General features: G+C 34.7%; 5 protein-coding genes across 5 annotated transcripts; 1 reads left to right on the top strand and 4 right to left on the bottom strand.

The window, feature by feature from the left end:
* Positions 1-14,749: 14,749 nt before the first annotated feature.
* Positions 14,750-15,908, bottom strand: LOC133308173 (uncharacterized). The gene is made up of 2 exons (XM_061508776.1): positions 14,927-15,908; positions 14,750-14,853 (listed from the first exon to the last, which is right to left on the bottom strand). The coding sequence occupies exons 1-2, from the start codon at positions 15,906-15,908 to the stop codon at positions 14,750-14,752; spliced, it is 1,086 nt and encodes a 361-aa protein (XP_061364760.1).
* Positions 15,909-32,380: 16,472 nt separating this feature from the next.
* Positions 32,381-32,914, top strand: LOC133308172 (CST complex subunit STN1). The gene has a single exon (XM_061508775.1). The coding sequence runs from the start codon at positions 32,381-32,383 to the stop codon at positions 32,912-32,914; it is 534 nt and encodes a 177-aa protein (XP_061364759.1).
* Positions 32,915-34,416: 1,502 nt separating this feature from the next.
* On the bottom strand, positions 34,417-40,025 carry LOC133308187 (GTP-binding protein ERG). The gene is made up of 8 exons (XM_061508790.1): positions 39,428-40,025; positions 38,326-38,415; positions 36,804-36,949; positions 36,113-36,271; positions 35,924-35,994; positions 35,545-35,648; positions 35,280-35,419; positions 34,417-34,981 (listed from the first exon to the last, which is right to left on the bottom strand). The coding sequence occupies exons 1-8, from the start codon at positions 39,911-39,913 to the stop codon at positions 34,897-34,899; spliced, it is 1,281 nt and encodes a 426-aa protein (XP_061364774.1). The 5' UTR covers positions 39,914-40,025; the 3' UTR covers positions 34,417-34,896.
* Positions 40,026-43,966: 3,941 nt separating this feature from the next.
* Positions 43,967-46,576, bottom strand: LOC133308170 (pentatricopeptide repeat-containing protein At1g31430). Its single transcript, XM_061508774.1, has 2 exons — positions 44,733-46,576; positions 43,967-44,586 (listed from the first exon to the last, which is right to left on the bottom strand). Exons 1-2 carry the CDS (start codon positions 46,574-46,576, stop codon positions 44,571-44,573), a joined length of 1,860 nt encoding a protein of 619 aa, XP_061364758.1. The 3' UTR covers positions 43,967-44,570.
* A 3,345-nt stretch (positions 46,577-49,921) lies between these two features.
* On the bottom strand, positions 49,922-54,694 carry LOC133308186 (imidazoleglycerol-phosphate dehydratase, chloroplastic-like). Its single transcript, XM_061508789.1, has 8 exons — positions 54,436-54,694; positions 54,168-54,292; positions 53,043-53,147; positions 52,602-52,694; positions 52,073-52,147; positions 51,320-51,382; positions 50,929-51,038; positions 49,922-50,479 (listed from the first exon to the last, which is right to left on the bottom strand). Exons 1-8 carry the CDS (start codon positions 54,668-54,670, stop codon positions 50,452-50,454), a joined length of 834 nt encoding a protein of 277 aa, XP_061364773.1. The 5' UTR covers positions 54,671-54,694; the 3' UTR covers positions 49,922-50,451.
* Between the last annotated feature and the right edge of the window lie 17,395 nt (positions 54,695-72,089).

Below are 72,089 nucleotides of genomic sequence, written 5' to 3'. Positions count from 1 at the left end.
TGTATTGCGATTCAACAATCTTGATTGTAATTTATTAAGAGGTGAAGAGACTCAAATCTAAAATTGAATTAATCAAGTCCAATAGGGCTTTAGTTATTGGTTGATAACTTGATATTTAACAAAAATTGAATATAGATTATATATATTATGTTATTCTTATATCAGTATAAGAATAAGAAATCTTATATCAAATCTTAGTTATTAATTTGCTTAACTATAACTGTTGATATATATATTAATTTTTTATTTGTATAAAATTTTGTATACCCAACTTAAATATACTTGATAAGTCTCTGAAATGAGACTTGAAACATATGGTTTTAATGTGCAAATAGAAATAAAAGAATACTTTTTATGTTAGTAAAAGCCCCAAATTTACACTGAGTTGAATTTATTGATTAAAGTGCTAATGGGCTGTAACATTCCATTTTTCAGGCCCATTTTCCTTTTTCATCAGAAATACCCATTAGAGGAAAGAAAAGAAGTCAGCATAAAAAAAAAGAAGTACAGGGAAGTGATGGGCCGGACCTAAAAAAGCCCAAAAGGAAAGGAAGAAAGAAAGCAAGAAAAGGAAAAGAAAAAAAGGGAAGGAAAGAGAAGTCTGCGGCAGAAACGTGAAGAAAAGAAAAGAAAACGCAAACCCTAGCGAACCCACGTCGTGCAATCAGAACCCACTTCAGCCATCCCTAATCCCTGCCCCAAATCGATTCAGAAGGTCAGAATATCCTTTGTCCACAGTTCATCTTGACCCATACCCACAGTCCATGAAGAAAAAGAAATCACGAAAACCCTAGCCACTATTTTTGGATTCAGAAAAAGCCAAACAAAGATCCGTTACTTAGTGGATGCTGGAGCGATTGTGAGCACACGTTATTGTACGGGTTGAAGGAACGACAATTCCATCCGATTTGTAAGAGCAGAGGAGTGGAGCACTGTGGGGACCACTCATTTGCAGCAGCGCGTCATATTGCTGAGCTGGAGAACAAGAGGATAGTGTGCAAAGAGCCCTATAAAAGGGAAATAGGAGTGAGTCATCGGGGCTGCTCTCTTCTGTTTCTGATTTATGGTTTTTCTTAGTTTTTGTTTTCTGAATAATTTTTGATTTTCTTTTAATTTCTGTTTTGTAATGAGATTCTGGTTCATTTGATGAACTTGATGCATGTCTTTACAGCACTGAGATTGCCGGTTGTTAGGCCAGTGCTGTAATTTTAGTTTTTAGAATTTGTATTTTGTGATTTCTGTAGTTCTCTGTTACTGTGTGTAAGCCTCATCCATATGGATAGTGGCTAACTTTTTAGAGGTTGGGTTTAGGTGATACTCAAACCTCAATGCTTGTCAAATATTTGATTTCCTGGTTTTAATGTTTATATCTCAGTTGTTTAATGATGTTTCTAATGTTTAAAATTATCTGCATTTTGGCCAATTGTCAGATGTTTGGTTAGGATTTAGTTGTTGAGAAACAATTAATTCTGGATTCTGCATTAGACACATGGACTTAGATGAGAAATCATCTAAGGGATCTCAATTCAGAAATGAATGAGTCCTCATGTAATATTGGACCTGAATCTCAAGAGTCCTAATCCCACTTGGCATAGAGATATGGAAGTGGGCAACTTTGGGATAAAATAATTTTTAAGAGATTAAAAATTAACAATACAGTCCTGTTAACTGAGAATCTTAGAATGAGCTTTTTGTTAATCAAATTATTTTTCAAGCACTGTGGGGAAGGAGAGCCAGAACTCAACCCACCTTTTTAAATCTCTTTATCAATTCAGATTTTCCAATTTCCTTTGTTATTTCATATTTCAATCTCTATTCCGTTTTCAAAATTTTTGTCACATCTTTCATTTAAGTTGCTCCATTCTTCATTCTTATTTTATAACTTAGGAAAGTAATTCAGAAAAATTTTAAGAGAAAAGTGAACAGTATTATTTTAGATCCATTCTAGATTATTCTTACCTTACAATTTTTATTTCTTTTATTTTCAAATATCAACTCAGTTTTAAGCAATTACAAACTTTAGTCATTTCAAAACGCCAACGATCCTTGTGGGAACGATATCTGGGACTTATAACAGCCCTATATTACTTGTTGTCGCGTATACTTGCGCGCATTACTTGCACAACTGTTAGCAAGGCAACAATACTCAGGTCGTTCAGGATCACATAACAGAGAAGTTTCAATTAATTGAGTCCTAATCGAATCTTCAACGTAATCATTCTTCAGTCTTTTATTATTCTGATTTCTGATTTTAATTATGGTTCCTTTATTATAAGCGAAGGCATATTTTCATCCAAATACTCCACTAAATTCAATGAATCCGGTCCTGGACTACTTATCCTTTCTGTCTGCCCATAAGAAGTTTTTGACTTGAATGGCGTTCAGTCAGACAATGGCGTTCAGACTTCAGACAATCGTGTTAGATTTTCTTTGCCTTTCTATTGACTATATGGAGATAAGAACATCTGTTAGATTTTTTTTAGTTTTATTTTTTAGAGAAATTTAAAGTCTTAATTCCAGAATTCGCATCGAATCAGATTAGTCGTAAAACGATAAACGGATTGAATTATCTCAACAAAAAAAAAATTGTTGAAATCCACAAATATATACCTCCAAGATATGGGGCGAAAAGAAGAAGAATACCATGGAACATTTGGTACACCGTTTTTTTTTTGAATTTTTGAGAAATTAAATTTTTTTAAATTTTAAATTTTTGAATATTATCGTAAACTGAATGTGAAAATCATATTTTTGAAAATCGAAATTCTGGGATAAAAATAATTTCTCCTCTACCAAACGCTCCATAAATGTACAAGTTATGCTTGTTGAGAATGAAATCATGGACTAAAGATTAAAACATATAATTCAAGTGAACATGAATATGGATCGGTACAACATAGAATCCTGATAAATTTGTAGAGTGTAAATGAGTTAAGTTTTGAATCAAGCATTTAACCTATATATGGGTGTATATCACTACATTTTCGGCAATATTTTATTTTTAAGTATATGAAACAGAAATGGTTAGAAATAATATTTAATAAATTCAGTTTATATTTTTTTTACACAAAAATAGAAACGAGCTTCTCTTTGATATATATATATATATATATATATATATATAGGAAGGGTTCTTTTGACTCAAAAGTAAGATTTTTAAGTGTTACTCTACATCTCAGCTGTTAATTGACGGAAATCAACGGTTGTCATTTATACTGTAATTAATAATTAATTAATTATGATAACTTCCTAAACTATAAGTCTTACTCTGGAGTCAAATGATCTCTCCCATATATATATATATATATATATATATATATATATATATATATATATATATATATATATATATATATATATATATATATATGCTTCTTATGTCTGTAGGCGCAATTGGATCTACGGAAGCGTTTAGACCGTTGAGGTTTGGGACGCAACGAATCATCATCGTTTTCTATTTATCTCTTGTCGCGCAGATCTGTGCAGTATCTCCTTGTGTTTGATTCCTCTTTATGAATTGCTCTCCTTTGCACGAACAATATCCTTGAAGTTGACTAGTGGTAGATCTTTCAGATTATCTCTCACGGGGGAGTAGGGCTGGTGTGTGGGCACTCATTCACTACACAGAGATGACCTTACCTTAGCCTCTGCAATTACACAGTGAAGACCTAAGAGACTGATGACTATAATGTAGAATATATATGGGTTCCAAAAAACCCTAGCCCTAAATTGAATGGCTCTAGGATTTTTGGATTCTTCTTACACACTAGACTCAATTGGGCTTTAGTAAAAGAGCAAATCTCAACACTGTCATTCTTAGCAAGGTAGTATTCTTCCTTTGCAGTATGTTTCTCTCTCTCCTCTCCTTTCTTTCTTCTTTTAATCTCCTTAAAACATTTCTCCTTGTTGCTATCTCGGCAAGTATACTTATCATATAAGTAATAGAGTAATGAGTAGAGTTATTGTCTCACAAGGATTAATTGCACCAAACAATATTCTCACTATTCCCCTTAATTTGGACAAACCAGTAGGTATAGAGAAGAATAATTTTTACTTGAAATAAAAATAAAGATAATTACAATTAAAATAAAACTCGAACACGAACGCAGAGAATTAAAACGAATTTTAAGAAATCAATAACGAGACTACAACTAGGGTATACTTCACATATGATCTCCCTTGAGTAGTTTAAATTAATTTCAATAATAATTTATCCCAATTGTTTCAAACAATTCATCTTCTAATTAATTGGTTAGTTAAATCCTAATGTCTTAGTACCTTTAACTATTTAACTCAATTAGAATCATAATGTCTTAGTAATTCCTTTCATATTAAGCTTTAAGCGCGACGAATTATGAAAGTTTGTAATTCCTACAAGCCTATATCTAGATCATGCAAGAATGAGTGTTTACCCTTGTTAGGATTAAAATTACAATATTTCTATTGTGAACCCTAACCCTCAAATCCCTATATGAGTGATCAAGTCATACAAGAACTTGAAATAAAAGGGTATTTGAAATATTATTGAATCGTATTTGAATCTGTACATAGGGGTCTCTATTTATAGAGACTTCTTGACCTAATTTTGACCTAATGGGCTTGGCCCAATATACAAGTTAACGGACTAAATAAATACAAATAAATGACTACATAATTACTAATAAATGACTACATAATTACTATTTACAACAGCAATAAATGACTACATAATTACTAATAAATGACTACATAATTACTATTTACAACACTCCCCCTCAAGCTGAGGAATAGATATTTATCATTCCCAGCTTGCTAGCAAGTTCTTGAAATCTATCTGAAGGAAGCCCCTTTGTCAATAGATCAGCTAATTGACGCCCAGTGGGAATGTATGGAGTGGTAATCAACCTGCTATCAAGTTTCTCTTTGATGAAATGGCGGTCGACCTCAATATGTTTAGTTCGATCATGTTGAACTGGATTATGAGCTATACAAATAGCGGACTTATTATCACATAGCAGCTTCATAGGTCCCTCATATTTTATTTTTAGATCATCAAGTACAATTTTCAGCCACAGTAACTCACAAATGCCTTGAGCCATAGCTCGAAATTCAGCTTCTGCACTTGATCTGGCGACCACATCTTGTTTCTTACTTCTCCATGTCACCAAGTTACCACAAAGAAACATGCAATAACCAGTGGTAGAACGACGGTCAGTCACGGATCCAGCATAATCAGCATCTGTGTAGACTTCTAAAGATAGATTGCCATCACGTCGGAATAACAACCCTTTACCAGGAGTACCTTTTAGATACTGAAGAATTCTCTCTACTGCCTGCATATGTTTCTCCTTTGGATCGTGCATAAACTGACTGACAACACTAACAGCATAAGCTAAGTCTGGTCTAGTATGGGCCAAATATATCAATTTCTCAACTAGCCGTTGATATTGTCCTTTATCAACTGGAGGACTCTGCTCTTCATAGCCCATCTTGTGATTCTGCTCAATAGGAGTATTAGAGGGTTTACACCCGAGCTTTCCTGCTTCTTTGAGAAGATCAAGAACATATTTCCTCTAGCTGATAAAGATTCCTTTGCTCGAATGAGCTACTTCTATCCCTAGGAAATATCTCAGTTTCCCAAGGTCTTTGACTTCAAACTCAGAGGCAAGCCGTGTTTGCAGAATCTGTCTCTCCACAAAATCATCACCTGTGATAATAATATCATCAACATATACAAGGAGCACAGTAAGCTTCCCATTTTGGGAGTGCTTGAAAAAAAGAGTGTGATCTCCTTGACTTTGTTTATATCCTAAGGTCATCATAACCTTAGTAAACTTTCCAAACCAGGCACGAGGTGACTGCTTCAATCCATACAAGGCCTTTTTTAATTTACAAACTTTATTTTCTCCCTTCACAGAATCAAAACCAGGCGGAATTTCCATGTAGACTTCTTCTTCTAACTCACCATTGAGGAAAGCATTCTTCACATCAAATTGGTTTATATCCCAATTGTAATGGGAAGCAAGGGATAACAAAACTCTCACCGTATTCATCTTTGCAACTGGAGCAAATGTTTCTTCATAATCAATGCCATAGGTTTGAGAGTAACCTTTGGCAACTAATCGAGCTTTGTATCTCTCAAGAGTTCCATCAGAATTATATTTCAGGGCATAAACCCATCTGCACCCTACTGCTTTCTTTCCAGTAGGTCTATCAATAACCTCCCATGTTTTATTTTTCTCCAATGCATTCATCTCCTCTTGCATGGCTTGAGCCCAATTCCTATCTTTCAAGGCTTCATGTACTGATTTTGGGATTGCAATAGAGTCTAGTGCTGAAACAAAGCTTTTGTGCTGCACAGAAATATTAGCAGAGGAAACAAACTGAAGATAGGGTATTGAGTACAAGAGGGACAGGAGGGACAAGATTTCTTGGGACAAGCTCTTTTTCCTTTTCTAAGAGCAATGGGTAAATCATCAGAATCAGTAGTAATGGGTAAGTCATCAGAAGTATTAACATCATGATCAGAAATATGAGATTCAGGACTTACCAGTAGTTCAGACGATTGAGGTTGATGCTGAGACAATGTGGGTTGTTTCCTTCTTTCAGGTGTCATAATCTTTCGTATCTCTGGTGTACTTGATGTATCAATCACAGGAGAATCAGTCACAGGAGGATTACTCACAAGAGGATCAGACACAGGAGAAACAGACACAGGAGGAACAGGACCAGGTGGAGGATACACTGACATAGGTAAAGGAGTAGACACTGATGATTCAAACTCAAAGAAGGGAGGTGATGAGATTTCTGGTGAAGGATTCTCCCCTGAAGATGAGGACCTTGGAAAAAGGACTCAGATTCTTGAAATGTAACATCCATAGAAACAAAAAATTTCCTACTACTAGGGTGATAGCACTTGTAGCCCTTCTTATCAGGAACATAACCAAGAAAAACACATTTAATAGCCCTAGGGTCCAACTTACTGCGATGATGTTTATGAACATGAACAAAAGCAACACACCCAAACACTCGTGGAGGAAGACTCATCATAGTTGGAATAGAAGGGAAAAAAGAAGTCATAAAGTGAATAGGACTTACATGGTCAAGTACCTGAGTGGGTAAACGGTTGATCAACAATGTTGCAGTAAGAATAGCATCTCCCCAATAGTATTTGGGTACATGTGTCTGAAACATTAATGCACGAGCCACTTCAAGAAGGTGGCGATTTTTTCTTTTAGCAACCCCATTCTGTTGGGGGGTGTCAACACAAGTAAGTTCATGAATCATACCGTTATTTCTTATAAATTGGGAAAAGCTATGATTAACATATTCAGTACCATTATCTGTTCTTAGTCTCTTGAGTTTTTTACCAAACTAGGTCTCAATCATTTTATAAAATTGAAAGAACAGTTGTGGTACCTCAGACTTTTCATGCATTAAGTACACCCAAGTTACACGAGTTCAATCATCAATAAAAGAAACAAACCATCTATTTCCAGAACCATGAGGGACTTTAGAGGGACCCCAAACATCAGAATGAATAAGATCAAAAGGTTCAACACTCTTAGTAATACTAGAAGGAAAAGACACACGATGATGCTTAGCAAATTCACAAACATCACAATAAAAAGACTCAACAGATTTAGACAAAAACAATGACGGAAATAAAGATTTAAGTAAACTAAATGGAGGATGACCTAAGCGCTTATGATGAAGCCAAATCAAAGAATCAGCAGTTGATTGACCATGAGACATCAAGATGTGATTTGTTACTTTATTTGCAGGAGATTGTGACACCAGATAGTACAGCCCACCTTGCTCTTTAGCACTACCAATCGTCTTCCCCGTGGCGAGATCCTGGAAAACACAATGGGTAGGATAGAAGGTTACAGTACAATTCAAATCTTTTGTAATTTTATGAATAGAAAGAAGATTCGTGGAGAGTTTAGGAACATGAAGAACATCCTTAAGATGTAAGGACTGTTGTAAGTTTATGTCACCAGAACCCGCAACTGATGTATGAGAGCCATCAGCTACGGCTATTGTATGAGTTCCAATGGTAGGATGGTAAGAGGTAAAGGAGTCAGCACAACAAGCCATATGATCAGTAGCACCAGAATCAACAACCCAAGATTGTTTAAAATCATTACATGAAGAAATGAAAGAAAAAGTTTTGGAGCTCATACCAGTCATAGTCAAAGCACTAGTATCAGATGGCTTACTCATAGAATCAAGAATGGTTCGGAGCCGTTCCAACTCATCTGGACGAAATGCAGGTTGGGTCGTATTAGGTGTAGGAGTTATTTCAGAGGAAGTAAAATGCGCTTGACCACGCAACTTTGCCATCTTTTCTAAGACAGATTGCTTTCCATAAAGGCGAAAGCATAAATCCTTGATATGACCTGTTCTTTTACAATAAGAACACCATCGATCATCTCTCTTAGGTCTAGAAGAGGTACCATCATAAAATTTTGAAAAAGAACTCCTTTGAGAGGAGGCCATACTGCACAGAAAATGGTCAAAGAAAAGCTCCAAGAAGCCAAAAAATCACAAATAAATACCAAACGATGTCCGATCAAAGAGAGGAGCACATATCCAGTATAACAGAGATCTTCTCGGTCCAAGAGGTCCCCGGAAAAAATCCGGTGGCGGCTGATGGCAGCGAGAGACAAAAAGAATAAAAAGGTTCTTGTTCTAAAGACAATAGGCGCGGAAGCAGAGCCCTCAGGATCGAGAGCTCTGATACCAACTTGAAATAAAAGGGTATTTGAAATATTATTGAATCGTATTTGAATCTGTACATAGGGGTCTCTATTTATAGAGACTTCTTAACCTAATTTTGACCTAATGGGCTTGGCCCAATATACAAGTTAACGGACTAAATAAATACAAATAAATGACTACATAATTACTAATAAATGACTACATAATTACTATTTACAACAGTAATAAATGACTACATAATTACTAATAAATGACTACATAATTACTATTTACAACACTAGAATATATAAAAATAATTATGAGGTAAAACACAAACAACTTGAGACAATTTATTAAAGGAACAATTTAAACCACAAAAAGATTCACGTTGGATCCATACCCCTAACTACAAAAGGAAACTAGCATAGCATAATGCAATAAACATAAACAAGAGAGAAAGGAAACAAGAATCCATAATAAAAACTTGGTGATTAATCTCCAAGATGAAACTCTGACTCTTCCTTCACCTTCCTCTCCAAGAACCGCCTTTTCTTTCTCTTCAAATCATTCTCCCAGCCCTCAAAAGTCGCTCCTGAAGCCTTCTTTTGCTCTGTTTTTATAGAATGGTCAATGGCTTTTATTTTTTGACACTGCTCGATGTGTTGCTCGATGAATCGAGCATTTCATCGAGATAAATTATCCACCTCGATGTATTGCTCGATGAGTCAAGCAAACCATCAAGATAAATTTGTAAAAAATGGCTACTTTGATTCTTCTTGCCGAATAGCTCGCTGGAGCAAGAAAATTGGCGAGATGCAACGCAAAATCAATTCTTTGATTTCCTTTTAGCTTGAATTTTGATTTCTTTCGGCTTCTTGATTCATCAATGCTCCATTATGGCGATTTTGACCTGAAACCGATACATTTTGAAGTCAGTATCTTAATTACCAAATACGAAAACTAGAAAAATATTTTGCATCTAACAAAATTTGCTATATCTTTAACTATTTACATCAATATTTATCATATTTTTAGCCCTAATAACATAGTGTGTTTTATACCTATCACTCCTCCTCCCCATCCCTCTCCTTTTCTTTTCCTCTTCCTCCTTTTCATTACATGATATATATTTTTCTATGTTGTAGATTTTGAATACCCAATTAGGGATGATTATTTGACATCATTCAAGGGAGAGTGCTGCTATTTGGATGACTACGGAGAGACGAAATCAAGCTATGTCTGCTAAGGAGTTGTTCTAACTATAGGTTTCCAAATTTAACTCCTTTTTCATTTTGAAAGCAAGCTCTCATTGTCATAATAGGTTGTGTAATACACAACTTTACTAAAAAATTATCATAGAATATATCATCTAGTACATTATGTCAATCACAACATTCGCGTTTCGACCTGCACATTTGTAGCTAGATGACGAGGGCCTCCAATCAGGCAACTAAAATAAATATTATTAAACAAAATTGTGAACCTATACATTGTATTTTTATATATATTTTATAATTTTTATTATATTTATTTCATATAATTGTTACTTGTTGAATATGAAATTATTTTAGAAGTAAAGAAAGATATATTCTATGATAATCTCTAGTAACATATTTTTACTGTCCAGAAACGCTTCCTTGACACAAAAACAGAAAAAAAAAAAAAAAAAAAAAAATCTCTCCAAGAATAGTGTTAGAGAACAAAACTATTTTCAGTTGTTATGCATACCCGAAATTTTCAAAAATTAGTTTTTTTTGTCCCCTAACAACTATTTATCAAATTCATATATGGTAGAATATGTTAGTTATCAAGATTAAATACACACTGTTTATTAATTACATTATTTGTTAAATACATATTCTCTCATAATAAAAAAATTGTGTTTTTTCATAACAACTTTAAAGTTTGTTGAAGAGAAATCTTTCACGTGTCGTATATGTGTGTGGAACTAGAATCATTTTATATCATAATAATTTATATTCTTAATCTTAGTTGTTGATTATATTTATACTTAATGGTTTTAATTCATTATTAAAAATTTAAGTGTGGTGATAAAGTCCAGTATTGAAAAGGAATAAGCTAAGCATGGAAGATATAAGTGAAAGGACCAATAAACCTAATGACTTAAGATTTTGTGTTGAAATGTGGTGTCGAGTCCATTTATTGTGGTGGCTTGTTGCTTAGCTCATTGATAATAGTTCTCCCCTACCACTGGCTCCCTCTGTTACCCAACTCTGGTATTAGAGTCAATGGTTGATTGGCAGTTGGGCCGAGTATTTAGAGATGGTGATTGACGTTCGGATTTGTAGGTTGCAGAAAACCTATGTTGTGAAACCAAGATTGGCTTTCATTTAAGGGGGAGTTGACATATGTAGGGCACACACTTAAGAACAGATTAGAAATTGGGGGAATGATCTGTTTACAAATTTTTTTTTACAAATTTCTGCAAATTACACTATGTACTCCTGGGAGATCATAGTGTAACCTAGTGTTCTCCCGGGAGAACATGGTGTAGTTTGTAAGAGTTTGTAAACAAAAAGTTTGTAAATATAACTCTTCCCTTAGAAATTCAAGTATGAGTGATAGCAAAAGAACGCATAAACTTAACGTCTTGATGTTTTGGATTGAAATATAGTATCGGCCCCATTTATTGTGGCAGATTTTTGCTTATCCTATTGGTGATAGTTCTCCACTACCATACATATAAGTGAAAGGACGCATAAAATTAATGTCTTAAAATTTTAGATTGAGATGTGGTGTCGAACTCACTTATTGTGACAGATTGTTACTTATTCCATTGGTGGTAGTTGTCCCTTATCATGGGTTCCTCCTATTACCCAATATTTATTAAATATGTGAATAAATGCAAGAGATCAATAATTAAGATTGAATATAAGATTTTTTTATTTTTAAATTAATATAAGATGATGGCGCCATTAAGCCCATTATATATATATATATATATATATTCTAAAATCTTTCTCGTTTCTAACTCCTATTTAATAACTTTTTATTGGTGGTTCCCTATGATATTGAAAAAATCATAGTGATCATGGCAATGACAAAATGTGACCTTTTCAAGTTCCAATAGAGTCATATACTATGCGTTGTGGACGGATCAAGATTCAAATAGCTGAGTTCATCCATAATTCTGCTGTTCTAAGTCAAGCGCCCTTGCAACATATCTCGATCCTAAATTCCTAACCCAACAAAAAGCAAGATATAACTATATTTTTTTAATGTAGTAGGAAGAGAAAACTTACGATCCTTCAGTTTTATAATTATTTTAAAGGTGATTCCTTGGTCCATTGTGGATAAGCATTCTTGCTTGAAAGCTTAAAGGGATTACTCCTGTATATTAATCAAGCATTCTTGCTTGATTAATTATTATATATTTATTGGTTGGTGATTTCACTTTAAATTTTTTTAGTATTTATTGTAAAAAAAACCAAAATCAATGAATAATTAACGATCATCAAATTTTATCAGAATCTTGAAATAATACCAAAGTATCATATCAACTTTCAGGGTTACTTATCAGTGCGACTTACTAATAAGTTTTTCATTAATTTCAGATTGTATAACTTTTTTGAACTAAAAAATAACATAATTTAGCACAAAACATAAACATAATTAACTACTACATATGATCTTTTCATTTCTGTTCGTATATTAATTAAATAAATATTAATTTAACAACCTGTAACTTATTTACAGGTAACCAATGATCTATTTACAATCTAATATATCATTTTATTGGTTAACTAAAGCAAAACTTAAGAGTAATTACGGAGTTATATATATATGCCTTGGCCAAAAGTTTTGAGTGATTTGTAAGGAAAAACGTATTAAGTTTTTAAAAGGAATAGTTTTTTTACCTTTTATTAACTGCATCACAATTTTATCGTAAAAAAAATAAAAATATTGACAAGAAAAATTTATTCAGTAAGTTTATTTTAACGTATAGTAATTTTTTGAAGCAGGGCCTAAATAAATTCGAAGATAATTTTATTGAAAGTAAGTTATTTTTGTTGATTTTATTCTATGTATCCTGTAGCCATAGCCCAGAAATGATAATGTTTTTTTTTTTTTCTGAAAATATTCTAATCAATTCATCGCTTTGCGACTAGTCTGATTCGGAAAGGATTTAGGATTAAGACTTAAACCCCTCCAAAATATAATACTGAAAAAAATCAAACACATGCTAGTTAATAGTCCAAAAGGTTAAGGATCAAAACTCAAATTGAAAATTGCAATATATTACTTATGATATTTGTTGTTTTAGTACCGTATATAAGTGACCCATCCGTTTGCACTTTGCAAAGCAGTAAACTTTCTCTGTTATAGAGGAGGGGACCCTTTTCTTACCTTTTCCTGAACTTTATTGTTACCATGGATATCATTCTAGTTACCACTTTGAAATATTTTATAGATTAGGTGGTCAATTTGTGGGTCAAATCCATCAAATTTTTAAAAAGGTGTTTTAAAAAATAATAGAAAAAGAATGCACTAGCAAAATTGCAATGGGTAGTAAAGGAAAATATTTTCGTTACTCCTGGCTTTTATGTTTATTTTATTAAATAAAATAAAAAATAATATCTTTACATTACCCTTATTTTTATGTTTATTTCCACTATCTCTTTCTTTCATTTTTTTGGCGAAATATATGTAATACCGGTATACCGAAAATAAATTCGTAGTAAAGACAGTATCACTGACTTTGTGCAAAATGGAAATGGGTCCTAGCCAGAAATTGATGAGTCTTGAGACAAATGTGTGACCTTGACTGAACAAGAAGCAAAAACAACTCAAAGTTAAAGTCACTGGCGGAGTCGTCAGAGTAAAAATTTAGGTGGTGCCAACATTTTTTTGACAAATTAAATTATTAGAATATTTATTGTAATTACGCAAATTAATCAGGAAAAAAATTTACTATGAATTCTAACATAGTTATTTAAATTATATATTAAATAATGTCACATAACATTGAAAATTCAAATGAACAATTATCAATGATTATATATCAAAACAAACATATAAAAAGGCACTAACCTTTCCGATAAACATTTCAAACATAAGAATTTCATTTTCCTCCCACAGCATAATAAGTAATGAACCAAGCATTGTCCTAAGGATATAAAAACACACAAATATAATACATATATGCATAATAACATTTAATAAATAATTTAAAATATAATAAAAAAATGCATACCTAAAATTGTAAACGACGCTCTTTTAAATTGACGAAATCTTCAAGGATAGAATCTGTAGTAAAAGTTTCAGCAATCTCTCTTTCAATATACACAATCAAATTATTTGCAAGAAAGTCATCCTCCATTTTGTTTCGAAGCCTTGTTTTCACAATTTTCATTGCTGAGAATGCATGTTCACCACTTGCTGTTGAAACTGGTAGAGTTAAAATAAGACGAATTAGCCTATCAACCAAATGATAGGAATTTGACTTTCCTGTCTTAGCTAATCCTTGACACAACTCAGAAATTGAAGATAAACTTTGAAGTATTAGATGTTTTGGGATGTCCTTGTGAAAATGCTTCAATTGACAATTCAAATTAATTCTCTCATGCTCAGAAAAATCAAGAGGATAGTATTTCTCTGCAAGACTGCAAATATCATCAACATTAAATGCTTTGTAACCATCCTTCGGATTTAATGAAGAGCTAAGTGATAAAAGTTCCTTTGATTGCTCATTAAACCTTCTTCTAACTCTTGTATTTGAAAGTCAATGGTTAGATTAAAGATATCAAAATGATAGTGATGCTCAATAGTTATTTGATTATGTTGTCGACGACCACGACCTTCAATATATTGAGCATCAAAATCTGGAACATCTATTTCCTGAAGCTTGGAGAAATTAACAACACCTTCAAGTATTCTTTTCCAACCATCATCTCGTAATTCTTGAATAAGTTCCTTTGTACTTGAAACTAATTGTACAGCATTCAAAATATCTTGAGATTTTTGTTGTAATGCTTGACAAAGAATTTCAGTGATACCCATGATCCCTTCATCAAAAGTAAATTAAAAATAAACTCAAAAGAAGTGATCATCTTATAAGCTGCAGTAGCATCTCCTCTTTGAGAATAATTTGAGCCTTCAGTACAAATTTTTTCAAGTACTGAACATGATTCATTATACCCACGTTGAAGACTGCATAAAGAATAAAAATGAGAACCCCATCTAGTATCACTAGCCCTCTTTAGTGTACCTACCTGGTTAGAACCTGTACCAGTTTCAAGCTCACCAATAGCCTGCAAATGTTCAAATTCAGAAATTTGGGCAGCTTGGAATTGATCATGACGCTTAGAAGAAGCAGTGATAATAGTGATGATGAAATTCAAATTCTGAAAGAATTGATAAATAGAAGAAACTTCCTTAGAGGCAGCAACCAAGGCTAATTGCAATCGATGAGCGAAACAATGCACATAATAAGCACAAGGACACTCTTTAAGAAATAGTGCTTGCAATCCATTCCATTCACCACGCATGTTACTAGCGCCATCATATCCTTGGCCACAGATATTCTGCATATCAATTGAAGTCTTAACACGCAGCCTATTTTGTTCAATTTGTTGGGAGCTTTGAGCATGCATAACTTTATCAATATGGCAAGACTGATTCATTAAGTCTACACATGAGATGAGTGCATTAGTATGTTGTGAACAAGGATCATCTCCCATGTGACTTAGAAAAGCACAATACTTTCCACTATGAACTCTATGCCAACTGTTAAAACCTTTGATTGTGAATGCATCCCAACCATGTCGCCCGCCGACCTTTTTAGAGAAAAGATAGCATGGTAAACAAAATGCAGCATCTACATAAGGTGAGTACTCAAGCCACGAAGATAATTCTTTGAACCAAGACGCTTGAAAACGTCGAGGATGCTTTTCCTTTGAAAATGGATAGGAGCATTGAGGTTGATATGGCCCAGCTATTAAATAAGCTCTTCGTATCTCATCGACTTCATTAGCAGAATATTCCCAAATTGGCTTACACTTGCCTGGATCACGTTCAAAACTTTTATTTTTGACTATAATAATTTCTTCAGCATGCTCAATTCTATGACACTTGGAAGGAGGTTGCTCATGAGAAGGTGCATCACTTTCAGAAATTATGTTTGCAGGAGCATCACTGGTAGCACCATCAGAGGCTACTTTCTTCTTAAAGAATACATCTATACTTTTCTGTTTATCCTTGCCCATATTTCTCCAACCTAATCAATTTTCAAATTTAAGAAATAACAAATGATTATACTACACATTATGGGTGTTTTAATTTGTAAACTTAAAACATTAATTTTTATAAATAAGGATTTAATAACCATTGATTTGTAAACTTCTTTACTTAGGCACGTCTGTTTCTATACATTTTTTTTTCTTTATGTACATCTTCATTTTTTATTGAAAATAAAGATTTATTTTTATATTCTTATCCTCTCTCTCTCTCTCTCTCTCTCTCTTTTTATTTTTATATTCCTATATGTCTTCTTAAACAAGCCGTTATAGAAATATTTGTCAATGATATTAACAATCCCTTGTCTTCCTACAGTTATTTGAAGTGAGCTTTCAGATTTTTATATTAACAATCCACTATCTCTAATTTGTAACCAAATTAAAACCTTAATTCAATAAAACCAATAAAACAATAACTCAAGCAGCCAAACTTAATTAAATAAAATCAATAAAACAATAACTCACCGATGGGAACTTTCTTCTATTAATTAATTGTTTTCGAATGCAAATTTCTTCCAAATGTTTGATACCATAACACCAATAAAACAAACCAAGTAAAACATCAACAAAAGTACAGAACATTGGAACCCAGATAACAATAAATCAAGAAAATACAAAAAATAAATAAACATAATCTGATAATCGTCAATAGCTCACCGAAATAAAAAAAATTAAAAAAAAAACAATATAAAAATAAAACTACCAGAGGATGAGGATGAGGGGAAGGGGAAGCAACTCCATCAGACCATCAGTAGTACTCAAACTTCATCTTTTTCCTTTGAGCATCACTACCAGACTACCCTTTTTTTTAAAGCTTTTAAAGCTTTCAAAATGAACCCCTTTCTTGCATCTCCCATCATACTGTAATGAGAAGACCTTCGAACAACGTGCCTGTCGGGTTGCGTGTTTGTTTGAGTAATTTGTAGCTAGACTAAAGTAGAGACAGAGAGCAGAGATTTGACTTCGATAATTTGTAATTGTAAATATATTTTAATTAAGTCACAAGAAGTGATAAAATATTTGGCTAATTTGTATTAAGTTGTGTGTTTAATTTCTATTTGTATATCAAAAAAATATTTTAATTTTTAGGCAGTGCCAAATTATAATTTTAACCATGACTAAATTATAATTAATTATATGATTATATATTGTAAGTACAATTTATTAAAAGTAAACTGGTGCCAAGGTACCAGCAGGCACTAAAGTGGCTACGCCACTGGTTAAAGTCACCTGCACACTACCTTTGTATTTCTGTTTGTGGTGTTTTTTTTTTTTGTCCCCCTCGGTTCAGAACAATGAATGTTGCTATATTATTTATGGAACATGATGCTATTCAAGTGATATATCTTTTAATCTTCCATCTCAACGAAATAAACAATTATTGGACGTAAATGGATCTGATAAGAAATACGGGTCAATTACATATAGCTTGCTATTTTTACTTTATTTTACAAATGTAAAAGTAATTAAAATGAATGAGAAAATACATTATCGTCTATAGATGAAGATTTAAAGTGAATAAGGATAAAATGAAAATGAGAATACTTTTAGATAATTAGGTTTTTCTCTTTTGTACTTTTTTTAAAAAATAAAAAATTGAAAGAAGGAGATGATAGTGCAAGAGGCCGTAATGGCGGAATGAGAATTTCTAATAAAGGATAAGGGGATCGTCAATCATGCTATGACTATTCTTGTGAAGTTAGACTACAAGAGTAGATATAGTATGATTGAGCATTTAAATACATATAAAGGGATCATTAATTAGCTAACGAAGATTAACATGAAGATTGAACGAGTGGCAAGCACTTTTGCCTTTCAGCTTGTTGCCTGAGAGCTGAGATGCTTTGATGGTGACGCTTAGCAACTCGGACCCAAAAGGAAAGATGACCATGGATTCGGTTACAGGCAGCCTGCTGAATTGAAGAGGCTAGAAGGAAAAAATGGGGCATAACCCACCAGTATGAAGCAAATGTAGTCGAATATTATGGAAGAACGCCATACCGAGGTAGAAGTAAAAGTCATGGTATAGACAAGTTTAGAGGCCGGACAAAGTCGAGGCCTGACCTGACATATTTCTATTATGGAAGATCGAGTCACTGGAAGTCTGAATGTCGAACTCTGGAGAAGGATCAGAGGACGGGAATATGTTAAACCGGACACGATAGATCCAAGGAAGAAATAATAGCAGAGCACCACGACCATAGCAGCCAATGTCGAGGTCGACGTCTTTCTAATTGGTGAAGACAATTATTTCAATAGTCTATGACGACTGTTTATGGGTTGTGGACTCATGAGCATCCTTCCATGTCATCCCTCATAAGGAGTTATTCCCATCATATCTAGACGACAAATTTGGTAGAGTAAAGATGGGTAACTAGGTTACTAGCAAGATAGTGGGAGTTGAAAAAGTCACGATGATTATCGACATGGATTGTAGATTGGTTCTGAAGGGGGTCAGGCCTGTTCCTGACATGTGACTCAACCTCACCTCAGTAGGTAAGCTTAATGAAGCCGGGTTAGTAAACTACTATGGTGGAGGGAAATGGAAACTCGCCAAATGAATCTTGGTGGTAGCTCGAGGTCAAAAGGAAGGATTTCTCTATGTTATGCAAGGGAAGGTCGGTAATGGAGATATCAATGCTATCCAAGATGAATCAAGTCTAGAGCTCTAGCACAAGAGACTCAGACACATTAGTGAGAAGGGTCTGCAAATTCTCACCAAGAAGGAACTGTTGTCATATTTGAGAGTCAACTCTTGGAGACATGCACACACTATTTAGCCAGCAAGCAATGGCGAGTTTCATTCAAGAGACCGAGCCAACCTAGAAGGAGGTATGTTCTCGATCTTATTCATACTAATGTGTGTTCTATGTCAGAGAAATTTTTAGGTGGTGTGTATTAATTCATCACATTCATTAATGACCATACCAAAAGAGTGTGGGTATCCTTGCTAAATACAAAAGATCAAGTACTCCAAGCATTCAATGAGTTCCATGCAAAGGTTGAAAGAAAGATCAGCAGAAAGCTGAAGGTCGTTCGAGCTGACAATGATGGAGAATACCGAGGTCCATTTGAGATGTACTGTAGGAAAGCATGTCTAAAGCTAGAGAAGACACCTCAGCTAAATGGTGTAGCTGAAAGGATGAACCAACCATTGATGAGTGAGTCTGAAGTATGTTGTCTTATGCCAAACTTCCTAAGGAGTTTCAGGGAGAAGCCATAAAAATCGTAATAAATTTAATCAATTTATCACCTTCAAGTCCTCTAGATGGAGAGATCCCAGAATAAGTCTAGACGAGCAGAAAGGCAAAGTATGTGCATTTAAAGGTGTTTGGATGGTGATCATTTGTCCACATTCCCAAGGATGAATGAGCAAAGATGGATGCAAAAACTAATGAATGTATCTACCTTGACTCACCAAAGGATGAGTTCATTTATCGACTTTAGGATCCAGTCAACAGGAAGGTTGTAAGAAGCCAGGATGTTGTGTTCTTGAAGAATCAGACCATTGAAGACGTCCAAAATCCTAAGGTCCAAGTTGTAGCTTGTTAAGAAGACCATGTCTCCCCTATCTGAGTTGAAGTAGGGGGAGAATCCAATTAACAGAACAATGAGGAGGGCAGACAAGGAAGAACCACCAACTAAAGGTGAGACAAAACTAGAACATACAAAAGTTCAAGGTGAAACAGAGCCGAATTTTGAGGTGCAACCACAAACTAGATAATCTGTTCGAGTTAGATGTATGACACCTCACATTTCTAAATTAAATATTTAAAGTATTAAGTGAGTATTTAAGTGAAGTATTAGTGAAAATCTTGAAGATTATGCCAAAATACAAAGAAAGGGCAAAATGGTAATTAGCCATGCACGCAACCCTAAGAAGATAAAATTTGAGTATAAGGTCTCCGATGATAAAAATAACCCTGGAAATGGATTCATAACGAAAAGTTGAGTGGATAGGCAAGTTTCAGAAAAATCAGTGAATAGTGTTTTTCGCGGGTAAAAATATTGCGGTACGATTGCACCGTAAAATGTGTCGATTGAGTTTTGAACTCTAAGTTTCAAATATGATTTATAAATGGTCTATGAAAATAGGAAATATGATTTCTGATAATATTTGATGGAATTAAGTCAGTTTGGGAAAGCGTGCCAACGGCGTGCGCAACAGCTTAAAATAGTGTTTTCTCCGAACGACCGGAAAACTCCGGATTCATCTGATCAAGTATAATAAAAGGAGAATAGTTAATGTTAAAAATTAGAATTTCTAAATATGTTTTGAATTTAAGGACGTTTAGTGACCGTTCGGACAAGTTTTAGATCGCGTGAGATGGTGTGGGACCCACCCCACTTAAAACCACTTATGTCCACCTCATTTCTTTACTATTCATCATCTCCTCCCTTCTTTCTCTCTCCCCAAACCCGCACAACAGCCCTCTCCTCCCCCTTCTTCATGCAAATTTTCCTTTGGACCTAACTTAGCCATTTCTCCACCAAAACACTTGATCCTTGTGTTGAAATTCGATGAAGAGAACCTTCTAAACACATTGGTACCACTCTTGAGCCTTGAAATCGTCTGTGTGAGGAGATCCTGCCCATTTTCAGCTGCGACTTGTGAGGAAAAATCCATGTTCTTGGAGCTTCCAAGTGCTCCAATGGTAGAGTATAGTTAGGAGGAGTCTTGTACCTTCCATTTGGGTGAGTGTTCTTTCATTTTAATTGGTTGAATGTGATGATTTGATTTTGAGACCTAAGCCTTGCATTGTTTGATGTATGATGTTAGAGAGCTCAATTGGAAAAAGTTTGTACATGAAAGTGTCTTAGAATAATGTGTATTAGTGATAAATGCAATGCAAATTTTAGGTGAAAAATTGATGATTTTAACTTAGAATAATTTTGATGGTCATGACATGAAATTTTGAAAACGTGTTAAGAGATTATTGATGAGTTGTGGTATGATTATATGATGATATAATGTGATTGGTTGAGGTGTGGAGTTTTAAGAATTGATGGAAATCCCTTGGAGGACACTATGTGAATTTCGGCCATAGGGCAAAAAGAAGTGAATTAATGTGTTTGACATGGTTTGAATAGTGTAAGGTGTAACTAAATGGTGTATAGATGGGTTGTGTGATGGATTGATAGTGGAAGAATCAATGGAAATTAATAACTTATGTTTAGGGACATAATGAAACTAGAGTAAACTATTTGGTAAAACGATGCTTAAAAGACGTAAAACGGCGAAACGGCACTTGAATTGGCATCATGGCAACCTAAGGATGAGTAATAAAATGAGAAAGAAAATTTAGAAAAATAAATCTCTAAAATGCACTACTATGGCCGAACCCCCCCCAAAGGGAAGGGGAGGTTTTCGTGTTTTTCGCGTTTTGGCGTAATTTGACGTATACTGATGGTTGTACGTGGTTGTATAGATTGCCGTACATCGACTTAAATCCTAAACAGTGAATCAGTGGATTGCCATTGGTCCTGGACCAAATGGATTGAGGTAAGTGATTGAATCAATGCATGTATAATTGTGAATTAGCATGTATTGTTTGAGTTTTGAGTGATTGGGAATGTCCTCTGTGTAGGCACTCTGTTGTGTACCAAGTTGTGAAATAAGCTACTGCGGAGCTAAGGGAAAGAAAAAATTAAGGTAACCTCTTGGTACTGGGGCTTGTTCCCCTTTTCTGTTCCACCTTGCCAGTTGATGGCAACGGTAGGAAGTGTATATGAGTAGTGTAGAACAATATGAGCATGCATGCATTATCACAGTGGGTACTTATGTACCGAGTCTTTGGCCAGTAGACAGTTTTTGCCTTCGGGCATTTCGGACTTCCACTGGATAGGTCTCCAAGAGGAGTTCCAGTCGACCTAGGGTCGTGGTGTGTAATCCGAATATGAGCACACTAGGAATGTCTCGGGTGTTATGGTTGGTTGGGGCATCATGGTTGTGGTTCTTGGAACACACCTTGGATGATACCCGTAGGCTTATATATGCCGAGGACGTTGCGTGGTATTGGTAGCTACCATCCCGCTTCGTCGTATTTTATATCTCGATATTCCCCAGTTTCTCTAAATCTTTTGTTTTATCCCATTTTGAAAGTGGTTGTTTTATACTATTGATATGCATCGAAGTGAACCATTGGGCGGAGTTTTCTTCAGAACCTCTGGGTTACTGAGATATATTCGTATATCTCACCCCGTGTCAGGGCATTTATTTCAGGGGATAGCAGTGGAGCTGGAGCAGTGGGTAAGAGACCCGCCGAGTGAGCAGTAGAGTGCTTAGTATTTTGCATTTTGTTGGCCATGTGGTCTAGGCTAGACTTAGGGCATGAACATCTCATATGTATGTAGGATGAGTTTCATTAGCATATTTGTTCATGTCATTTTGCCTAAGTCTAGTAGTTTATGTTATTCAGTTTATGTTGTAATTTGTATTTAAGTTGTAATATTGGAAGATTGTAAGTTAAAGTTTAAGTTTTAAGTTGTAAATTGTAAAGCAAATGTTGTAAATGTACTTAATGCATGACATGATATGATGGAAGGGCTTTAGGCCTATTTTAGGTTATGAGTACTTGTATGATGAAATATGCATGAAATTGGAATTAGTGATTGAAACTATGTATGGATTTTAAAGTAAGCTATTGGTGTAATAAATATAAACTGGATTGGGTTGTAAGTGCCCCAAGGCGTTGTTGGCCCTTGTGTGTGCCATCCATTGGATTATTACTGGATTATTATTGGATTATTAGGTACCTTTGAGGCATTATTGAGCTTGAACAAATTGGGGATTTTAAGGAAAAATAAAGGAAACTCTGGCGAATTTTCTGTAGAATTGGCATATTTGGACGAACTTCGGGAGAGCATATCTCCCTCCATAGAGGTCCAATAGGGACGTGTCATACGCTATTTTGAAGGTTGAGATGTCCTGTACCTTGTGTCAAAATTTGGGAAAAATTTGGGTTGGTCTTAGACCTGAAAAAAATGGAGGAACGCAGACTGCTCATGTGCCTACTGCACATGTCGCAGTTTTGGGAAATTAATTCTCGCTTCGTTTCTCAGTCAAATTAAGCGTATGATATATCAAATCGAAGATTGAGGTGTCTAGTTTATGGTGTAAACATTTGAGGGCAATTGGATTAATGGATTCAGTGCAGTAATTCAGAGAGTGAGAGAGGTTTTGGGCTGTTTTGGGGTTGGTTGGCTGTTTCGCTTATTCAACTTCAAACGGCGATAACCGGAGCAAATGAGCTCCGAATTGAGCGTGTGATAGCTTGTTAAAAAGGGAATTAAGTAAGACAAAAATATAATCTGAGAAGAAGGTCTGGTTGTGAGCGGTGTGTTCACAGAAAATTAATGAGTGAACCATGTTCGAAAGGGTAAAAACGTACAGTTTAGTAATTGGCTAAGTGGGTTTATGGGAACCCCTTAGTAACTTATAATAAGTAAAGTGTAATGTAAAAATAGTTAAAATAAATATTCCGCAAGATTTAACAGTTATAGTCACAGCTTTTAATTATTACGCTTTTTATTGTTTTAAATGCTCGCATAATAATCGGAAAAAGTTTATTCGCATTTTTATAAATGAATTGCTGTGATTGTAACTGCGCTTAATATCATAATTAATGTTAACAATACCGGTGTACAACGAGCTGTTACAAGATGCCCTTCCACCAGATATTCTACAAAGGAGTAAACAATCATTGTATAAGGAGAACCTCAGAGCTATGAAAAAGGAGAGTGGGAAAAATTCATGCAAGAATAAATGCAATCCTTGTATGAGAATCACACCTTCAAATGGTCAAGTAATCAAAAGGTAGACGGGCTTTAAAGAACAAATGGATATATAAGCTCGAGGTAGAAGAGAACAACCTAAAGCCGAGGTATAAAACCTGGATTGTGGTGAAAGGGTACAATAAGAAGAAATGTATATATTTTGATGAGATACTCTCACATGTGGTGAAGATGACATGAATCCGAGATGCTCTAGGAATAGCAGCCACTTAAGACTTGGAGGTCGAACAACTTGATGTGAAGACGATCTTTCTTCATTGAGACTTAGAGGAAGAAATGTACATGGAGCAACCCAAATATTTCGAAGTTCTGGGTAAAGAACATCTGGCATGCTGACATAAGAAAAACATGTAAGGCCTGAAGCAAGAACCCTATTAATGGTACAAAAAGATTGAATCATTCATGACTCAGCACGACTTTAAGAAGTCTCAAGCAGATCACTATGTATTTATCAAAAAGTATGATAATGTCGACTTCATCATCCTCCTATTTTATGTAGATGACATGCTGACAGTGAGAAAAGATATGAGGAAGATTAATGCCCTTAAGAAAGCCTTGAGCAAGTCATTCACTATGAAAGTGTCGGCCCAGCAAGACAGATACTCGGGATGAAGATTGTCTGAGATCGTTCAAACAAGCTGTTGTGGCTATCTCAAGCGAAGTATATAGAGAAAATTCTAAAGAGGTTCAACATGGACCAATCCAAGACGGTAAGTACTCCTCTGGATGGATGCTTCAAGCTGAGTCAGAAGCAAGGTCTAACCAGTGATGAAGAAAGAGATGAGATGTCAAAGGTCTCATACTAGTTAGCTGTAGGGAGCCTCATTTATGCCATGATATGCACAAGGCCCGACCTTGCTCATGTAGTTGGACTTGTAAGCCGATTTCTGTTGAACCCAGGCAGGGAGTATTGGGACACCATCAGTGGTTATTCAGATATCTCAAAGGCACAATTAATATGTGTTTGTGCTTTAGAAGAGGAAAATCCAAGTTAGAAGCCTACTCGAATGTCGACCTGGGTGGATATGACGACTCGAGGAAGTTAACCATAGGTTACCTGACTACCTTTGCAGGGCGAACTATTTCTTAGCAGTCTAAACTTTAGAAGTGTGTCGCCCTATCCACTACTAAGGCCGAGTATATTGCTGCAATTGAAGGTTGCAAGGAGATAATGTGATGTAGAGTTTCCTACAAGAGCTCAACAACAATCGGGTGAAGTATGCTAAAATGTGATAATCAAAGTGCTATACTCTTTACGAAAAACTCAATCTTTCATGCATAGACAAAGCATATAGTCGTGATGTACCATTGGATCCAGGATGTAATCGAAGAGAAGTACTTACAGCTCGAAAAGGTAAATACCAACCTGAACTGGTCGGACATGATGACTAAGATGGTTCTAACATGAAATTTTGAAAATTATTGTGAAGGGTGCTGGGTTGACTACCCCAGCCCCATACTCCAGTTAGGGGGAGCACATACATCCTCCCTCATGGGCACAAAAAGGGAGACTTGTTGGGTTTGTGGCCCATGTTGGACCCAACCCAATTGATGGGTAATCTCTTATTATAAGAGATGCTTAGCCGCCACTACAGTGACAAGAGAGAGGCAGATGCGAAAAGAGAGAAACGTTCAAGAGAAAAGCGCAAGCCAGAGATGAATATGCTTTGAGGAAGAAACACGTCGTCATTGTTGAAGAAGAAGAAGAAAAGCTTGTAGAGTAGAATTCTCATCCTTTTACAGAGAGAAATACTTGTGTGAGAAACTTGTGAGTAGATCCATTCTTAGAGGGTGAAATCCTCTAGTTATTGAGTTAGAGTGAATTTTTGAGTAATCCCATTTTTCATAGTGAAAGTTTTTTGGATTTGGTCCCGTGTTTTTACTCTTCACATCGAAAAAGTTTCCCATATTAAAAGGTTGATGATACAACACTAACTGATGAGGGGAACATAAAAGATGCAAGAGCTGGAGAAACAGAAGAAGAGAACCTTGGAGATATAAGAGAGCCAAGCATAGCAGAAAGGAAAGCAGTTAGAGAAAGAAGGAAGCCACTAAGATTTAGAGATACATTGTAAATAAAAGAAGTGTAACCGAAATAGCAAGGTGTTTAGTATAGGATGACGTGTAAGGGAAAGGGTAAATGTGTATCGATATAAATCAATTGCTTTGTACAGATGTCAAGTAACTGAAATAAGAATTGAATCATTTTTTTCTCTCACCTCTGAGTCTCTTCTCTCTTCTCACCCCTTTCTTCGTTTCTTCCTTCATAGATAGAGATAACCTCTATCAATTGGTGCTTTCATCCACGAACTATGGCTCCGGAAACACGTAACAGATCCATCGATGATCGTTTGGAAAACACACAAGCTGAAGTAGACATCTTGAAGGAGCAGATGAACAAGCGTTTTCAAGAATTAGCATGTAAATTGGATGCAATTTTTTATAATTACAGAGAACAACCACCACCACACGGTTCCGCGACAACTTCCCACTCTGCATGCTCGCGCGATCATGCGGCAGCCAGGAATTTGCGACTCAAGGTTTCAAGGTACGACGGATTAAGCGACCCACAGGGTTGGATCTATAAAATCAATCAATTTTTTGATTTTTATGATATGGCTGAAGATCAGAGGTTGAAGATAGAGCCTTTTTATTTTGAGGGGAAAGCATTAGCTTGGTTTCAGTGGGTGCATAAGAACACGGTGATTGATTCGTGGTCTGGGTTTTCTAAAGCTTTACAGAGCAGATTTGGGCCGTCCGAAATGGAAGATTATCAAGGGAAATTGACGAAATTGATTCAATTGGGAACGGTAATGGAGTATCAAGAGCAATTCGAGACAATTTCCAATCAGGTAGATGGATTGTCTGAATCCTTTCTTGTAAGTTGTTTTATTTCAGGATTGAAACCTGAAATTTTACATGATGTTTCCTCCTTTCGCCCAACGTCCTTAACCCATGCCATGTCCTTAGCAAAAATCCAAGAGTCCAAAATCCAATTAAAGAACAACCCCCCAAAATTACACTATTCTTATCCTCCATTGTTACCCACACCTCTTCACCCTTCCAAAACAACCCAGAATACAAACCCAACCAAGACTGCTTATCCAGTTAACACTAAAAATACACTCAAACCCGATTGGAAACGGATAACACAAAGCCAAATTCAGGAACGCAGAGACAAAAATTTATGTTTCACTTGCGGAGACAAGTATTTTTTTGGTCATAAATGTAAGGCTTCTGTTCATGTGTTGATTGTGCTTGATGAAGAGGAAGTCGAAGAATTCCATTCACTAGTTGATTCTTCCCTTTCTCCTCCTGGAAATGATGTGGATGAGTCTATTACAACTATTCCTCAAATCAGTTTCCACGTGTTAGCAGGTGTGATTGTCCCTCAAACATTGCGATTTACAAGCTATATTGGTAAATCTGAGTTCTCATTGTTGGTGGATGGAGGGAGCACACATAATTTCATCCAACCTAAGCTGGTTTCTTCACTATCCTTACATGTTACCAATGACAAACAGTTCGAAGTTATGGTGGGTAATGGGCAGACATTATATTGTCAAGGCTTCTGTCCTGCAGTTCCTGTCCAAATTCAGCACCATATTTTTTTGGTGGATTTCTATATCTTACCAGTTCAAGGAGCTGATATGGTCCTGGGAGTTCAGTGGCTGCAAGTACTTGGACCAGTTACCTTGGATTACAATAAGCTGACTATGGAGTTTCAATGGCATAAAGAAACTATCAAGCTTAAAGGGGAATCTCATACAGGTCCAATTTCTCTTAATCAATTTCGCAAGATACAGCAAACAGGACAAGTGGCATCCTTGTTTCATTTGAAGATGTTGGACACTATTTTTGATTCACCAACAGAGATTGCAATACCACAGGTACAACAACTCTTAGTAGAATTTGATGCACTTTTTCATGAACCTACAGACTTGCCTCCACATAGACAAATAGACCATGAAATTCGCCTTGAACCCAACACACTGCCTGTAAATGTCAAACCGTATAGATATCCCCATTTTCAAAAAAATGAAATTGAAAAACAAGTTGCACAGATGCTTGATTCTGGATTTATCAAACATAGCAATAGCCCTTTCTCATCTCCTGTCCTTTTAGTTAAAAAAAAAGATGGAACATGGAGATTATGTATTGATTATAGGGCACTTAATAGCATTACCATCAAAGACAGATTCCCTATTCCCACTGTGGATGAGTTAATGGATGAGTTAGGAGGCTCTCAAATTTTTTCCAAGTTAGATTTAAGGGCTGGTTATCACCAAATTCTCCTTAAGCCAGAAGATACACACAAAACAGCCTTTAGGACTCACCAAGGCCATTATGAGTTCTTGGTTATGCCTTTTGGGCTAACCAATGCTCCTTCTACATTTCAAGCCACAATGAACCACATACTCCAGCCCTATTTGCGCAAGTTTGTTGCTGTATTTTTTGATGATATACTTGTGTATAGTACTTCTATGGACTTGCACATACAGCATTTAAAACAGGTCTTACATACTTTGCAAATTCACCAATTTTTTATCAAAAAAAGCAAGTGTTCTTTTGCTCAAAAGGAGGTTGAATATTTGGGACATATTGTCTCTTCCAATGGAATGAGTATGGATCAGAATAAGATAAAGGCCATCCTTGATTGGCCAGCTCCCAAAAATGTCAAGCAGCTACGCGGTTTTCTTGGCCTCACAGGTTACTACAGAAAATTTGTTCAAGGATATGCAACCATTGCAGCTCCTTTAGCAGATTTACTTAAACATGATGCTTTTAATTGGTCCCCAACTGCTCAAACAGCCTTGGAAAGTCTAAAGGCAGCCATGGTTAGTGCTCCAGTGTTAGCTTTGCCAGACTTTGATCAAGACTTCGTTGTTGAAACTGATGCATCTGACTTGGGTGTGGGTGCTGTCCTTCTTCAACAAGACCATCCACTTGCTTATTTTAGCAAGAAATTGTCATTGAAAATGCAGAGAGCAGCAGCATATGTGAGAGAATTATATGCAATAACAGAGGCAGTGAAGAAATGGAGACAGTATTTGCTTGGCAGACGATTTCTCATTAGAACCGATCAAAAGAGTTTAAAGGCTCTCTTGGACCAAGTTATCCAAACTCCAGAGCAGCAGTATTACCTCACCAAACTCTTGGGATTCGAATATACAATAGTCTACAAACCAGGCAAGGAAAATCGTGCAGCTGATGCCTTATCAAGACAGCCTGATATCATGAGTTTCATGGCCCTTTCAGTACACCAATTTGATATTTTGGATGAATTACGGGAAGAGAATCTACATTCTGCATTTTTCCAGCAACACCATCAACTTTTAACAAACTCCAACAGTGCAGATCATGGCTTGGAAATCAGAGATGGATTAGTATTTAAAAAAGGGAAATTGCTCCTTGATCCTCACTCACCTTTGATTGATAAGGTTATGAAGGAGTGCCATTCCACACTGACTGGTGGTCATTTCGGCATACAAAAGACAGTTGCTAGAGCTTCTACAAGCTTCCTCTGGCTCGGCATGCACAAGGATATTAAGAGGTATATTAACTCTTGTATAGTTTGTCAACAAGTTAAGGTTCCCACTCAGAAACCTGCAGGCCTTCTGCAACCAATTTCAATACCTGAGAGAGTGTGGGAAAACCTCTCCATGGACTTCATCATTGGCCTTCCTAACTCCTATGGGCACACAGCAATCTTGGTAGTGGTTGATAGACTTTCCAAGATGGCACACTTTGGAGCCTTGCCAAAAAATTTAATGCTGTGAAGGTGGCCACTCTTTTTACAGATATGGTATGTAAACTCCATGGCATTCCAAAGTCTCTCATCTCAGATAGAGACCCCATATTCCTTAGTACATTTTGGATGGAATTGTTTGAGCTAAGTGGAACAAGTTTGAAAAGATACACTGCATACCATCCACAATCGGATGGTCAATCCGAAGTAGTGAATCGAGTATTGGAACAGTTCTTGCGATGCTTTGTAGCTGAGTCTCCTAAGCACTGGTTCAGATTGATAGCTTGGGCAGAATTATGTTACAATACTGCATCTCATGCAGCAACTGGCATGTCCCCCTTCAAAATTGTATATGGTCGTGACCCTCCTGGAATACTAGACTACATTCCCACAACAGCCACAACACCTGAGGTGGACACATTATTGACTGATAGGCAACTGCTGCTACAACAGCTCAAGAGTAACTTACAAAAAGCCCAGCAGCTCATGAAACATCAAGCAGACAGCCATAGAAGGGATGTCCATTACAAACCTGGTACATTGGTGTGGGTTCGCCTTCATCCCTATAGACAACAATCACTTGCTGCCCGTATTTCCAATAAACTTGGGTACAGGTACTTTGGACCCTATCCTATTGAGAAAAGAGTGGGAAAGGTTGCTTACAAACTCACCTTACCTGCCTCAGCCAAGATCCACCATACTTTCCATGTGTCACTCCTCAAACCGTTTCAAGGGGACCATGATATCTCTCCATTTCCCTTGCCAGAGTTATTTACTGGTGGTTTGCCTGTTATGCAGCCTAAACAAGTGTTAGCCTCTCGACAGCATCAGGATGGTACAATTGAAGCTTTGATATTATGGGAGGGAATGCCTGCTGAACAGACTTCATGGGAAGGTGTAGCAGAACTCCAACAGCAGTTTCCTAACTTCACCCTTGAGGACAAGGTTGTTTTCAATGGTGTGAGTATTGATACAACACTAACTGATGAGGGGAACATAAAATATGCAAGAGCTGGAGAAACAGAAGAAGAGAACCTTGGAGATATAAGAGAGCCAAGCATAGCAGAAAGGAAAACAGTTAGAGAAAGAAGGAAGCCACTAAGATTTAGAGATACATTGTAAATAAAAGAAGTGTAACCGAAATAGCAAGGTGTTTAGTATAGGATGACGTGTAAGGGAAAGGGTAAATGTGTATCGATATAAATCAATTGCTTTGTACAGATGTCAAGTAACTGAAATAAGAATAGAATCATTTTTTTCTCTCACCTCTGAGTCTCTTCTCTCTTCTCACCCCTTTCTTCGTTTCTTCCTTCATAGATAGAGATAACCTCTATCAGTTGATGTTCTCTGCTTTTCATATCTTTGCTTCTTTTGTTGTTTGTTCATCAACGATTCCGCAAACTGGGCTGGTGAAGGCCGAGCTATTTGACTAAGAGGTCGAGCTGTTAAGTGTTGGATTCAGAGACACAACAAGAATATGTAAGAAAAACAGTATTCAATTACTCCCCAGGTATAATAAAATTATGAAATGTAATTAATTTGTACTCCACCTTACTAGCTATTTCTTATATGTGTACCAGATATGTACTCTACCATGTATGCACTCCACCTTATTAGCTATTTCTTATGTATGTACCTTATAAGCCGATTGAAACCTAAAAATTTATTTTCATTCTATATCATGGTCAATTACAGTCACGTGGCCATGCTTCAACATCATTTGCAACTCATTCTCAGTGACAAAACCGCTGCCCATCCATAATCTCCCACCTATATTGCACTCGAATTGAGAAGCCATCATGCTTATTGGGCATCTTGGGCTTGAACATCTTTTATTGTTCATCCCTGGGCCCAGATGTATATTTGTTATCATTTGTATTTCCTTCATTCAGAAGGTTAACTCATGAATAAATATGTGACCTCAACGTTTGCTGAAATCAACCGTTGCCTAATGTTCCAATGTGAGGGTTCTTCTCTTAGCAGAGGTGACATAATTTCTGCAACATGCATGTTCTAGATTGATTCCTAATGCTTTTTAAGATTGTACCTTGAATTCTTCCATTGAGGTATATGCTTCGATAGAATGCGGGCTATTAGTCATTACTTTATAAAACAAATTTAAAATCCTATAACATAATGTATGGTGAATGAACATTCTAATTTTTAAAGAAGACATTTTGTAAATGAACAGTCAAGAAAATATCTTTTGATAAAAGGAAAAAACTATTCTCATGTTACATGAGATCAGACTTTCCTTCTACACACCCTTCCATAATTGTGTCATTTTTTATTTTTTATTTATTTTTTTTAGGTGGTGGAACCACAAATTTATCTCTATGACATGAGATAACTTATCTTCTTTAACATGAGATTAATAAAACCCTTAAAGGGAAAAATGTTTATCATTTTAAACGACACAAAGTTACGTCATTTTTAATGAAACTATGTCGTTTTGATAAGTTTTTACATTCTCTCTCCTCCATTTTCTTTTTATTTCTAATTTTATAAATTAGAGAAAATGATAAAACACACCAAAACGACGTAGTTTCATTAAAAATGACACAAAGTTGTGTCATCTAAAATGACAAACACTAAACCCAAAATTAAATACTAATATATATGGGAGAGGTTATACTTATTATCTCTTACTACCAAATTTTAACCGTTGATTTTCGTCAATCTAATGGTTATAATTTATTGGAAATTAATAATGAATTAATAAGTATGACTCAATAAATTATAACCGTTAAATTAACGAAAATCAACAGTAAGAAGAAGTAGTAAGAAAAAGAGACAGTAACTATAACCTTCCCCAATATATATTAAATTAAAAAAAAAATGATTAGTCTATAAATAGAGAGCGGTAGCAATCACCAACCAACGAGAGAGAAACCCCAAAATGCAAACGCAGAAACCATTACTGAACACGCATGTCAAACTCCTCGCTTTCGATCTCCTTTCCCTCACCCAAACAACCCCTTCTTCTTCTTCTTCTTCAGACCCATTTCCCACATTCTACCGCAGAGGCATTCCTATCTCACGCGCTGAAACCGTAGGAACGGTGATCCTTCGTGATCACAAGCCAAACAAGTTCCTCAGGTTCGCAATCGACGACGGCACAGGCTGCATCCCTTGCATCCTCTGGCTCAACCAACTCACCTCCCCTTACCTCGCGCGCCGCCGCACCCCACAAGAAGTCACCCTCATTGCGGAATCGGCGGCAAGATTCGCGGCGGTTGTAAGAATAGGGGTGGTGGCGAGAGTGAGGGGAAGAATAACGGAATATAAGGGTGCGATTCAGATGAATGTTTCGGACGTTGTGGTCGAGAGGGACCCAAATGCTGAAATGTTGCATTGGCTCGATTCTATCAACTTGGCTCGTAACTGTTACAATCTCTTGCCTGTTCCCTCTTCTGCACCACCAACCAAGTAGATTAGATCATGCTCCCTTTCTTTTTGTCCCTCACAAAAAAATACGGTCTACACTCTCATCTCTTACAACAAGAAAGTCAACTTTTGGTCCTCTATAATTTCAGTTTTTAAAAAATGTGATTCCTTCCACCACTGGTGATAACCTAGTGGTGTTGGGTACATTTAGGGTGTATTAAGTGTGCAGTTCGATTCCCTGTAATGTTCAAAAAAAAAAATATGATTCCTCGTAAATTCAATGAAGATCCAATTTAGTCCCTAAAAAAAGACTAATATAGGTATTTTTTTTGTAAGGGACAAAAATAGAAACAATATTTTTTTTTGTGTTTTTTGCTAAGGATCCAAAAAGGAGCTTTATTAAAAAAAAAACTTTATTGTACTTGAAAAATACTTAGGTATTATAATAACTAATAAGTTATATTTGCAAAGTTTTTATTTATAAGTTACACTATGTAATAGGATAAGGATAGTACATTCCACCACATAATATATTACTCCTAATTAATAATGTAATTTGTAAAAAAAAAATTGTAAATATAATCTTCTCCTACGTATTATAATAAAATGTATATTATTCTATTCATAGATCATGGATATAGTAAAGAATCAATTCAACACAAACCTAAAAGCTTAAGTTGTTGAATGAAGTTGATTTTATATATTTTTAATACTCTCTGTCACATGAGATTTCACTGAGCTTAAAGAGTGAACAACATATACACTCATCTACCTATTCTAATAAATTTCACAAAAGAAAGTAGAAGATGATAAGGAATTGAAAATCGAACATATAACACTGAGACTCTAATATCATATAAATAATTAATTCAACCCAAAGACTTAAGCTGTTGAATGACATTATTTTAATAGTTTAATATATCTCTAACAGATATTAGACGACATATATGATATATCATAGTTTTATTTTATTTTTTAAATTTTGCTCATAGATCATCAATCGCACTCAAAAGTATCTCAAAATGTAACCTGTCATGAATCGCAAACTATTGGAAAGTGATAGATCAGTGAATTCAATTTTTATTATATTTGAGTTGTTTGCCTCAAGTATTGTTGGAGAGTGTGTTCGCGCAATTGTTTCAAAAGCTGCAATATACAACAGTCTATTTTTTCCTCATAAATTACATTCCACCTGTTTTTCATATAAAAGTAGAGCTTCCAAAGGGGTATAGTCAAATCAATAACTAAAATAATCATATTATAGAACTCAATAACAAAGGAGTGTACCCAGCCAACAAATCGAAATATATCAGTAAAATCATTCAATCACCCCAAAAATTGCTCACATTCATTCAATCCTTTGGTAGACTTCCAAGTTCAACAAGAAATAGAAATCAGTTCCATATATTGAGAGAGAGAGAGAGAGAGATTGGTACATAAATCAATTCCATATTTGCCTCATCAACTCTGATATTAGATAACATAAGACAGAAACACAGTATCAAAAGGGGGAAAAGAATACCAAGATTTTATCATCAAAATTGCTATACATTAGATAACATTATACAACAAAAAGTCTTACCTCACCTAGTGGGGAGGGGTCCATACGAAGGGCCATTTTGAGAGCACCCAGAGTAAGAATCATACAAATAGATCAAATGTCCTAGTTGTCTTTTTAGATAAAACAAGTGTAAATCAAATTATATTTGAATAAAAACTATGGAAATTTCCTTTTAAAATTCATACAAACCATAAACTTGACGAATCGGATTCCTTAAACATTGGCAACCAAATAGTAAATGGCACAAAAGTTTGCCTGCTTGATCACCAATGAACTCTTCTCAACCTGTTTCTCCATAGCAATGATTGTCTCTATGATCACCGAGACATCAAGCAAGGTTATGTAAGCTTCATGTACTTCGAAGGTCAGAGTAAGAGACACCACACCTTTGACATTTTTACATACTGCATAAACATTGTGCGGCAACGAAGGTACCCTCTCAACATCAAATCTATTCGCCTGGTTCATTATTTACGCCTAACCTGGAGAATTAGATGCACTTGCTTTTTGAAAATGGACCTCAGCTCTTCATTGGCTTCAATTCCTATTCTCCTGTATTAAAGAAACTTAAATAAAAACAAAAGTTTGCATTGTACCAAAAAAAAAAAAAAAATTGCAGCACTTGGTCGAAAGTTTCGGCACATGGAATATGGGCACAACTAGACATGACAATCTCAAATATAAAACAAAAAAAGATGGAGATATCCCTAGTTTTCCCCATATGCTTAGATTGAATCAATCAAATCACAACGTTCCAATCTTGTCAAATTCAAAACAAGAGAAACTGCTAAAATAACAATCATAAAATCTATTAAATCTACATGAAGGAAAGGTTGAAGATAGAAGTTACCCAATTTTTGAGCCATTCTTCCCCACAAGAATCTTGCATTGGCTTAATTTGTTAGTAATGAAGTGTTGCTCAATTCTAAGAGAACCATCTCGTAGCTCTTTCCAGTCAATCAAACGATGCTCAATATCATAAGGAATTTCCTGAATTGAGAAAATGGTTAGTCAATATCTAAAATTTTAAGAATTAACAATATTACCCAATCCTACAATATTCCTTTGACAAATTTAAACTATAAATTAGAAGAATGAGTGAATTCAACAACTACCTGATGTACATGGTCCAATAACCTTTCACGGACAACTTCTAATGCTATCATCTTCAAAACTTCTTCACTCATGGTAAATGGATCTTCTTCCCAGGGTCGTTCGACTGCCTATGCATAATGAACAATTAAAAATCCAGACCTAAGTCTTGGATTGTCTAATCAAAGATAACAGGAAGAACTATGAAAAATATAATTGTAAAAGAAAAACAAATGCATGTGCATGGTTAAAAAAGAAACAATTCTGATTGTAAAATTAACTAAGTCTTATCCAACTAGGTGGGGCAGTCTCAACCTACACCCAAAAAAAATTGCAGTTTCCTTAAAGGAACTATTAAAATGATTAGGATATAGCTAATAAACAGCAGAAGTAGAAAGATACATGCCTGCTCCATCAAGAACTGAGTCAAATCTTTTACTCCAGCCCCCTTCAGTCCTGATATCATGAAATGCCTAAATAATATAAAATAGGCATTAGAACCTACCTTAAGAACTAGAGTGAATCCACAGAAAAGTTACAATCATACTGCAGACAAGTGTCTCCCCTGGTCTTTCTACAAGAAAACCTTACCTTTCATATCCAGGAAGATCTTTGAATTCTTCAGCAACCTTCAATATGTCTTTCTTTTTCTCTACTAAATCAATCTTGTTCATACACAAAACTCGTCTTTGATTCGGAATAGGTCGTGCTCCCATACGTTTAATTAATTTTATCACTCTTGAATCAGGCCTGTATTGATGAAATGCTAAAAAGAGAGGGATGGGGCACGGCACTAATAACAAAAATAATATAAAAAAATATGCATTAAAATGTAAATACATGTACTCTAATGGGCAAAAAAGTGAACAGACATAAATATGGTGAGTCAGTGACATATAGGCCATTAAAATGGCCTAAATTATTCATATCAAACTTTCTGCAGATCCAAAGGTATATCTTATCTCTAGTAATGTATTAATTAGGGTAACACAGCCATAGCCATGTTTGCTTGGATAAATAAAAGAGAAAAGTTGGGATAATTCCAAAAAAAGAACTCTTGATAAAAATATTGACCATAAAGGAACTATAACCACTGAGTGGTTATTTAAGCCAATTTAAGCTAAATAATAGCTAGCTTTATTATTTATTTATTTTCCAATTCAAGGTAAACAACTATAACAGGAGTTCATAATTTGGAGTTCTCCGAGAAAGGTTTAATATAGAAGAAATTTGTCAAAACAAGTGTAAGAGAACTCCTCAATTTAAATAATAATATTTCAACCTGGTAATATGTCTATGAACATCAAAAATGACTATGAGCACTTCATAGAGATTGACTGAACTCCAGGCACTTTCAACACGAGCTTTGACATCCCTATAAGGAAATCCACCGCAATTTAGCATGAGCCCTGGTGTATCAAAAAAACACTGCATAGAGAATATGATGCGACTGTGAGTATGTAACTAAGAAAAGTGCATTATCAAATTAAAAACCTATCAAAAAACATCATAATGAAATGGCAAGATCATAGATGAAACTGGGAATCTCTGAAGGTTTTGATAAATATAATCAACAAATCATAAACGAATTACAAAATGCAAGATCCACAAGAGGCAGGTTGAGAAGAATATTGATAAAACCCAAATTGAATTACTATTGTATTAATTGAAAACACTGAAACAAGAGACACTATTGGCTGAGAACAGCCTTTCAAGAATGAAAATGAAACAAAAAATGAAACAAAAGCTATCCAGAGGTCTGCCAACAGCAACTTCAATTTCCCCAACCCACTTTGTTACATAAAATTCTCCATATCAAAACACCACACATTCCTACGCACTATATATTCCACCCTTCACCAATTTGTTAGACAATTTCTATCTCCTCTAACTACCTCTGGGCCTACTTGTCATAGCCCCATCAAATATGAAGCAGTGAAAGTCGTGAGGTAGATTAGCAATCAAGATGCTAGCATAAAGTTTTACTGGTTTTGTTATTTATAAGCTATATGATTGTCCAAGGAAAACTGCAACAGCGGGTGCATTTATTTTTAATAAGCTACAACCACTCGAAAACCTTTTTTTCCTATAACTCGTTCATCACCAAAGTCAACATTTAATTTCTTCCAGTGCTCAGCATACAATCCAAATTACAATTACAAACTCATTCAAGTAAAAAGATATCATTGCAAAACAAAATAACAAAAGCTCTTGTGCTAATTCTAAGCACAATAAAAAAATGATTTTTTTCGGATTGATTCATTTACTTGCCTCCAGAAAATATTGTAATGATATTTGGCAATTGGCAATATGATGAATATGAGAAGGATCTATAACTAGCATAGATTTGTTGATCAGTTCCAAGTCACAAAAACATTAACGAGATGTTCTCATTTCACAACGTTATTGTTTCTTCACTTTTCAGAATTAAATCCATGCAAAAATCACAAAAAAGAAAATCAAGTTTTTTGTTGATAATTGATCATACATATATGAACAGTTGATGACCAGATGGACCATCACTACTACTATTTGAAAACTTTACCAGGTCAGACATAACTGTTATAGATCAAGTGTACCATACTTAAACTGCAACCCATGAAATCAAGCATTTAGAATCGCATTTTGAAGAGAAGCATGTCCATAATTTGCCACAGATACGAAAAGCTTATATTCAACATCAAAATGATACTAATTTATTGCATGCATAATAGCACAAGCCTCTAATGCAACAAGTCTAATTATAACCTCATAGTGTTCCCTTTTACCCACAAAGAAGTAAAACAATCAGCCAAGTTACTCACAATTTGGGTTTCTCCTTTTGTCAACACTCCCACAACTTCATGAGTTGTGGTGTTTGTCTTCCGTGAAACAGCAGCCACCTTTGTTCCAACCTATGACAAATCAGTGAAAGCACACAACATATTCAGGAATCATTTGATAAGATTGCTGAAAACAAAAGATGCTAGAAGCAATTCTGCTAGAATCAAGGCATGTCATCAACTACTTCTGAAAACAAAAAATATAGGATATTTAAAACAACTAAATGTGAATACAAGCTCATCCAAATGATAACAAAATGCTCCACAACATTGCTTCAGTTAGGTAACCTCCTTCTAAAGAGAAGTTGCAAAGAATATAATCAAATCACACTAGTAAAATTAATAATGATAATAACTCAATCACCACCCCACCCCACTCAAAAAATAAAAAAAATAAAAAAATTAAAGAAATTCTCAGTCATAGCATGGAATTACATAAAAGACAATCACATCCCCAAGCCAAATCTCAACAATCATGAACTCTTAACTATTAATCTATAATCTAGTTCGTCACATCCCATTATATATGGCTAATAAAAAAAACAAGAAAAAAGAATGAACTCTAACTACCAGCATAACTATATCACTATGTACTCATCACTTATTATTATTTTGTTTGTTTCCATTTGAATAAACATCAGAGAGTATTTATGTCACGAACCTTGAGATCACCACCTCAAAAGCTAAGCTGAAAGGATGAGAGTGCCCAAGGTTTTATAAACCCAACATTAGCTTCCTATACAACCAATGTGGGACTCGTAACATTGCCACCCCTTTAAGGGCCTACGTCCACGGCGACTTTCACTCTATCGACACTGACACGACGGCTTCACTCACCTATCAGTATTCAGTACCCAAAGACACCTTAATCTAGCCTATAGATAGCCCTTCCCGTGACCTCAACTCTTAATGAAAGCACTAATTATTATAGATCTTGAGATCACCACCCAAAAAATTAGCTCAAAAGTGGAAGTGTCTAAGGCCTTATAAACCCAAGATTAGCTTCCTGTACAACTAATGTGAGAGTAGTAACAATTTAACAAAAACATTATTATAAAAAAGAAGAAGAAGAAGAAGAACGAACCATATAATTAGTGAGCGCAGACTTGCCAGCATTGGGAGCACCGATGATTCCGACCGACAATGATTTCTGGTCCTCTTCCTTCACCAAACCCAAACCCTTCTCTTTCTCTTCATCTTCTTCTTCTTCATTGTCTAGTGCTGCTTCAAGCAAAGCCTTTGCGAGAACCCTTCTTCTTCTCTCATCTTCTTCCTCCTTCAGTTTCAGTTTCCCCTTTGGACCCTCTTTCCCGAATATCGATTCGTCCGCTTTGGCCCTGTATTTCTCATCCCACGTGGGTTTCTGTTTCTGTTTCTGATTGTGATATTGATTGTGATGGGTGTCGATGATTTCGTAGTGGGAACTGTCGAAGACTGAGTCGGAATCGTCGTGGGGCTGTGGTTGGGCTGAGAAGGAGGTGTGGAAGATGGTTGATGATGGAGTGGGGTTAATGTGAGAGGTGAAATAGAGGGTCCTCCTTAGGGTTCTCAAAGCTTTCATTGTTAGCATTATTTCTATGGAGTGACCATGTGTAGCTTCCCAATGCTCCTCTTAGATGGGGATTTTCGGCTAAAGGGGTTTAAGGGGTTAAGGGTTCGCCAACTTGCGTTTCGTTTCTAAAAATCATTCATTTTAGGGAAATTACCAGAAACCGCCTTTTCTTGTAATCACACAACAACCCGGAGGTGTGAAAAAAATAATAAATTTTTTTTAGATTAGGGTTTAGTTTTTCAGATAAGAAGTTACGGTAGATCACTTGGTGCATGAGAAGAACTGAGCAAAAAGAGATAAGAATAAGAAGATGTATTCGATTCTTTTCAGTACTATTTTGAAAAAAGTTTAAAGAATTAATCTTGAACTCGCCGCTAACTCCAGATTAGTCTATATGGAACTTATGGAATTATCCGGGGATATGGGTGTTAACGGGGCGAGCAGGGCCAACTTAGATCTTAAAAGACTAAACATGTATTTAAATATGTTAGCCAGGCCTAACTCGTTACCTGTTATGAATAAGACCATAAAAAATATGTGGTTTGACTTATTTATAAAAAATAAAAGTCTGGTTTAATCTGTTAAAAAAAATAAGACAACAAAAATTTATCCAAATAAAATATACTATTAACAACACTAATAATTCCATAAAGATTCATAAATTCAATGTATATTCAAAGAGCATAATATAGAACAAAATAATTCACAAAGTCTATTTAACCAATAAAATGGATGAAATGGGTTGAGGAGAGAGCGCTATTATAAGTAGTATAAATAAAATAAAATATGTTATCAAAAAAAAAAAAAAGTTAGTATACTAAGCCAGCCTGAGAGACTTTAAGGTCGGACTTTTGAATTGGAGTATTAAGCCTTTATATTAAACGAGTTTTTATACAAGTCAAAGCCTAGTTCCAACAACCAATTCTAGACATGTAAGTACAAACCTTCACAAGTCTGGCGAAAGGCCCCTGGTTCGTTTAGGGTGTGCATGACAACCTTCCCAGAATTAGATATTTTTTTAATTTTTGTTTCCAGAAACAGAAATGGATAGAGAACTCATTTGGTAAAACCAATTTATTTTTTGTTCCCGGGATGAATCGGTATAATTTTGTGCTAGGGTACAGAAAAAAGAATAAATTTTTTTCTATTTTTTTATTCCCGGACACAAAATGAGAAACACTTGTCTTTCTCAATCACTCTCTACCACTACCATCATCGCAGTCACTGCTATCACCACCATCACTGTTGGGATATTCAAGTATGACGAGTCCCACATTGGTTGGTAATGAGCTAAGTGAAGTGTATATAAGTGGAAGGATCCATAAACCCAATGCCTTAAGGTTTTGGGTTGTGACATGGTGTCAAATCCACTTGATTTATGCTTAGCCCATTGGTGGTGATCCCACTACTACTACTACCATGATGTCACCATCACCACCGCCATCAACAAAGCACAAACAAACAAAATTTTTAAAAAAATGCGTGTCTAACATGCGGTCAACGCTCTGACACGCATCCGATATTTTTTTTTTTAAGTCTAAATTTTATTTTATTAACTAAACATAAAAAAATAATTTATAAATCAATTTTTTTCTGTTAAGAAATTTGACATGAAAAATTAACAAGGTACAAAAATTTATTTTTGTTTATATTTATGTTATGAAATTTGATATTTGATTGGTTATATGACATATTATGGGTTGTTATATATATTAAATATAAATTATATTATATATATTAAAAATATTATTTAATATCAAAACGTGTCCCAACGTGTCGAAATATGATATTTTTTAGAATTAACGTGTCAGCGTGTCGTATCGTGTCATGCCCCGTGTCAGTGTCGGTGCAACATAGACTGTCATGCCATCACCACCATTACTGTTATCACCATTACCACCATTACTGTCGTCACACCACCACTACCATTACTGCTGTCACCACGCCATTACCTCCACCACCACCGTCGCCACCGTCACCACACCTTATGAATAGAATATGTTATCAAACGCATTTTTTTTCAAAATCTATTCCAAGGCACATAAATATAAAAGAATTGTTGTTTTCAGAAACAGTGCCAAAAAACAGAATAGTTGTCATGCACACCCTTAGCACCCTTACCGGGAGATAATCTAAAAATAAAATAAAATTATCTCCTCTGATCCTAAATCAACATCAATTTATGTTTTGAAGGAAAATAAAATAAAATGTGTATTGGGAATATTTATGTTATACGAGAAAAGCAAAAGTTTCATAATTTTTTATTTTATTTTTTACAAATTCCATAAGAGAATCTAGATATGTTAAAATTTCACATTTGGTAACTTTCTCTTTTTATAGATATTAAATGGGTTCGCTTTTTGTCATGTCACATGACAAGACCATTTTCCTGCTCATTTTCCTGCACACACAAATCAAGTGTGGGTCTCACGCTTAAAAAAAAAAGTCAAACCAAAATCAGGATATGGCGCCGTATCTTCAAGATACGTTGCCGGATCCTTGTTGCAGGAATGAACAGTGTCATTCCTGCAACATGATTCTTATCTTTTCCTAGGGGTCATATCAAAATTTGTACTATTAAAAGAGATAGATACCAAGTTATTTGAATAGCAAGGTCATGTGGTGCAAGTATCCTCACTTAATATATAAGGTGCGCGTGTACATGGGGAGTGTGATTCTCTTTGATGAGGCAGCATTTGTGTTATTTAGGGATACAGGAGTATGACCGGCCCAATGAACTAGCCAGTATGACTGGTCCAAAACAATTTGCTAATAGGGGGATCAAGTTTTCCAAGACTTAATATTTGTAAGCAAGAGGTGTCATATAGACAATGTGCGGCGATAAGGAGCTCAGAATAAAACGTACACAAGCATTGACTGTACTATAATTGCAAGAAAGGATATGCAACTTCTTCCAATGGATGAAGCCGATGGAGATGCATGATAATGGTAGCATAGCGAATGTTACACACAATAAGCAATGATGGATAGTGGGTGGTGGGGTTTTAGCAGATGCTGCTTGTCCAAGGGAAGATATGGAGTTGATCAAACAAAATATGAAAATATTTATTGTTTGTATCTTGTATGCATGTATTAGGTGCAGTAATTGTCTCACTGTGGGTGTTTCGGGTACTTATATTGACAAGGAAAGTAACATTATTGAGTTATTTGTGGAGCAAATGGCAGGTGAAATTATAGGGGAAATGATTGCATTATAACTCATTATAGTGACTTAAACATAGCACAATGAGATATGCAATAAAAGGTTTGGATTGCATTATAACTCGTAAGCAGATAACAGTGCTCAAAACAGCACACTGCCATGTTACATACAGCAACCAAAATACAGAAACCATTTCAAAAAAATTAAGATGGCAGAAGCACCGATTTGTGCTTATCAAACCAGATACATAAATAATAATGGTTTCAAAACAGGACAATATCAACTTGTGTGATTTGGCACAGTACCCTAACTCAAAAAAACATTCCTTACAATCTCGGCTTCCAAGCATACTTAAATAACTAATCCAATTCCAGCTATACAAAAAATAAATGACCCCATATATACTAAGTTCGCAAATTCAGAAAGAAGCATATTCACTCTATAGCCTAAGGTAGATTTCCATCAACTTCAGACGTAGTAGCAACCCCCAAATCTCCTCTAGCATTTATTGCTCCATTCACATTGACGGAATTGTTAGGATGGCTTTATTCACCTTGATGCTGTCCCTCCATTGGTAATCTTACTCAGGTCCTTCTAGTATTGGCGGTAGTCTTGGTGCCAACCTTCATCTTTCCTTTGACTTGGAGATAGTTGAATCACTTCATTGCTGACTTTGGCAAGGGAGTGCACTTTGGCTACTTTCATTTGGAGTAACTTTGCAGCAATCCCACCACCATGTTCAGCCGGCCTTGGAGCTCTCCAGCATGTCCAAGACCATCGTGAACCGCCCCATCAAGGCTCAACAAGAACAGTCTCCTTTTATTAACTGCCAACCATCAAAATGCTATGAGAGAGAATATCTTCAAGCAGTGACTAGGTAATTAAGGTTCAAATGAATTTTAACAGTTTTTCAAAATTTCTCAAGCCTAGGTCATAGTTTGCTCAAACATAAATTCAAGACTTATAGTGGGATCTCACTTAGCATCTCCTTCCCAGATGAGAACCAAAGATCATTTCCATCAGTATGTTTACAATTTGAATGCTACTTATTCATGTTGGTTCAATAATTCATAACAATTGGTCATTCCGAACATCAATATGATAATAATTCATAAATACAAAACAGGGGAAATGAAAATCTTCTAATTTGGACTAAATTTGATCCTCTACCACCAAGTTAGGCTGAACTATGCATATCCATTAGAGAACATAGAGGATGAAGAAAATATACCCGAAATACTATTCAAATAATCTAAATCAAGAGTGAAGACACCAGTGCCTGTGCGTGATAATGCCAAAGAGGAACCGAGGATGATATTTGCTGAGTTTATGAGCTTACATTCGGAGATAAGCTTCATCCATGCAAGAGTGAAGTGCAAATCAATAGAAGCCAATGATCAAATCTGGCACTTTTGTCAATAATATGAGATCCTCCTAGGAGTAGGACATTAGGCATTGTTTGAGTTCTCAATCCACCACCATAGATGGTAGCCATTCAATTTCCTCCGTAGTCTATAAACACAATTTCCTGTCATTCAGGGATTGCAGGCAAAATTAAAATCTTGCAGAGTTTTGTGATCCAAATAAAATATTCAATGTGAAACTGCCTCGTTGGATTTACCAGTCAAAAAATCAATGATTCAGATAAAGTATTACAAATCAACTGCTGATTACCTATCGCATGTAGGCAGACCAATTTTGGTCCCAAAATGAGAAAGACTCCCCACTCCACCTCTGTTGCCATTCACCTCAATGGCACTACATCCTGGAACCTTTCTGATTCCCAAATCTTTCATCTTACTTCTCACCTTGCTCATATCTTCCCATCTGTCAGCAGAAGCATAAATGCTAGCAAGAAGTGTATGCTGACTCGAATCACTAGATTTAACTTTTGCTAGTGTTGTAGCAAGCCTTTCACCCATATCGATATTGCCATAAGTTCTGCAGGCACTTAACAAAGCTCCATAAAGTGGAACTACTATCTCATTGTTTTGATCTGGTAACTTCCTTACCAATTCCTCCGCCTCATGTAACAGTCCAGCTCTACCGAGAAGGTCAATGAAACACCCATAGTGTTCCAAATTTGGCTCAATATGATATATACTTGACATGGAATGAAATAACTTGCGACCTTCTTCTACCAATCCTCCATGACTACATGCACTCAAAAGAGCAATAAAGGTAATGTCATCAGGTTTTGCCCCCAATGTTTCCATTGCTTCAAATAACTCAAGTGCTTTGCTTGTCTTACCATTCATGGCTAGTCCACAAATAATCGAAGTCCATGAGGTGGTATCCTTTTCCTTTAATACATTAAAAATCTTCAAAGATTCCTCTATGCAGCCACATTTAGCATACATTTCAATAAGGGCAGTACCAACAACAGCATCCACCATGATTCTGTTTTCATCTATGTAATTGTGAATCCACTCGCCTTGCTCTAGAGCTCCCAATTGAGCACAACCTGTAAGAAGAGTAACCACAATGAATTTATCTGGTTTCACTCCTCTGATTTGCATCTCCCGAAACAACGCAATTGCCTCATCAAAACGATTAAACTGCACATACCCATTAATCATAGCTGTCCAAAGAACAATATCCCGAGTTGGACTTTTCTCAAACAAATCTCGAGCTTGATCCAGCTGACCACAATTCACATACCCAGTTACCATACTGGTCCAACAAATCACATTTTTTATGGTCATCTCATCAAAGATTTCCCGGGCTACACTCAAACACCCACACTTACAATACATGTCTATCAAAGAATTCCCCATTATAGTCGTAAAATCTAGTTCATTAGCAATGTAACAGTGAATTTCCTTCCCAAGCTCCACGTTCCTCAAAGCCGTGCAGGCCGATAGAGTGCTAACAACTGTGGCTTCATTAGGCTTCTCATTGCTTTCCTTTCTCATTAGCTGAAAAACATTAACAGCCTCTTGGAATCTCCTGCACCTGACATAACCCGAAATCATAATGTTCCAAGAAACATTATCTCTCTCAGGCATTTCATCAAACACCTGTTTGAAACCATCAACTTTACCCAATTCAGCATACATGTCCATCAATGAGTTACAAACATAAGCATCAAACTCAAGTCCACTCTTGACCACAAAGGCATGAACCTTGTACCCTTCATCAGCCTCTCCCATACAACCAATAGCTTTGAAAACATAAGGATATGTATAATTATCAGGCCACACCCCATCTTCCCTCAGTTGCTCAAACAGAGAAATGGCTCTTCTGAAACTACCCCTTTTCACAAAGGCTTTGATCATGAGATTGTAGATAAACAAAGATGGGTGCTTGATGTAGTTGAAGATTCTGTGTGCATAGTGAAAGTCTCCAACAGATGAGTCCATACAAAAGGCCATGAGCTTGTTGAGGGTGTCCCTGTCTTGATGCAGACCCACACAGAACATCTGAGTCTGAATTTGTTTCATGTGGCACATGGATTTGCAGTTTTTGAGAAGAGAAATGCATGTTCCCTTGATTACTTTTGTTGCACTGTGTGACATGGTGCCTATGTCTTCGGATAAATCAAATCATTGTTTAGTTTTATTCACTCCTAAGTCTAAAGGGGAACATATATATACAAATAGAAAATTAATCAATTAATCAATTAGGGGTGAAACTGGGCGGAGCTGTCCTACAGGGACCTACTGCTCGGCCTACGTCAGGTCAGACCTGATCTAGTATATTTCGTAAAATAGACTGGATTTGGGCATTGAAAACGCTTGTTTAATAAAAAGGCGGTAGGCTCACTTTCAGAAGACCTGGCCTATAAGGCTATAGGTCGGCCTATATTATACTATTTATTTTAAATAAAATTGTAAAGAACCTTGGGATACACCACCCCAAAAGCTAGCTCAAAGAGTGGAAGTGCCCAAAGCCTTGTAAAGGCTATATTAGTTGCCCATCCAATCAATGTGCGATTATATATCTCAAGACGCCCCCTCACGCAAGAGCTCTTTTGGCTAGAAGCGTGGAAATTGCACAGGCCCATTTTTGGTTTACCTTTTTGTGCTTTTTTATTTATTTTAATTCCACTTTTTAAAGCGGGGGACGGTGAGGCTCTGATACCATGTTAAGAACCTTGAGGTCACCACCCCAAAAGCTAGCTCAAAGGGTGGGAGTGCCCAAGGCCTTATAAACTCTACATTAGTTGCACATACAACCAATGTGGGACTATATATCTCAACACGTCCCCTCACACAAAAGCCCTTTGGGCTTGAAGCGTGGATTATGCACAAGCCCAATTTTTGGTTTACCTTTTGTGCTTTTATTTTAATTCCACTTTAAAGTGGGGGGCGGTGAGGATCGAACCTCAAGCTCTGATACCATGTAAAGAACCTTGGCATACACCGCCTCAAAAGCTAGCTCAAGGGGTGTGAGTGCCCAAGGCCTTATAAAGGCCATATTAGTTGCCCATCCAATCAATGTGGGACTATATATCTCGACACGCCCACTCACGCAAGAGCCCTTTAGGCTAGAAGCGTGGAAATTGCACAGGCCCATTTTTGGTTTACCTTTTTGTGCTTTATTTTATTTTTAATTCCACTTTTTTAAAGCGGGGGACAGTGGTTTTTAACAAAAACAAAATAGAATAAGTATGTCTTGAAGAAAAAATAAAAGATATAAATTTAATCAATTGCAATTATTTATAACTTAATTATATTCGATTATATTTTAATAGAAATTTGACTTTATTTCTTATCTAGGATGAACCAACATCTCAGCATGTTAGATTGTGTATATAAATATATTAAAAGATTTTTGGGAGACGTTATACTTATTACAAGCATATGATGTGTTGTTGGTTTTATGTAGTTATTTTAATTTATATAGTATGAATTTGTTTGTTGAATCTGATAAAATATATGTTATTTAGTTTAAGCATTTTACTTTTAAAAGTGACTTAAATGCAGATTGTATGAGTTTTGTTGTGATTCATGATTCTGTTTGGACGTTGAAATTATGATTTTTGGTTTAGCAACAGAATTTGAGTATTTTGTAAAGTTGATTCATGGTTATGCTTGAAAGTTAAAAATTAACAGGCTAACGGAGTAGGCCAGACCATTTGTTTTTTTTTTTATAAACGGGTCAAACCAGGTTAGCAGATAGACTCATACTAGGCTTGGACCAGGCCAAATTGAAATTTTATGACGTAGACTTGGACTTTTCGGGACAAAGCTTGGCCCAGCCGAGCCCACTTTCACCCCTAGTAGTATTGTCAAGGCCGTGAAGTTCTATCTACTAAATTTTTTATACATTTACATATAAAAGACTAATCTCAAAATTACTGGTTAAATTGAAATAATCTGTACCCAAGTATGTAATATCAACTTCAATAGAAAAATAGTCTCCTACCATTAATTTATTAATTATGTCTATATATTTTTGTGATTATACCAAATTAAAGATTTCCAAATCTTTCTTATTTATTGCTCGGGCCAACATACTAAAGGTACATATATATAAAAAGATGGAAAAGGTATATTAGAGAAATCTTCAAGAAAGAAACATTATAATAAAATAAATATTCTAGATTCTTAGAGATACAAAAAGATGATTAGGAGGGTATCCCATTTCACATAAAAGAAAATTCGATCCTACTGAAACTAGTTTCTTCATTAATGTATGTTTACCTTTACTTTTTTTATTTTTTTGGTACATAAGTTCACCCTTGTTATTTTTCTTTCGAATTGTAAATCACCAACCAACCTTTTCACCTATAAATAGGAGCATATGACTTTGAATTTCGCACAATACAACACAACTTTATCATCAACTCATACATCCATCACACCGAAGGGTTGCCAAAATATGTTTATCTAAATTAAAGATAGGCACTAGAGAATAAGATACATTAAAAAAAAAAAAGGTATTAGAGAAATCACCAAGAAAGAAATGCAAAAGTTAATATAAGGGAATACTGTTAGATTCTTTGAGATATGAAAACGATTATTAGCGGGTGTTATCCCATTTTACATAAAGAAATCTGAAACTACTAAACCTAGTTTCTTCATGTTTACCTTTAGTTATTATTTTTTGATACATAAATTCACCTTTATTATTATTTCTTTAATATTGCAAAATCACCAACTACCTTCACGTATTCAAATCGATTGCATGTGAAAATATCAAGCAATTAATACCCTAAATTGAAGATAGGCACATCAAGTATGTGAAAATAAGGAAAAACTCTTCACAAATGCCTTCACCAACAAGTATTCATTTTATTGCAGATCATCCTTTCACAAATATATCAACATGCTTTGAATTGGCACATTACACGAATCTTAAAGTTCTTCTGGAGAAAGAAATCAGATCTATGGCAAACTTATACTCAAGGGCAGGGCTATAGTGACCAAATGATGATAATTCAATTGACGCATAAAAACTAAATAAGTAGGGATGACAACATGTGTTCAATCCTTCCCAATATCATTTTTGGAAGGGATTTAAAGTCTTAATCTTGAACCCGTCCCTAACAGAATTCCCTCCCGCAAATGGTACCTGTGATTTATCCAAAAAAAAAAAAAAAAAGGGCTAAAGTGTGAAACATTAGATTTCCCAAATACCGCAGGGTGTTGAAGTGAAAATTGTTATTTTCATATTTCTTTCTGCTCGGTTCCATACAATCCTAAGAATTCTCATCCTTAGCTTTCTTTCCCTTTATTTAAAGGAAAATACATCTATTATGTAACATGATGTAAGCTTCTTTTCCTACCCAAACAAATAGACGTGGGGTCCACAATTTTTTATTTTCTCTTTCCTCAACTCATTTTCTCTCTCTTCTTTTATGTTTGTGTAGGATCAAATAGTGTTTTTTATGTAACATTATATACGTATAACCCTTATTTAAAATACCACCAACTGTTTCCCTATTCCAAACACTGTAAGCATACTTGTAGTGATACACAAGCATCTAGCACCCAAACTACAAGGATTGGGCTAGTGATGACTACTGAAGGGTTTAAATAGTTTACATGAACTTATAGATTTAAACTTCCATACAGTCATTGTGCTAAAAAAAATCATGCATCCACCACCAAGTTCATTCGTCTTTCTGTAAGATAAATCAACAGAGAACCTGGCTGGACCAAACTCCCTACAATAACACACCAAAAAGGGGTGGCTTACTGCACAAGGCTGTAACCATGTAGGGTTTGGAGAGGGTCAGACGTACAAAACCATGTTTCTTCCATAAGGCCAGCAACTTATTTCACAAACTTTTGCACACCGCACCAGCAACTATCATCACAAGGCATCTAAGCACCGTGATAGAAGAGATTGAAGCAAGGATCATCTTGTATTTGTATCCTTCAAGAACTATGGTAGACCCTCTAAAATTAGTAGCTCAATCCAATTATGCATACTGCGAAAGATATTAAGCGCGTGACAGAACCCCTTTCGAACTGCACATATCAAATAATGCATCATATTAGTTTCACGTGACACATAGATGGGGAGAAAAACACACAATCTTACTTAAAAAGTACAAATAAACATGAATACTAAAGCGTGTAAGTAAAAAACCTTGATTATGCCTACTTTGCAATTATCTATTAGTTTGATTGAATAAGCTGACAAATTTTTCAATATATGTTCAAGGGTGATTTTAAACTTGAGAAAGATTCTTTTCTCCATTCTTATTAGCAAATGTTGTTCATTCTATCATCTGAACATAAACAGTGAACTAAACAATTTGATCCAAGAGTAGATAGATCATACAGGATTTAGGGAACAGGAAAATACAAAGTAAATGGTTTCTTTTTTATGTATATGAACCAAGTAAATAGTAAATAAAATCTGATTCTCATTATAATAGTATAAGAATCAAAAAATAGTTTCAAAGAAAACAGACCTTGGCACAGTTCCACGGCGACGTGGGTCATACTCTGTTGCTTGTCTAAGAGCCCTAGCAAAAGCTTTGAAGGTTGCCTCAATAATATGATGAGAATTTCTTCCAGCAAGCTGTGCTCAACCAAATGCATATATATTCTGTTAAAAGGTTTTAAAAATAGGAATAAAAAATATAAACTAGAATATGCATAAACCTCAGAAAACTCAAGTTGGAATCCGTACGCAATGCATCAAGAACATACAAATTACATCTCAATTTCATAATCTATCATAATACCACAAGAGGCCTGGTATAACACCAACATTCAATTTGTTTCTTCCATAAGGATGCACAAATATACTTGCAATGACTGCAGCTGATTATAAAAACCGTATATTCTAGGTTTTAATACCTGACGAATGTGAAGTGTCATACCAGAAGTATTCACTAAAGACTGGAAAAAATGCTCCACTAACTACAAACAAGAATATCCAGACGATTCATCAGTAAATAGTAAGAATAAAATTCACAGTGAAAGGAATAAGAAACATATTAGTTCTTTTAAGAAAAGGAACCTCTATTAAAGTGAAGAAAGAAAGTACAATGTGGGTGAACATAAAAAGAAAGTACCCTCAAGAGAAAAGAAAAACAAGAACAAACACAAAGAACAAGACTAAGAATGTAGTAGGCTAATATACCAGCACATTTATAATGTTGGAAATATATAAATAATGTAACTAGGCTAAACAAATCTTGTAATTATAGTAATTAGGATATTTGTGTTCTTGTAATTTTTACATTAACGCTATACAATAATATGATATATTATCGCATCAATACAATTTTTAGAGATATAAAACCATTCTTACACCATCTAATAGCTTAAGCTTTTACAAAAGACGGTCCTTGACATGGTTTCAAAGCCTCTACAACCAAGTAGTAAATGGTTCGATCCTTTCCACCCACATTATTTAGTCCATGCTATAAATCCAAAAAGTTCTTGCATCAAATGGTGTGGCAGAGATAATAAAATCATTGTTGGGCTTCCACCTAACTACTTGAGATTTTACAAGACTAGGTCCTTGACAACAATATGTCAAGTGCAAACAAATATGGACAAATTCTAAACTCAATAATGTAGTAATCAATTAGAAATACACACTACCTGAGTGTCATATGTCCCGACCCTCTGAGTGGGGATGTCCAAATTATAACTTAGATGTGGTCGACCAGATAAATCCTGAAAAAGAAAAGGGAAGAAATGCAGTAGTAAAGCAAACAAAACAAATTAATAGGGGAAAACAAGCTTGTAAATATGGTCAGAATGGACATTAGAACTTTCTAAATTTAGTACAGAAGCCAAGTGTACAAGTAAAGCCAGAACTAATGATAAAGCATCAATATAAGAGCTCCCTGTACTGGTAGCTATATTATTTGAAATTAGCTGAAATTTAAGAGTCATCAGAATTTCTTGAAACACATTGTTGTGGATGAGAATATATGATTTTTAAAATCACAGAAGGGAGTTATAACATTTCTAAATTCAGTGTATCTCTAATATATTGCGATATCTGTATGATAAGACTATGAAATTTAAGACTATGCTTCACTCTCCCCAACCCCACCCCCACAACAAACACACACATTTATGTTAACAAATATTTAAATAATGATTAATATAGCATCCAACATACCAGTGAAACATGTATTAATGCTTCATCAAGTGGAGCAGAGAAGTTACCAAATCTGTTAATTCCCCTCCTATCACCAAGGGCCTGCAGCAAAGCCTGCAGATGTAGTAATAGAAATCTCTTAGTGTTAATAAGATGATAGTTGAATACAACTTCAAAAAATTCTATGATAAATTCAAAATCTCATTGATGCATAATTAAAAGCAACATTATAATGCTGTTTGGGGCTTTGCCCCTTAATTGTACCAAAAAAAAAACCGCAACATTATAACTGTTAGAGCTGTCACCAATGACTTAGATGCCATTGTGCATGAAAGGATAAAGTCAAATGCAAAAATAAAACTTGCACATCAATCTTTATGTAAAATCTTGAAATTAAGAAAATGAAGCAAGTTTGAGTTTCAAGGAAAGAAAAGAAACAGGTCACATAGTTGTTGTCAGTACCGTTCCAATAGCAAGAGCAACATCTTCATTTGTGTGATGATCATCAATGTGTATGTCACCTGTAGCCTTTACGTGCACATCAAACAGCCCATGTGAAGCAAGTTGCTGAACAATCACGAGCAAGTTTAGTTTTCTCCATTGAACAATTTTAATTCCTCAACAGTTCTTAATTTCAATATTCACTTTGAAGTTAGGAAGCAGAAAATAAATTATTCATTTATGATCAGATTCTGACAACTCAGATCTTTCCAAGAAGGCACATTCACAAGACCACTATTCATCCCACTGCCACATCCATCCACCTAGCCTTTCATCCCCCATCTGCAAGATATTGACTCTGTTTCACTGGCTAACATCAAATGGACAGCGAACAAATAAATGAAAGGTTACTAAAAACTCAGAAACAAGGGAACTAATGGTGTAATTTCACAAAACAAAACTCATCTTTCTAACTTCTTCACAACACTGAGAAAGTAGAGCCTTAAAGGTCAGTCAGAACTCAGAAGGGCCAAAAAGAAACTTGTGACCAGTGATTGAAGTTTCAATTCACGTTCAATGGAAGACAGCAATAATTGAAAATAAAATATATATGGGAGAGATTTTTTGATTCCGGTGTAAGATTTAGAAGCCTTACTCCTCATCTCAACCATTGATTTCCTTCCATCTAACGGTTATAGTTATTTGAAATTAATAATTACTTAATTGGTATAACTCAATAAACTATAACAGTTAGATGGATGGAAATTAACTGGAATAAAGAATAAGACTTTTAAGTCTTACACCTATCAAAGGATTTTGCCCATATATATATATAGTTCGCTTTTTCTACTGTCAATCTAGATAATTTATCTACATTGAGCCTAAAACAATATTGTTCTGAGGCAAAAATCAATGTCTTTTTGCAATTATAATTTATTTCAGAGTTATAATAGTCTTTTTTATTATAATTTTTTAATTTTTCCATCCAAAATGACGTCATTTTGGAAGGTAATGTAGTTAACTTATTTACATTCAGTATAGAAACATTAAAGCCATATATATATATATATATATATATATATATATATTTGAAAGCATCAGCAAGAAAAAATGTAGTACAATTTATTTGAAAGTAAAATTACTGACATCTAGCATATGATCGAGGAAGGGAATTCCAGTACTACTATCAGCAACCCCAGAACCATCCAAGTTTATTTTGACTGCTACATTGGTCTCCTTGGTGACCCTTTTCACCTCTCCAATTCTAGCTTCTGAAAAGGACCAAACAAGCATTCCAATTCATTCGTACATCCCAATAGTCAAGTCATTGAAATCACCATCTTCTCCACACACAAACATGAATAAATAAATAAATAAATAGCAACAACAATAAGAGCTTGAGAATGGTCTTGACCTGAGTCAAATGGCAAAGCAGTTGTGGTTGAACCATTGTTGTGTTCCACCAAAGCAGAAGAGGAGATAGTTCTGGGAGTATCCATTGGGATGAGATTGAAGCGTTTTACTGAAAAGACTGAAGCTTTGAAAGGTGCGAATGTAGGGATAAGAGTTCTCTGAAAAATCTTAACCCTAGATTTCAAGAGCAAAGATGAAGGGCATTTTTGAAGACAAGGAGCTGAAGACACCTCCATTCAGTTCGTGAAGCCGAGGTACAAGAAGTCTCCACAATCACACACACACACATAAATAAATAAATAAATAATCTAAATTATTTAATGAAATTTATATAAAATTTTATTTAATAATAACGAAAATAAAAAATATGTATATTATTAAGGAAATATGTGTCTCACGCTTGTCATACAAAAGGGTTCAGGATCCACTTTTAATGTGTGAATAACATAATTTTGTCTCATGCACTAAAAACATATTTTCCATATTTATTAACATTTCTCGAATTCGAAATAAATAAGAGCAACTTAACTTATTTTTAGTCTATCAAATGGATTATTTAGAATGAGGTAGGATTTTTTGACACCAGTGTCAAATTTAAAGTTTGACACCTCGTCTGAGAGCTGATAGATCAAAAAAGATCTATGGTGTCACATGCTTGCAAATCAGAATCGTTGATCTTTTTTTATCTAACGTCTCTCAGATAAGGTGTTAAACTTTAAATTTGACACCGGTATCAAAGGATCCTGCCTCATTTAAAATTCAGTTAGTTTATATTAAGGATTTAATGTTTTTGTTTTCATTATAAAAAAATTATTTGTCACACTTACATTAAAGTCAATAAATTTCATTAACTTACAACGAAATTCATTTATTTTTATACTAGTGGGGTAAAGAAATTATTTTAGAGAAAAAACAAAAATAATTTTTCCTTAGAGACCAAATTTTAGAAGTAATATTTAGAGCCCGTTTGGATGGATTTTTTTTTCTTCAAAAGCTGCTTTTTTAAAGAAAAAAAAGCACTTCTCGAAAAAAGTCTGTTTGGATGCTTGCTTTTAAAAAAAGCAGAAGTCATAAAAAAAGCTAAAAATCTACTTTTTTCGGAAGCTAAAAATTTTAGCTTTTAAGAAAAGCAGAAGTCAAAAGTCAAATATTTTTTCAAAAAACAAATATTTTTAAAAAAATCTAAATAGCTGTAACTTTTATAAAAAGTACTTTTAAAATAAGAAAGTGATCAAAAGGATACAAACAACCTCTTACAGAAACCAGACTACTATTTTAAACTGTGAGTGGGTCATATTTAAGTAACGTTGTTTTGTTTAAAAAAAAAAATAACGTTTTTGTTTATTGTTTCGTAGGAGGTCCTATGGCATTCAGCAGTGGCAAATCACTTGTATGTCAGCCGTTACTTTCGCATCAAAATTTCTTCGAAAATTATGATATAGTCTTATTATTGGTTGAATTTTTAAAAATAATATAACATTAACACACTATTTGGTGAATCTTTTATCATTAGTTGAATTTTTCTTTTCACTCCGCAAGTGACATTCACCTCGTTGGCACACACAGCTTCCGTTATTTAATTATATTCTCTTGCTTAGAGTAAAATTCTGAGTGTAGTTTTGAATTATTATAGATTATTCTTTTAATTGAGTCTTTTCTATTAAATGATATGGTGCATGAAATGCTCACTATCTAATTAAGAACAATAAGATCTGCCTAATCTTATTGTAAACAATGCTTTTTAGAGTCAAATATAGATTAACTCTCTCTCTTTCTTTCTCAACTCTGCCATCAATTTCGCACTACATTTGAGCCCAACTCTAACATTTAAGATTTGCTGTGTGACAATTTGACTTCACTAAGGGTTATTTATCGTCATTTTGTAATCATACCCTTATAAATGAGAAGTGAGTTATTATAAAATACAAGAAGAATAAATATCAACCACTTAAATAAAATTAATGGTCAAATTAAATTCTCCTTAAAAAAAAAATCATGTGACACTATTCTCCAATAGATATGCTCTCACTTTTAATACTCTCCTGTTTGTTTCAATTTTTCCATTTCCTTGGCGGTTTTCAACATCAAACAGTATCAATCAATCATGAGGTTTGGTTTGAGATAACAGTTTTTTTTTTAACATATATCCCTTGTGAATATCAGTCAAATAGTGTTGAAATAACCTATAAAAAAAATTACACATCTATATATTACAGAGTATTTCCAAAAACTCAATTTTAGCGAAAAATCTAATATATCACAGAGTAGGTACAGTGAACCTATAAGAGCACATCATGACAACTACTATAGTATTAGAGAGAGATTTTTTTTTTTTTTTTTTATATTTTACACCATGTATTATCGATATTATATAATATAAATACACCATCGCATTCAGTAATTGGTGCCACTGTGATACAAAAGATGCTTTCCAATTTTAGAAGGGCATTTAAGATAGTGGGGCTATCCTTGACCACATAGGCGAACTGGACACTAAGACACATTGGAGAAGAACAAGCACAAAAAATGGTCAAAGTTATCTCATTTCCAAGATTCTAGCCCTTTCTCCTCCACACAAGATTTTTTTTTTTTTTGAAATATTCCAATCGGTTCATTGTTTCGCAACTAATCTGATTCGGGGTGGGTTCAGAATTAAGGCTTTAAACCCCTCCCAAAGATAGTACTGAAGAGATTCGAATACATGCTCTCACCTCCACTTGCTTAGCTTCCACTCCACACAAGATTCTAGCCCTTCTACCACAGTCTTCTTATTTTTTATCCTGGTCACGCTACTAATTGAGTTATGTTCTTCTATACCAAAAGGTTCATTTTGTTTATAATTTTTTTTATACAAATTACAGTAAATATGATCAGTCATACACTCTCGATTAAAATATGACCAATCAAATATAATATAATTTGTAAGAGTTTATAAACAAAAAATTTATAAATATAACCTTGCACGTATCAAAATGAGCTAAGAATGAAGACGTCGTACACATAGTCCAACATTATGCAAGAATACTTAGCCAGATGCTCTATAAGCGGTGTTGGGTAGTATTTTTCTCAAGAGAAAGAGTTATCGTTCTCAGGGAACAGGTTGTTTAGTTTTCCCTTTTTTAATTCCTATTTCTAATTTCTTGAAATTAAGTGATCAATCTTTTAAAACTAAGAAAAGACTAAATCAAACAAGGTATTTATCAGATTTGTATTAAACAAAATTTAACAGAGAGATATCTAATCACAAATGTATCAATTATAAGGTTCTGGAATTCTTTGAATCATGGATGAAGGAAAAATTTCGCATTCCTGCGTTTTATAACTGCTACGGCACTTTAATATCAGAATTCGAATTACTATGGCTATTTTATCTGAAACTTCCCAGTTCCAGATTTTAATCTTTAGAATGATCTTTTCCCAAAGTCTTCTAAATCTTTAAAAATTGTATCAAAGACCTCCTTGAGTTATCCCTAACCTCAAGGGTTCAATTAACAAGGGACATAACCTGATTTCCCAATCATAGCTATGCTAAAATTATTCAAGACCCATTCCCATGGTGTTCTTGAACTTAAAATCAAAATCTTGCTAATCAAATGAAACTAAAGCAAGCCATCACAGTATTTAGAAAATTAAAGATCACCCAATCATCGTGAATCTCAGAAAGGAAAAAATCAGAAACCCATATTCAAAAATATTACAAATCTAAAAGTAAAGAAACATGCATCACAAACATTCATGAAAGAAAACTCAAGGTAAAGTTACAAACCGGTTCTTAAAGAGTCAAAGTTACTAAACTAGAGCTAGGAAGAAAAAGATCAGAAATGTGAAAACAGTAGCTCGTATGCAGATCTGTGGTTTCTTTCCTTGATGTTGCGTTGTCAATGCACTTTGAGATCAAGAATTGAAGAACAAGCACCAGCTTTCAAGACAATTTCTTAACACTCAGATTCGAAGAGAGAAAATACAAAATTCTAAATGTAAAACTGAAACTAACAAGTACGGTCTCTGACCCTAAATGACTCAGACTTCTATTTAACTAAAAACTAAAAAGCTGCCTCAAAATGCATTGCTGTCCATCCATCTTTTTGTCCATCCAATGGTTCAGATTTGATCTTGCTTTCAAAAAGTTGATCTTGCTTTCAAACTGCAGTAAAAATAACAAAAGAGAATAGTAAATCATCAAATTACCTCTTTCTCTCTTTTTTTTTACCTTTGGGCTGATTGGTACTCATTTGGCCCATTACCATGCACTAATATCTAGCCTTCACCTCAAATATTATAAAAACTAAGCCATTAAAATTAGTCATAATTGATAGCTAACAAGCGGCTACCACAAAGGTTGATGTCGACCCCTCGTATACTCTCCTTGTCAAAACACTGCCAAAATTTCTACTCACTAGCCATAACCGAGGTCAACCATCTCCCCCTGAGGCAAGCAGAATTCCCCATTCTTCCATCAAATATTATACTTTTTCCTATATACTCAGGCTCAAATATCCATGGATTCAAATTTTGTTTAGGTTAATATAATTCAGAAAATACTAGTTTTGTCAAAGCCTTTTATTCATATCTATCAAAGGGTGTTATTTAATAATGTCTATCTAACATACCCCCAATAATCCAAACAAACTTTCAAATTAATATCTTTCTTACATTCATTCATGAAGGTACCCCCTGAGGAATTGAAAATCATATCAACGGATATGACCTTCTTGAACTGTAGTTAGTATTAGTGTCTCTTTAGTCATTGTTACATTACCCTTTATGCTAAACACCCTCTCCCTCACCCACAAGTTCAATATATAGCAACAATATTGATGTTGTTGACAAAAAGTATTAAGGATCGTCTGGGAAATAACTAATAAAGATGAATACGTGATCTTCTAGAAAATAAAAAATAATAAATAACCACTATGCATTATATACCCTCAACATTTCCTCATTGGCATATGCATGATCTAAGAATCGCATTTGAAGGTAAAAGACATGCATTATGGGGAAGTAAACTGTTAACCACCAATTGTGAAAGACATATGGCATAAGCATATAAGTGTAGATTTCGAGCAGCATCGTAAGGGAGCAGTTATCATCTTAGCGTATAAATAACACGTATTGTGTAGGAGAATAATACAAAATCATTAAAAAGGTCTTCATCCAACACTTTGAAGTTTTGGGTTGAAGTGATTTTTTACATGGTATCAGAGCCTTGGTGACCATAAGGTCTTCGATCCTCACCGCGGATCACAATTCCATTTTTGTCTAAATTTCGTAGTAAATAAGCTTCTAGATGTGGAATTTCATTAGTGATTCTTTCAGGACCGTGGCTTGTCACATGAGTCTGAATTTCGTATTTCCGTATATGAAAAGAGGTAAAAATATCGTCATAGACCAGACGCTCACTAATGAGTACAGCATCTTCAGAATTGGTGGATACCTGAATGCCAAGTATAGCCCGTAATAATCTATCTTCCGGGGCATACTTTAGGCGTTAATTTACCCACTAAAATATCGCCCGTCTAGTGGAATTAAAATAAGCACAAGGTAAATCAAAAATTGGGCTTGTGTAATATCCACCCTTTATGGCTCGTTTGGTGGACAAGATAAGATAAGGGTAGGATACGATATGGGGCTGATAAGGGTAGAATATGATATGGAGCTGATAAGCCTATATCATATCCTGTGTTTGATGAGCACCTGATTAATTAGCAATCTGATAAGATTATGTAGAAGGAGAAAGGAGAAAGAAAAAATAAAATATATAGCAATAAATACAAATATATTGGGTAGCGTGGGGATATATTGGGTATCCAATATTAATATCCTATCCTATTGAATCCTAACCCAGCTCCCCCCATAGGATAAGAAATCATGGATTGGATATGATAAAATGAGACAATAGGATAAGCTAATCATATCCTATTGACCCACCAAACAAGAGATAAAAGTAGGATATGATAAGTTATCCTATCTTATCTTCTTTATCAGGTGCTCCAAACAGGTCCTTAAAATCAAAGGGCTCTTGCGTGATAGAGTGTGTTAGAGAATAATATAAAGCATTAAAAATGTTTTCACCCAACACCTAAGGTTTTGGGTTGAAGTGATTCTTTACATGGTATCAGAGTGTCCTTGTCCACAAGGTCACAATTCCACTTTCTGGTGGAATTAAATAAGCATAAAGTAATCCAAAAATTAGGCCTGTGTAATATCTATGCTTCAAGTCCAAAAGGCTCTTGTGTGAAGAGGTGTGTTAGAAAATAATATAAACCATTAAAATGACCCTCATCCAAAACCTTAAGGGTTTGGGTTGAAGTGGTTCTTTATATGATATCAGAGTCTCAGTGACCATAAGATCACAAATTCGATCCTCAATACCTATGCTTTAAGCTCAAAGAGCTTTTGCATGAGGGGATGTTAGATAATAATATAAATCATTAAAAAAAACCTTCATCCAACACCTTAAAATTTTAGGTTGAAGTGGTTGTTTAGATATTGGTACAATTGCAAAAGGTCCTAAATATTCGATACTTTTCACTTGTAGTAGGAAAATGAATTAAGATCAATCACTCTTGGCTTTTCTCGTAAATTTTTTCAAGTGTTTCATAGCTTTTCCTAGCATCTGAATGCAGTGATCAATCTCTTATCCGTAGCTAGTAGATCCTAGCTTATAGGCACTAGTTATTAAACCCGACACGTTTATTGACCCGGACGAGATATTGGGTTACTCGGTCACTGGTTTAATTAGTGGGTCATTGATTCAACCGCATGACCCGGTAAGTATATATAAATCTATAATTTATATTAAAAAAACTATAAATATACTTAATTACTTGTAAAAAAATATACTAATTCCAAATATTTTAATATGAAAAATAATAAATTACACATCATTGTCCAACAAAAGATCAATCAAACATATAATATTTGTGATACTGGTGTTTCAGGTTCAGTAAACGACGTCTCTAACTATAAATCAAATCAAAATTCCCTGCATATTGCATAACCAAGATAATATTAGTGTTATAAATACATAATCTATGTAAGTTAATAAGCTACAAATCACTCAAATATTTCAAAAGAAAACAAACCATTTGTGTTTGAGAATGAAAAAAAAGAAGACATCAATTGATGAAAATAAATTAGTTTTCTTTTTTTTTACAAACCAGGCCGGATCACCGATTGAACCGACCGAGTCACCGGTTTTTACGAAAATCGGCCGGGTCGCACCGGTTCTGTAACATGGCCGGTCCAATATAAAAACCGGATCGATTACATGACCAATTCACCAGTTTCCGGGTCGACCTGGCCGGGTTGATCCGATTTTTATAACATTGCTATCTACAACCTATGTAGCACCGATACCGACACGGGCCACGGGATATGACACGACACGACACGACACTCTGACACGTTAATTCTATTTTTTTTTTAATTTTGACACGTTAGGACACGTTTTGATATTAAATAATATTTTTAATTTATGTAGTGTACATTATATTTAATATTCAATAATTTAACAAAAAAATGAAGATAAACTTATAATAGCCATCAATTTTACAAAGAAACATAAAATATCTCAAATATTTATATTAAACTCAATAAAATAATAATCGTAATTCAACGAATCTAATAGTTGGAACTAAAAATGCAACACAACACATCCTTTGAACTTTTTTTTGAATCTCTATAACTCGTGTTGGAGTGTCGGACACGACACGTCAGAATTTTTGAAATGTCGGTACTTCATAGTTGAAAACTCAAATTGTCATTGAAGTCCGTTCAATTTTAAGTTCATTCTACTAATATGTATGCTTCATTTTTCATACATTTATGGTTTTCATCGTGATTGATGGTTTGTTTACTGAATTTGTTTATTTTAACTGAACCTTATCAAGTTTATTGTGACAATCTTGAGGTAGTTTGAATTCCTATAAACTCATTATTATTATTTTTGGTATGCTATAAACTCATTATTTTACTCATGATTATCACATAATTTGAAAGAATTTATTCCCTTTTTCATTACTATCGGGGAATTTAAATTCCAAAATTCCGTTGACTATCCAAAAGATAAGAAATTAAAATCCAAAAATTCCGTTGACATGTTCATATATCATGTCTCTTTCCATCCACTTGATAGTAGGGGTGTTCATCAACCGATCCAAGCCGATTCAAACCGCGGTGACCGAACCAAAAAATTGATAACTGAATAAACCGAAAATCGAAAAAAAAACCACAAATTTTAATTGGATTGGATCGGTTTTCGGATTGATAGATGAAAATCGATTCAATCCAAACCGATATATCTACTTGGGGCTTTCTCTACTTGGGTTTTTCTCCAAACATAGCCCAAATTTTTTTAATCCAAGACTCATTAACTCATCAACTAAATCCAAGAAAAAACCTAGTCACATCTCATCAACAAAATTTCATCTATGCAGAGCTTCATATCTCATTGTAAAAAATAAAAACTATATTATCGTTTATTGATGCTTTTGTATTAAAAAAAATAACAAAGCCAATATATATAAAAGATATTATTTACACAATAATCATGAAACAAATTTTAAGATTTTCAAAAAATCGAAAATTGATCCAATCCAAACTGAAAAAAATTGGATTGGATCGGATCGGATCGGATTTGAAAAAAAAATTTAAACCGAATGGATAATTACAGCATCAAACTGAAGGGATTAGATCGAATGATTTTTACTTCCAAAATCGATTCAATCCAGACCGCGAACACATAGAGCAGTTTTATGCATTAAAAAAAAATCTGGTGTTGATGAAGTTCCTCATACTGATATATTTTATGCTCTCCTTAGCTAACGAATTTTCTTCAATAAATAACTCTATGCTGAATACTCTTCAAAAAGAAAATAGAAGATAGAAAATACTAACAATAACTGATATAATTCTTTTTTTAAACATGAAAATCTATCTACATGAAAATATAAAGAAAGAGACACAATTTACATAAGCCAAAGAAATTAATTTAACGAAACCATAGGTTTATGACAATTACTCCCATATCAATCGGATTCCGTATAGTGGGTGATGTAATAAATGATTATGAAGGTTGAAAGCAACTAAGAGCATCTTCCATCAACTAATTGCAAGAGGAACATCAATCATATCGAAGTAAACCAAACTCTCAAGAAAAAAAACTGTCATTTTAAAAGGATACAAACTTATATTGTTTTAGTAATTTATTTATTTATTTTTCATTTTTCACGTTAGCATACAGATCTGAAGAGAGAAAAAAAGTACAATTTTAATATTATAACTAGGTATTCTCGAAAAGGGGAGGATTCGTTTAGAAACTTTTTTTTACAAATTACACTAAGTATGACCGGTCATACACTCTTAATTGAAATATGACTGGTCATACTTAATGTAATTTATAAGAGTTTGTAAATAAAAAATTTATAAATATAATCTTTCCTTTTCAAAAAAATACATTGTTGAAATTGCTAAAACAATATAACTTATATATATCCTTTAAAACGACACTTACTGAACCAAAAAAGAATTGGTCGAAATCACATGTAGAGATAAAGAAACAACCAAAGTGGTTGTTTTCAGAATCTTGCAAAAGATTTAGTCTATTAAGGTGTACTAATAGGTATGATTATCTTCTCGCCAACCTATCTATATAACCTGCCAAAAGAGGGTGTCATTTTGGTCCATGTCAAAAGATGATTATATCACTAATGCGATATGCGTAATTGGATTAGGGAATGGGGGGCCATCAAAATTGAGTGCGTAACTACTCATGTTATGCGTTTCAATCTTGACTTGCTAACAGTTGTACTTCATCATGTATTAACTTTTAAGTACTCTTGTTGTTTTACATTGTCAACTTAGAAACGAAATGTCTAAACTCTAAAGTCAGTAATAATTATTGTTAATAGTTATATGGAATATCTCGTATTTTTGGAGCTGTCCGCACTTATAAAGACAACCACAAACGAGGACCTTCCAAGAGGCTATACGTGAGTTACACCAACTGCGATTCATTTTTCTTACATGCCATATTGACCCAGTCTGATAGGCTGGTCATTAAGGCTTATTCAAGTGGTTTCTTATTATGCTTAAAATAAGATTTTTAGAACCCCATTGTAGAGGACTCATCTCATATTCCTCCTGCACCAACATACTTCATACCTCATGTCTAGTGAGTTTGCTTGACTCACATATTATGAGGCAGATTAGAGCAAAATGATTATGATGTAAGAAATTTCCAAATAGGATTATATATGATTTCAGAATACCAAAAGATTCAGGCTTACTTGTTGAAGACATGATTCTTGATTTCTTGAACGCTTCTTGTTTCCTTTGATGATCTGCAATGGAAAGACCAGGATCTTCCTCTGCAATTCACACCACTCCCTGATTATAACCGTCGATGGAGCAGGTTGTGGAGTAACGGTTTTTTAACACATAGTGAATACAGAGGAAACCTAGTCAAACCTATTAATCCTAGTCCCCTTCCCATCATGGGCTTATGGGTTAGGCCTACATTACCCACACTAATCAGTTTACAGATATCCAAGCCCAAATCAAAAGGATCACTAATTAACTGGGCTTTATACTGCACCCCCATATGGATCATGACTTAGCCCGTTTTTATTAAAACAAGAAAAACTACAATTGATTGAAGCCCACAATTATAAATATTTCTAACATTCTCCCACTTGGGCAAAATAAATTGTAAAATTTTAATTAAAAGAGAAAAGGAAAACAAGTTATTTGAAAACGACTCTCGGGCTAAAGACTAATTCTTATAATGTGGCCACATTTTAAGAAAACACATGATCCAATGTGCGATATCTGAATATGACTCCATCCAACTAAAATCAAATAACCTTGAATCAGGCGGTGATTATACCCTTACCGATATAAGACCTTCCATGGTCACAAATGTTACTTGACTCTGTCGACTAGTCGTTAGTGTGGAGTGTAGCAAGAAAATAGCATGCCAATGTGATCCAACAATAGCCAAACTGCTATTTTCTCTGTCAGTCCTCAAATTTCTCTCAAATGCCTTAAAGCCAGAGAAATTCCATGATTTATAAAAAAAACCATCATATAATCAAATATGGTGTTGACTACGGGCCCTGTAGTCATAACAACACCATTATGTCTCAAACTCCCATATAGTGTCAACCACAGACATGATGGTTCTAACGACACTGAGTTTCAAAATCATGCCTTAAACTCCAATATAGTGTCAACCACAGGCATGGTGGTCCCAACGACACTGAGTTCTAATATTTCACAATTGACTAACAGAAACACATATATTCAATATACGCAATAATAAAACTCAAATCCTTATCAATTGTTGAAAATAAAATTTGTCTGTTAAATAAACATCAATTATATCCAAAATAAATAGTTCAACATGACAAGGAAATAATAAATGATTCAAACTCCCACTAATCAACTAAATCAAAGGAATTCACAATGCCTATATTATTCACATGTATTTATCATGGGCCTAAATCCTTTGGTTAGAGAGTCAGTCAACATTCTCAACAATATACAATACAAGAAAATGAAATTTTCTCCCACTGACCTTATGATAAATATACTAACAGAAATTATTTTCATCATAGCTCAAGAAAGTCACTACCTCATCAAATCACCATTAATGTAAAATAAAATCCATGTTGGTTTAAAAAGGATACAGAATTTAAAATCCTTCTCAAAGAGGCCTTATTGAAAATTCATTTCAAAATAAACTCATATCCTGATATTAAAAACTGAGAAATTATCTCCTACGGATTCGACAATAACTTCAAGATCACACAAAATTAATCATATCTCTCCTACTAAAAAACATGTCAAGTATGTTCTCTACACACAATGCCCTATCAAGATCAAAATTCATAAAAAGATAAAATAAAAAACAAGATCTTATCTCATTAATCACAATTCAATCCAATCAACAATTCTATTATGACATTGTTATCGTTCATATCAAAAGTATATTTATTACATAAATACGATTATATTAATTATGAGCAATGAAATAATCTTAACGAAATAATTAGCATATTATAAACTCTCCTTGTTACTAATCCATATAGTACACAATTACTTCATACTAATCCATATAAGTTTCAAAATTTGTTGCATACAATAATCCCCTTTGTGCAAGTAATTGTATATAACAATTTATATTGTTAAAGAACTCTCACAATTTATAAATAAGATTAGAAGTAATAATTCCGAAATAATATGAATAACTTTATAACATGCGTTTCCAAAATTTATATTGCTTTCTCCAAACTACAGTTTATACCAAAAATTCTCATGCCCAACATGAACAATTATAAAGTTTGGCTCACTAATGAAACTTAATTGAAAGAGTACATAAAATATATGCATAATTAGAAAGAGTAAGATCTCACATCATAATCACCATAATATGTAACAATTTTTCATTAATTAAAATTTGGAAAAAGGAACATAAATATTTATCACAGAGTTAAACATGAATAAGAGCTCACAAAATTAAATATAAATGAGAGCAAATAATTTCAAATGAATATTTATGTATATAAATAATTAAAATAAATATTTCAAAATGAATCAAACATGTTTTCAAATCTATTTAAAGAAACTAACATAGAAATTCATTATTAAGGCAAAACAGATATTCATCATAATAAACTAAAGGACAATATACATCTTCAATTAAATCAAGATATTATAATGACGCCAACATAATAGTACATTCCCTTTAGGCAGAATGCACTAACCAAGGTTGTCACCAAGGTCAGAACCTCGAATGAATTAATCAACGAGTGCAACACTGGGTTTGAAAATCTATCCCCTTTGGGCAAATAGATTCCTAGACCAATGAGCCTCCAATAACTTCATGTACAATCTCAAGAAGAAGTTGCTCAGGATGAATTAATCATTTAGCACAACAGGTTGTTATAACAAGACCAACATAATAGTACATTCTCCTTTGGGCAAAATGCGCAAACCAAGGTCAGAACCTCAGATGAGTTATAATTAATGAGCACAACATTGGGTTCGAAAATCTATCCCCTTTGGGTAGATAGATCCCTAGACCAATGAGCCTCCAATAACCTCATCTACAACCTCAAAGAAAAGTTGCTCAGTGAGCATACATTGACTTCAGAGATGTGTCCCCTTTGGGCAGACAGATCACCTAGATCAATGCACCTCCATTAACTTCATCCCAAACAAATTCACAGTTATAGCACACAATTACCCCTTTGGGCAGGTAATTGCATGAAATAACCAAAATCATTTCTCAAATTTTACAAAGAAATTTTCACATACCAATATAAACAATCTCACTTTGGTGGTAATTACCTATAGTAATTCATGAGAACTTTTGCACATAAATCAATTTTATCTTCCCCAAAATCATGATATAATCTATAAGAAGGTGAAACACACCTACCGATCATGAATTCAAACAATAGCATTGCCATACAAGTTTTGCACTTAATCAATTCAAGCGAAAGCATGCACATTAATAAGATAAAAATATCAGAAAAAGCATTAGAAGCTCAGAGTAATCAACACTACATCATAACCACATCCAAATCACATCATCTTTTGATCCCAAATACAATGAACCAATTTTATAATATTTTTTTTTTTTTATAAATACTGCAATTTGTTTGCGATCATATTAAATACGGACTAACACACTCTCCGAAATCAATGTTGTGTGCATAAATATGGTAAAAAAAATTACTTTCCTAAGTCATCTACTACACACTGACCTTGGTACAATTAACTATGTATCATTGAAAAATACTGAATTTTTCATAATAAAAATAATAAAACAATTACTGATGGCAAATTTTTCATAATAAAAATAATAACACAATTACTGATGGCAAATTAATAAACTTGCTACTTCATAAAGGAAGTATTCCTTTCCAATTCCATTCTAGAATTCTCGCTGCAGATGCTGAATTTTTTTTATTTTTAATTGCGTTGTGCAGCAATTTTAGGCACAATTTCTTCTCAAAATCAAAGCTCAATAAAACCAAGCCAAAACCCATTCAATCCTTTATGGATTCATTACTTTTAAAAAGAGGATTTAAACCAAAATTCCTAATGGGTTACTATATTTCCATCAATGGCAACATGAAAAATAAAAATAGGTTCCATGATTAAAATGGTAAAATTTCATTCACAAAATTCAAATAATTTTGAAGACCCTAGGTTTAAAAGTAAAATTCAATAAAAAGAAAACTCTTTTCACGGACATGCATTCACGATCTCTATTCATGGAGATCAATAGAAACAAAAACAAGTTTCACAATTGTTGAAGACCTAATCGTCATTCAATTCACAATTTCGTTATGGTTATTTTAAAATATGTATATATATATATATATATATATATATATATAATAATGATATAACAAAGACATTATCTTTGTTATATATTTGATTCAAATATCATAACAATCAAGAATCAAGAGAGCTGACAGATAAAATAAAATAAATCCCAAAACTATCATATCAGATAAAACATAATTGGGTTCTAATTCGTATAATTTAGGCTCTGATACCAAATGTAAGAAATTTCCAAATAGGATTATATGATTTTAGAACACCAAAAGATTCAGGCTTACTTGTTGAAGACAAGATTCTTGATTTCTTGAACGCTTCTTGTTTCCTCTGATGATCCTGCAATGGAAAGACCAGGATCTTCCTCTGCAATTCACACCACTCACTGATTACAACCGTCGATGGGGCAGGTTGTGGAGTAACGGTTTTTTAACACATTGTGAATGCAGAGGGGACCTAGCCAAACTTATTAACCCTAGTCCCCTTCTCATCATGGGCCTATGGGTTAGGCCTACACTGTTACCCACACTAATCAGTTTACAGATATCCAAGCCCAAATCAAAAGGATCACTAATTAACTGGGCTTTATACTGCACCCCCATATGGATCATGACTTAGCCCATTTTTATTAAAACAAGAAAAACTACAAATGATTGAAGCCCACAATTATAAAAATTTCTAACATATGACTCATCATCTCACTTATCATTGAAAAATATTTTCTACCTATAAATACCCTTCTTCAATTATTAAAGAGACAACCTTAAATACACTATTTGTGCATTGTTACTCTATCAAAATATTTACAAAATTGCTGCGCCCTTGATACCATCCCCTATTCTTAGTCTTGGCCTACTCATTATATAACTTTGATTTATTATATGCCTCTTTAAACACAATTATATCAAGATGCTTCTACATTTAAGAATATGGAACTATGAATATTGTATTGTGTATTGAACTAATATAAATGTGTATAATATATAGAGACCCTAATAGGCTTAAAGGAGAAGTTCAGACCTAACCTAAATCCTAAAATAAGGAAACAAATATTTACAGATAAGAACGTAATAAATACAGATAATCTTTCTATTTCTAGCACTCCCTCTCAAGCTGAGACATATATATCATAAGCTCTCAGCATGTTACGTATGTAATTTATTCGGGGACCTCTAAGAGCCTCGGTGAAAACATATACAAGTTTATCATTGGAATTGACAAATGTTGTCTCGATATCTCCTAACTGAATCTTTTCTCGAACAAAGTGACAGTCAATTTTTATATGTTTGATCCTCTCATGAAAGACTAGGTTAGAGGATATGTGCATTGCGGCTTGATTGTTAAAAATGAGTTTCATGGGCTGTTTTTCACAAAGATGTAATTCCTTAATCAATTGTCTCAGCCATATGAGCTCATAGGTTGCATTTCCCATGGCCCAATATTCTATCTCTGCACTTGACCGGGCTACCATAGTTTGCTTCTTATTTTTCCAAGATATCAAATTTCCTCCAAGAAAAACACAATACCCCGAAGTGGACCGTCTATCTGAAGGAGAATCTGCCCAGTCAGCGTCTGAATAGCTACACACATCTATATTCCCTTTATTTATGTGTAATAAACCTTTTCCTGGTGCTCTTTTGATGTATCGAATAATCCTGACAACTGCATCCTAATGAGAGTCACAAGGAGAGTCAATGAATTGACTTGCCACACTAACTGCAAAAGAGATGTCTGACCTTGTCACAATAAGACAGTTCAGCTTTCCAACTAATCTGTGATAACGATTGGGGCCTACCAATGGCTCCCCTGTTCGGGTAATAGCTTAACATTATGATCCATAGATGTGTCAACAAGCTTACATCCCAACATATCAGTCTCTTCTAGGATATCTAGGGCATACTTTCTCTGACAAATGAAAATGCCCTTCCTGGCTATGCTTCTTTAACTAAGAAATAACGAAGTATGTCGAGGTCTTTGGTCTTAAATTGACTAAATAAGTACTTCTTTAACTAATCAATCCAGCTTGATCATTGCCAGTAATAATGATATCATCAACATAGACTAGAAGGTAGATGCACTGATCAAAAGAGCTATGCCGATAGAAAACAGAATGATCGGCTTCACTTCGGGTTAAACTGAAAGCTTGAACAACGGAGTTGAAGTGACTAAACCAGGCCCAAGGAGACTGCTTCAAGCCATATAAAGATTTACGAAGCTTACATACCATTCCAGAGCACTCGCCCTAAGCAACAAAACCTAGTGGTTGCTCCACATATACTTCTTCATGCAAATCACCCTATAAGAAGGCATTTTTTATATCAAGATAAAGGAGGGGCCAGCGATGAATTGCAGCAAGTGCAAGAAACAAGCAAACAAAAGCCATCTTGGAAATAGTAGATGAAATGTCCCTATAGTCGAGGCCAAAAATTTGAGTGTGTCCCTTGACTACTAAGCGGGCTTTGAGGCAGTCAACAGTACCATCAGGACCAATTTTGACTATGAATACCTATCGACAACCGAAAATTGACTTCCCGGGATGAGTGTGAACAAGATCTCATGTATTATTGCAGCAAAGTGCCGTCATTTTGTCAATCATCACCTAGTGCCAACCCGCATGAGATAGTGCTTCTCCTGTGATCTTAAGAATGGAAACGGAAGAAAGACTAGGAACAAAGGTAAAATATTGTGAAGAAAATCAGTCATAACTCAAGAAAACATAAAAAGGATGAGGGTTGCGAGTGGATCGGATACCTTTGCGATGGGCAATGAGAGCAATCTCTGATGGAGGATCCAGAGGGGGAAAAATAACCATTGAGGGCAGTGTATCAGTTGAAGTAAGGTCTACAGTTGGGTTGGCACCTGCAACTGGAAAAGATAAACCAACAAAAGGAATAGGAATAATATGAACAATTTGTGACACAGAAGTTTGGGAACTAGAGAAAGGTTGCTGATCCATGAAGGTGACATCTGAAGATACAATGTAGTGTTTGAGGTTAGGAGAGTAGCAACGATACCCCTTTTGAAAGCAAGTATAACCAAGGAAGATGCACTTGAATGCTTTGCATGTTAATTTGGCTTTTCCCGGAATGAGGTCATCAACAAAGCAAGTGCATCCAAATACATGCAGAGGCAGTGGATAGCGAGGGGCACCTGGAAATAAGACATTGTGTAGGACTTCATTATTAAGCACAGAAGAGGGCATGCAATTAATGAAAAAGCAAGAGGTGATAATAGCATCTGCCCAAAAATGGAGTCGAACTTTCATATGAATGAAGGGTACATGCAGTTTCAACCAGAGTCTAA

The sequence above is a fragment of the Gastrolobium bilobum genome, unplaced genomic scaffold, assembly GCF_033153095.1.
Source record: "Gastrolobium bilobum isolate Gb01-03AN ecotype WA unplaced genomic scaffold, APGP_CSIRO_Gbil_v1 utg1051, whole genome shotgun sequence".
Lineage (NCBI taxonomy): Eukaryota > Viridiplantae > Streptophyta > Magnoliopsida > Fabales > Fabaceae > Gastrolobium > Gastrolobium bilobum.
Note: the sequence above shows the minus strand (reverse complement) of the source record. Positions and strands in the feature narration are given on the sequence as shown.

Bases quoted from the DNA above. Each gene is read 5' to 3' on its own strand.
- LOC133308186 (XM_061508789.1), bottom strand. From the start codon at position 54,670: ATGGAGGTGTCTTCAGCTCCTTGTCTTCAAAAATGCCCTTCATCTTTG. The intron at 52,148-52,601 runs GTATGTTGGATG...TTTCTTTTTCAG, and splicing joins CATTAATACATGTTTCACTG to GATTTATCTGGTCGACCACA. The intron at 51,383-52,072 runs GTAGTGTGTATT...TCTTGTTTGTAG, and splicing joins TCGGGACATATGACACTCAG to TTAGTGGAGCATTTTTTCCA.
- LOC133308170 (XM_061508774.1), bottom strand. From the start codon at position 46,576: ATGTCACACAGTGCAACAAAAGTAATCAAGGGAACATGCATTTCTCTT.
- LOC133308187 (XM_061508790.1), bottom strand. From the start codon at position 39,913: ATGCTAACAATGAAAGCTTTGAGAACCCTAAGGAGGACCCTCTATTTC. The intron at 38,416-39,427 runs GTTCGTTCTTCT...GATTTGTCATAG, and splicing joins CTGCGCTCACTAATTATATG to GTTGGAACAAAGGTGGCTGC. The intron at 35,649-35,923 runs GTATCTTTCTAC...ATGCATAGGCAG, and splicing joins GTTCTTGATGGAGCAGGCAT to TCGAACGACCCTGGGAAGAA.
- LOC133308173 (XM_061508776.1), bottom strand. From the start codon at position 15,908: ATGGGCAAGGATAAACAGAAAAGTATAGATGTATTCTTTAAGAAGAAA. The intron at 14,854-14,926 runs GTTCTAACCAGG...TTCTTTATGCAG, and splicing joins TGAGCTTGAAACTGGTACAG to TCTTCAACGTGGGTATAATG.
- LOC133308172 (XM_061508775.1), top strand. From the start codon at position 32,381: ATGCAAACGCAGAAACCATTACTGAACACGCATGTCAAACTCCTCGCT.